At 39.5% G+C, this 72,089-nt stretch overlaps 1 long non-coding RNA gene across 1 annotated transcript; it reads left to right on the top strand.

The window, feature by feature from the left end:
• Window positions 1–27,202: 27,202 nt before the first annotated feature.
• On the top strand, window positions 27,203–60,644 carry LOC123386026. Its single transcript, XR_006599433.1, has 8 exons — window positions 27,203–27,386; window positions 32,597–32,669; window positions 35,805–35,914; window positions 47,154–47,395; window positions 51,057–51,167; window positions 53,036–53,088; window positions 58,540–58,707; window positions 60,561–60,644. It is a non-coding gene; the product is annotated as an uncharacterized LOC123386026 (long non-coding RNA).
• Window positions 60,645–72,089: the final 11,445 nt, after the last annotated feature.

The following is a 72,089-nucleotide window of genomic DNA, read 5'->3' as shown; positions in this document are numbered from 1 at the left end:
GGCTCCATCAGATCCTGCACTTGCCCTGCTGCTCTGCTCTTGGGAACCTCCAGCCTCATGTATGGGATTAGAGGGGGAGGAAATAGTTTCCCTTTGCCCTTCTAGGTTCTTTAGTTGATCTATTCATTTAAATTGACATAAGATGGACTAACAGGAGAAAAATTTAACTTCCTACTTACAGGAGCCTCACATTAGACATGAGAGGTTCAAAGACAGGCAATTGAGGCTTATGTGCCATGCTGAGCTAATGAAAAAATGGTAGGGTTCTGGGGCCTCAAAGAGAAGGAAGGCAATTCACAGGAAGATGAGGAGAGCAAGTATTTGGTAAAGGAATGTTTGTCGTGTCATGCAGAGACAATGGGACAAACAGGCCTGGCTGAGACTCCCCACCACCACCCCCCATCCCAGTTTACCACACCTAGCCCATACTCTCTGTATTATTCTCTGGTGATAGTTCTCTTCCTGGACCAGGTCCTCTATCTAAATTCTTTTAGGGACTTAAGGGGGAGGAAAAGCTCTTCCTAAGTCTTTTGGGCCTTGATTGTCTTCAGCTATCAAAAATAGTCCACATACCAGAGTGGCACATTCTAGGGAGACTTGTTCTGAACCCCTTCAGTATTACAGTTTGGTAAAGAGATACATAACTATTTTTGGAGCATTTCTATAACCTGGTCAGTCATGGCTAGATCAGAAAGAGGGAGTGAAGCTTAATTTTTTTTTTAATTGAAGTATGGTTGACACACAATGTTATATTAGTTTCAGGTGTATAACATAGTGATTAGACAACACTATACATCATGAGGAAGGGAAGCTTTGAAAGTGCAGAGACATTAAGTATTTCCGTAGTTTTTGTAGTCATGTGACCTCTTCATTGCCCATCAAAAAGTAGAAAGCAGGTATTCATGGGGGCAGACAACCTCTTAATTTCTGTTGTGCTGTTTAAGGTTATAGATCAACATTTAGTCAGTCTACACATTTTTAATGTTTTTTTTTTTTTTTTTTTGAGAGTGAGAGCACGAGCAGGGGAGGGGCAAAGAGAAGGAGAGAGAGAAAGAGAATCCCAGGCAGGCTCCTCACCGTCAGTGCAGAAGCCAACATGGGGCTCAAACTTAAGAACCATCAGATCATGATCTGAGCCAAAATCAGGAGTCAGACACTTAACTAAGCCTGGGCCACCCAGGTGCCCCAATTTACACATTTTGAATTCAATAAAATATGGTGCACATATTATATATGTAAAACCTATTTGAAACTACTCACAGTGCAGCACGTCGGTGGAAATAACACAGACACCCTACCACTTATCATCTTTTTAGCCACGGTACATCTAGTTTCTTCTGCAGGTGCACACACCTGGAAGTGACACCTCCATAAGTTCTAGCCTCTTCATCCCCCTCCTTGAATGTGAGGATGAAGCTGAAGAAGATGGCCACAAACCTAGAATAGGATTCAAGGTGTGTTCTCGCTGACATAATAAAATTCCTCTTCCCTCATGGCCATGAGGTAATTCTTTTGATCCAGCCCGAAATAGAAGTGGCCTTTTCTTTTCTGTTTCTTTGTCAACAGCTATTTTTGCAAGGTTTTCATTACTTCTTAATTGTTCAAACTTCCTAACTTCATTTTTCTTGTTAAGGACCGATTTTACAAATGAGTTCATTATCTCTACCATTTTAGACTCATCATTAATTTCATGCTCCTCATTTATTAGTGGACCTGTTTTCTCTCTGGTACTTCTTTTCTCACTGCAGTATTTGTAAAACGCCCTTGTTTTCTCTGAGTCCCCTTTACTAGCTATATTACGTTCTCCTTATGCTACTGGTATCTTTCCTATGTTTAATTGATATCTCTCTCTTTTTATTCCAAATAGCAATTTTTCCTTCATTGACTTTAATATAAGGTGTTAAAAGACATTGATGTTTACACTTCATATTTGCACACCTCATTCTTCAAATACATTTAAATCTGCTCTAGTCTACTTAAAATATCAATAGAAGGAGCACGGCCAGAAAGAAAATTGAGACAATTCCACATCTTATAAATGCCTTACTGTATGCAATAGATTTCTTAATCCTTAATTAGAGAAGAGATTCAGAATAGTTTCATATGTTAGGCTGATACAGAGCATGATTTAACAATGTCCTTAGCCAGGGAACCCAGCAAAGCCAAGGTACAGAATTTCGCCTGCTAAACTTGTGGGCGTTTGAGGAAGGATGTGTAGGGTAAAGGTAGATAGCATGCACCACGGTATGGAAGACCTAGTTCTAGACTATGAACATTCTCAAATAATTTTAACCAAGTCTCTTCATCTTTATCTCTGCCAGAGTCCTTTAACCTCCATTTTGATTTTCACTTTTCTGTACTTCTTAGAAATATGGGGGTCGGGGCAGGAAAGGGAGGGGCATGTATCTGCATGTAGAGCACCTTGGCAGAATCCAGGCTGCAAAAAATACTGTAATCTGTGATTCCTACTGAGATACAACAGAGCATTGGATTAGGAAACAGGAAGCCTGGGGTTTTATTGCAGGTTTCCTATTATTTGACTTCTTGGCAAATGAGCTTTCTCATTTGTAAAATGTGGGAGTTGAATTGGATGATAGTTAAGATCCCTTCTATTTTTAAGTGGTCTACAGGATTCTTAACTTCAAATCTATCAAGTCATTCACTAGAGGGTTTATTTCTGTATTCCAATCATTAGGCTCCTCTTAAGTACTTTGAGTCTCCTCCTTGGAACTCAAAATGAGCATGACCATTCCATATACCATATGCATGCCCGCCCACAAATGCCAGTCCTGCATACCAGCCTTATTTGAAGTTAATACCTAGGGTTATTTCAATTTCACTTAGCTTTGAACTCTTCATATTGAGGTCCCAACCTTCAGCTGACCTTTAACCTGTCCAAAGTTGGTTCTCATTAGGGCTCTCTGTGGTATATGGCCTCAGTGTGAAACTCAGATGAACTAGGTCACAACGTTGACTGTAATCATGGCCTGCTACATGAGAAGGTGCATCAGATAATTATTTATTAAATATTTTGTCCTTGGGAAAGTTTTTCTCTGAACCATAGCTCTGCCATTTGTAAAAACTGCTAACATCCTTCATCAAAACAGCTGTGAAAATCTGATGAAATAATTTCTGTGAAGCTTCTTTGTAAAATGTCTTATGTATCTGATGTGCAAGTCTCCAGAATAACAACACTGCACCCTGTTCTTTTTCAACTTCCTTCCTTGCTTTTTATTCCTTTTAGATGTAGGCCCGCATCTCTCCCACTTGAAATCATGGCTTTAATTTTTTTTTCCACCTGGTAGGCTCCTACTCATTCTTCAAGACCCAGCTCAAAGGTCATCTCCTATGTGAAATCTTCCTGTCTTTTTCAGGCAGAGAAAGCTCCGAGCTGTCTTGGTGCTTTGTTTATACCTGTAGTCAGAGTCATTATAGCACAGCAGCAGTCCCATAGGTAATAGGCTTTGAACGTTTCTTATGTGATTGCATTGTACATGCCTTCTCTCGTTTCATTCTGAGACAACAATATCAAAAAATAGGTAACCTTATTTTGGTGGGAACCTGGGAGCAAATGACTTGCTGAAGACCTTCTAATTAGAAAGGGTCTGGGCGGCTCAGTCAGTTAAGCTCTGACTCTGGATTAGGTCATGATCTCATGTTTCATGAGTTCGAGCCCCACATTGGACTGTCAGCACAGAGCCCACTTCAGATCCTCTGTCTCCCTCTTTCTCTCTGTCCCATCACCACTTGTGCTCTGTCTTTCTCTCTCTCAAAAATAAACAAACATTAAAAAAAAAAAAAAAGAAAAGTAAAGAAAGGGTCTGGACCTGGAGTGGAACCCAAGCCTTAGTCTCTCCCACTCTACCAGGTGACCTTCTAGAGCATCCTCAGGACAGAATTGGTGGAATTCACTCAGAATGTTGTGACTAAGGGTAATAACTCTGTCCTCACCCAAAACTTTATTCTCACTATCATGGTTTTGCAGTGCTAGGTTTTCTTGGTCTGTAGTTTCTAACGTTCTACTTTTTTGCTATTCCACTTTTTAGGGTTCTTGCTTTCTCGTAATGAACAGGTAGGACTTTTAAATAATATGTATGTTAAAATTCTCAGTCTCCCAGTTTGGAATGCCCTCCAGTTTATACCATATTCAGAATTTTCTTTTTTTATTTCCAAGAAGGTTTGCCTTCCCTGTAAAATCCCTTCCGTTATATCTGTATATCTTGATTTGACCATTATTTGTCTAATTTAGTATAGAGCTGGGTGTGGGTATCTCTCTAATTTCCATTGTGGTGGGAGGAGATAGAGAGTCCTCTGGGTTTTTGGCAGGGAGAAAGCAACTTCTAGGTTAATACTAATCTTCAAAAAGAAGCCCTCTGCACAAAGTCCTAGTTGTTCTGATACTTCCCATGATATACTGCGGTGTTATGAAATACAAGTCTTTTTATCGGATACTCTCACCTAGAGCCATGAGAAATTTGACTCTCTAACCATTTTATGACCCCTGTGTGAAGGCTCTACCTGCATTTAAATAATTTCATTCCTATAATTTAAAAAAAATGTATCTTAATTTATTCTTGAGAGAGAGACAGGGTGTGAGCAGGGGAGGAGCATAGAGAGAGGGAGACACAGAATCTGAAGCAGGTTCCAGGCTCTGAGCTGTCAGCACAGAGCCCGATGCAGGGCTCGAACCGATGAACCACGAGATCATGACCTGAGCCAAAGCTGGACAGTCAACCAACTGAGCCACCCAGGTGCCCCGTTATTCCTATAATTTTTAAGCATTTAGATTGTGTCTCCAGTAATGCAAAACAGTTCCAATGTTCAAAGCATCTTTTGTGCCTCCTTAAGTGTTGCCCTGCTTCCAAAGACTGGCTTATCAGGAGAGAATGAGTCTATTACTAATTTCTAAGAATAGCATACAGTAAATCATGATCAAGTAGATAATGCAACTCAATTATTTAAATGAAATATACTCTAAGGAAAAAAGAGTGAAAAGTCAGATTAATGAATTCATGGAGACTTTATATATAATCCACAACTTGTAACACATATATAATAATCTTAATTTTGTGTATCTATTGGAATTTGTAATGATCCTGGGTGTTCACAATGGTAATTCCAAAATTTTTAATCATAGAAGAAAAATGCTTTCTGATCTCTATGGTATTAAGGAAAGAGGAACCATGTATTTGAGAAAGATTTTCAATAATAAGAATTGAAATAGCAAGAGGTGTCTGTCTCATTACAGAATTAAATTAGTCAGAACATCCCATTCTTCAAGCATTTCCATTTATCAAGGTTTTACTATACTTTTAGATAGGAAGTCTAATCAAGACTATCTGAGAAGTCAGTGTATTGGAATGTCACTTACCAAAGATTTCAAATATATTTTTTTAGAGCTTTTACACCATGACTTTTAGGGAAAGATCTCTGGTCAAAAGACCATTTGCCTGCAGAATGTCACATAGTATCTTAAACAATTGTCACTAAAATCTCATTTCTCTGTCAGACAGAAATGACATTATTTCAGCGATTGGGCATTTCTAGATACATATGAAGGCACAATAAAATGCTGAAATGTGTTGATATATTCAAGGCATGGTTTGAAAAATGAAGAGACCTTCCTGGAATCAAGATAGCCTTGTTTACTGGATCCAACTGCTACTTAGACACTTGAGCGATTTAGGCAGAGATGCAGTTTTTGGATCCTTTTGTTTTAAATTGTGTCATCCATTACCTAAATGCATTTTTACCCAGCAAGAAATGGCAGAGCCCAGGATTTATAACACCAACACTCCCAGAATCAGAAAGCTGGTGATTTTGATCATGGTTTTTGAAAAGGTATTAACATGCTTACACATGTCTGTCCTTTCCACATTTCCCCTCCCACCCCCCCGCCAAATCCCCAAATATAATATGAATATTTTATGGTGATGTTTAGTAATGAGCACCCAATCCAACCTTAAAATGACTCCTCTTTTAATTAGCACATTAGTCACTCAGTAAAAATTGAGTTGGATGAATTATTCAAATAGAATTCAGCAGAGATTCAGGAGCAAATCTTAGAGACTGCAGAAAGAAGGAGCAAGGCTGCATACTTGTTTTTCCACTCACAGAAGGTTAAAGAGGGATCCTGCAAAGCTAAGGGCTGGGAGTCATTGGGCCATTTGTTAATAGAGGAAGCCCTGGAATGAGTCTAAAGCTGCCATGGTCAGAGGGTGACCTTGAAGCGCTGATAAACACTAAGCAAAGGAGGGGGAAACACGTTGGTGAAGTAACACTTCTTTATTTTTTTTGCTTTCATAGCTTAAATTAAACCCCAAAGAATACTGCTGTGTACATTTTGGGATGAACTCTCACTAGGCATTCACCTAGTGCCTAAAATACTTTTGAACTGCAAAGAAACATTCATGTTGAAGTTTTGTTGCCTCAGGATAATTCTGTAATTTAGTGCAGAAGAAATGGTCCGATTAGCAGTTGGGACCAGCAGGGGGAAACTAACTGGAGTGAAGAGGTGAAAGGGAGAGAGAGAGAGACAGAGAGGGAGAGAGAGAGAGAAAGAGTCAGAACTTTATTCCTCAAGCACAAAAAAACTGCTCAAGGGAAGGAGAGGAAGTGGGAAAAAGCAGAAGGAAGTAGAATCTAGTAAGTCAGTGACAGTGATAATTGGAAATAAAAATGACTTTTAAAACACTGCAAGGCCAAAGTCCATAAAAACAAGCACGGGGAAATCCCCTCAAGGATTTAGACTTTCTCATGAAATTGTTCAGAGGTATGGACAATAAACAAAGCGTGAATCCTGCAGGATAGATCCCTTTCGCATAGATTTGGGTGAAGATGAGAAATTACAGAGTTGAGAGGAGGGTGGCCAGGAAAGTCGCCCTGGCTCTCCAGGTAATTTATCTGCAAAAGACATTTGGTTGAACTATTTGTTTTTGGTTGCTATTCTCTTTCCATTTCATGTTGCTTTAGTCAGAGAAAAACACTTGAAGGCAGGAAGCCTGCTGGGTTGTACTTTTTTCATGCTGAGTGAGCCATTTCCCTGGGCTCAGTAGGAACTAGTTTGACTTCAGCCTGATGTACAACCTGAAGGAGAGAGGTTGGCTTCGAGTCCTTCTGTGGCCATTTAGAAGAGGTGGGTTATTTTGGGACGTCTTTGGCTGGCCGCAGAATATTTGAAATGAATTGGGGTTTAGGGGCTTTTATCTAGTGGCCAAAATCTGCATCAGACTCTTAGAAGTGACCCCAATTCACTTCCACCCTCAGAATGTAAGGTCATCCATTTATCTACATGCCCACCTGAGTTGTCAGACCCACATTTAATCCACAGGCTTAACCCAGAAATAATCATTTGACCCAAGCGTATTCTGCTTCCCATTGATTGTTTTTCTGTAATTGTTTAACTCCAGAATAGCCTTGAATCAAAGAAATCTGTTCCTACCTACCAAATACCATTGGAGGGCTGCAAAATGCTGTATAGACCAGGGGTTTCTTTCTCCCACTGGGCCATCACAGGAGGTGAAACTCTATTCCCAGCTCCAGCCTACAAGAGATACACAGAGACTAGTTCATTTTAGCTGGAATTATATGGCTTTTTGTTTTTAATGTTTATTTTATTTTGAGAGAGTGTGAACAGGGGAGGAGCAGAGAGGGAGGGAGACACAAACCTTGAAGCATGCTCCAGGCACTGAGCTGTCAGCACAGAGCCCCACGCGAGGCTTGAACCCACAAACCTTGAGATCATGACCTGAGCCAAAGTCAACGCTTTAACTGTCTGAGCCACCCAGGTGCCACCCCCCCCCCCACACACATTTTTTTTCTTTAAGAGAGAGACAGAGTATACATGCGAGCAGGGCAGAGAGGCAGGGGGTGGAGGGGAAGGGAGAGAGAGAGAGAGAGAGAGAGAATGAGAATCTTAAGCAGCCTCCAGGCTCAGCATGGAGCCTGACATGGGGTTCCCATGACCCTGATGCAGGGCTGGATCCCAAGACCCTGGGATCATGACCTGAGCCAAAATCAAGAGTTGGACACTCAACCAACTGAGCCACCCAAGCACTCCTGCCTTTTAACTTACTTATTTGATGCATGCTAATGTGAATAGATGTGTTTGTTGATATGCTCATTATCCATCAAAATATTAAGCAGCCCTGGGAGAATGGGAGACAAAATTGAGTGCTTGTCATTCTGGGTGTACCCTGCATATAGTAAAACAAAAAAGTATCTAAAATTGAAATTAAAGAATGGGTTTTTCTCACATTTTCCAGAGTTAACCACAACTAATATTTCTGGTAGTTACTATTTCATGTTCTATTTCTTGACTAACTTCAGACAGTTATAACCTCCTAGAAATATCAAGACTTGGGCATTATAACCCTACTTCTTATCTCTGATTTTTGTTAACTATGATATTATCATTTCTTTATGAACTTATATCAAATTTATATTCTGACCGACATATGTAAATAGTTATCATGTTTTCTTTGTCTACGGGTTAGGTGTAAAAGCTTCAACCGAATAAAAGTAATATTTTCCATTTGTTGTTTTATAAATATTATTCGCTCTCGGTCTCTATAGTATGACTGAATGGATGGAGAAGAAAATATAATTCTGTCATGAAATCTCCACTCAAATGGGAATGGTTCATGTGCAAGGGTCCAGTGGATTCCCTTTGAATTTCCCTTCTGTTTTCTTTAGTTTATCCAGACCATATTCTGCTGGCCTTGTTTGTTTTGTACCACATCACCCTTTTTCTTATATCGCTCCTTTGCTATTTTGGAATGCTGCCTTGAGAGGCTGTGTAATTTAAGAGTCCATGCATATCAAAAAAATGCCTTTATTTTGCCTTCACATTGGTTGTAGAGTGCATTTGAGCTAGAATTCTATTACCTTTTAGGTTGTTTATTTGATTCCTGCTAATGTGTTTGTTGCTACACATGTTACCCAGGAAGGTTTAGGCAGGCCTGAGAAAATGGGACACGGGGTGATAGAAATTTTGTATTTCTATTTTGTATTCTATTTTGGGGGCAGGGGAGATGAAGGATTAACCTGAAGGTGGTTAAAAAGCAAAGGTTCTAAAATAGGCACTGGCACTAGAAAGGGCCAGAGAGTACATATTTTAGGTTTGAGAGACCATACAGTCTATCACAACTCTGCTGTCGCGGCATAAAAGTAGCCGTAGGCGATGCATAAAGAAGGAAGCGAGGCCACGTTCCACAGAAACTTTATTCTTGTACACTGAAATTTGAGTTTCATATAGTCTCTATGTGTTGTGAAAATAATTTAAAAAATTATTTTAAGTGGGGCCTGGGCGGCTCAGTCAGTTAGCATCCGACTCTTGGTTTTGGCTCTGGGCATGATCTCACGGTTTGTGGGTTCAAGCACAGGGTGGGGCCCTGCTCTGGCGGCGTGGAGTCTGCATGGGATTCTCTCTCTCCCTCTCTCTCTCTGCCCCTCCCCTGCTCATGCTCTCTCTTTCAAAATAAATAAATAAACTTAAAAAGTATTTTAACATGTTAAAACCATTCTTAACTCATAGACCATAGAAAAAGAGGCAGCAGGCCGACCCCCCCAGTCTAATTACAAAAAAAAATTTGAAATCTAAATACCTAAATAAGTTTCAATTAATTTTTTTCTTAATACTTTGAAGACTTCGTTCTATTGTTTTCTGGCATCCCGTATTGTTAATGAGGAGTCTAACAGCAGTTTATTTCTCCTTCCTTCACAGGGAACCTACCCCCTCACTCTCCAAAGATTTAGAATTTCCTCCGGATCTTTGAATTCTCAAAATGGACCAGGATCTCTATAAATGTGGACCATTAAAGTGTCTTCTGCTTGAAACTTAGTGATTTTGTTCAACCAGAAGGTTGTTATTTTCTTTATCTCTGGGAAATTGTTCTGTATATATGTGATGTTGTTGCTTTTTCTTCTCCCTTGCTTTCTCTTCTCTTTTTTTCTATAATTCCTAAAAGAATGGTATTATATTTCCTGTGTCTATCATTAATGAATCTTTATTCTTTCTGACTCATTCTCTTTAACATTTCATCCTGGGAAATTTCCTGTTTTACCTTCTTAAGCAACTTCTTATTGTGATTCCCATTTAATCATTTTGTCCTTTCATTGGATTAAAAACTTGTCCTCATATTTTTAACTTACAGGAATTTTTATTGGGGCACCTGGGTGGCTCCGTTGGTTAAGCATCAGACTCGTGACTTCGGCTCAGGTCATGATCTCACAGTTGGTGAGCTTGAGCCCTGCGTTGGGCTCCGCGCTGACAGCACGGAGCGTGTTTGGGATATTCTGTCTTCCTCTGTCTCTTTCTCTCTCTCTCAAAAATAAATAAATGAACTTAAAAATATTATTATCCACCTGCAGTGAATTGTCGCTGCTTATTTTGTTACTTTGAGTTTTTGGAGCTTTTTCAGGGCACCAGGACGATCCACTCATATGACAGTTGTCTCCTCCAAAGGTTTCTTTCTGCTCTTTCTTCTTCACCCCATTTCTCTAAACTGTCTTTCTTTCAGTAAGTTCTCAACATTGTGCTTCAATTACGTTTTCTTTTTATTCCTTCTTTTTGCTCCTCCCCTCACCTATGCCTTCCCACAACTGTTGCGGTTTCTTTCTACTTGCAAATATTGTTCCTGTCATTTTCTTCTTACAGAGGAAAGAAATAGAGGTAAGTCCTCAGTCTGTTTTCTTGGGCAGGTAGATAAGGAAGAGAACAATGGGAAAGTTGATGAGAGGAGGGGAAAGAGAAAAAGAAGCTGCTAGGATTCCTGTGGCGCCTCATTTGGGACAGAATGGGAGGAAGTGAAGACACCTAGAAACGGGGTAACTAAATCAAACACCAGCCCCTTGACAGTTGGGGGAAGAGGGCGGAAATGGCAATGCCATTCCTAAATAAAGTCTATAAATTTTCAACCAATGTCCTATAGCTAATAGGTCCAAATGTTAATTTGGAGCTTTGCAAGTTAAGGTAGTACCATTGATGTATTATTAAGATCTTGCAAATATGTCTGAACCAACCAGTGCATTCACTTATGTAGAAGATGCCGGGCTAGTTTTATTTGATTTCCTGGAGATCTAACTAATTGACCATGGAGAGGAGCAAGACAGCAAGTATGACAAACTCCACTAAAGTCTCCTCTTCTTTATGATGAAGGAATTAATGTCTATTTAAATGTATTACCAAATCTCCCCAGTATCAATGCCAGTAATTTCTCAACTAGGAGATAGCTTCACCCGTTTTGATGTTTTCTTGTCTTTAAGAAAGCATTATAATCCTTGTCTTCTCTGTGAATGTCATAGGTACTTCCCAGTAAAACATTTTGGTGTCAGAATATTTGCGACAGTGGCTCAGTGTAGACATGGTTTAATCCTGTCCCCCAAATTCCTCCATGGCATTAATAATCACCCTTGGGGTACAGTTTCCCGGCCTTTTTGTATCCCCCTTTATGTTCTTCTTTTGAATGGGCCGCAATTTGCATAAATGAGGCCCAGAAGGGTACTGTGTCTGAGCTTTAGTGATGAACTGAGTGGAACTGGGGAGGAAGAGAAAAAGACCATTAAAAAAACCTACCTACCTAAAACACGGAGCTATTCCCCAACAGGGTGTACAGACTGTGGATGTTCATTCTGTGTGCAAATAAAATCTAATCTTTCTCTCTCTCTCTCTCTCTCTCTTGCTTTATAATGCAGAGCATCTGTAGCAGTTCAGTCTTTTCCTCTGAGCTCTGTGTTGCTGAATTGAATAGTAACCTACAAACCAATCTGTAGCCCAGGGAAGAAAAACTGAGAAATTAATTCCTCATCCCCTACTCTTTATATCATATGTGTGACCCTTAATTATGTTCACAGGGTCCTATTCAGAATGTGTAATGCAGGCCTAGGAGACAAGGGAGCTACCAGACAAATCAGACAAAAAAGATAACCTTGCAGAGCTTTTGTTTGTGAAATAATACCGTGCTGGGTTAGAAGTTTTACAAGGAAAAAATACATGAGAACAATAGGGCTTTGTACATCAATTTGGGCTTCAGAGTTTTCACTTGGGGTTCACCCATATAAATGAAAGCAGGGACATTAAACTTATTTCAGTCTTTAATCAGTGCTGAGTTTAAAGAATATCATAGGTATAATAGAAAAAACTGCATTATCTTCCCAAGCCAATCTCACCTCTCAGGGTAAGGTCATACCTAAACCTAAAACCATTGTAATTGATGTTTAGGGCCAACGTGTTAATTTATATGTGCCTAACATTTTTAAAAATGTATGTGCCTACCAAACTCTTTTTAATGGATTATATCAGGAAATACACACCAATCTATTATGCCAAATTTTACTCTGTGCACATTTCAGATGTGCATATATTAACAACTTTAATACTGATACAGGAAGGAAAAACGTTGAAGACGGCGATTCACTGACCGTTAACATCTTTGATACGATCTCACGTTTTTCTTGTTAATATAACTAAATAAGCTTGTCTGTTACTACCTGTCCATAGTACCTTGGCTGATATCTGATTGGCTTGTAACACAAACTGATGTAAATGTGTTACAATGTCACTTTACCTTTCCACACCTCAGTTTTCTTATCTATAAAATGAAGGCAGTGGGATCGATTATCTCTAAATTCCCACCTGGCACTTAGATTTTTGAGTGGTGCAACTTGGACCCCTCACTCTCAACCTACCAGTTGGCATACTTCACAGAAAACTTACTTTGTCGCATTTGAAATCTTAAGACTTGAGAAAATCAAAATTGACCTTCAAGTTGGAAAGGCGGAGGGCCCACCCTACTCTCCCATTCCCCTCAATGACTGGTTTTACACACAGTCAAAAATGTGAGTGCTTCAATATATGTTCATATTTGTTTTACAACATAGTCTTTCCTCAACTCAGAAAACATGACAATTGCCTTTGATAGGCTTGATTCTCCAGGTGTATTCCCCATCTACTTGCTAACTCCTGCTGACGTATTCAAGGCCACCCGTTCTATAATTCAAGCCCACCGTTCTATAATTAGATGCAAGATTTAAAAAGCAATGGCCCCAGAGGGGCAGTCATTGATTTAAATTTAGGGTAGAATGTAAAATTTATAAAATTGTTTCTGAGGATTCGATTTATCTCTTAGAATGTTATCGAGGTACAGTTGACATAAAATACAACTTAAAGTACGCAATGTAAGGAGTTTGACATGTGTATGTACTTCTAACACCATCGTCACAATCAACATAGTGGACATTTCTATGCCTCCTAAAAGTTTTCTTGTGGCCCTTTGGAGTCCAAGCCTCTCTCACATGCCCAACTATCCCCCGAAAGCCACTGTTTTGCTTTCTGTCACTATAGATGTGCTTGCATTACATAGAATTTAATATAGTTTAATAGAAATGGAACCATACTACATACACTACATATCCTCTTCTTTAATTGGTTTCTTTCACTCCGCATAAGTCTTTTAAGATGCAACCTATGTTGTTGTATGTCTTGATAGTTTATTCCTTGCTATGGTTGAGTTTCCATTTGGGGTTCACCCAATGAAAGCAGGGGCATTAGGACATTAGGACAAAGCTGAGATTCCACTGCATGGATCTATCACCATTTATTTATACATTCACCAACTGATGGAGATTCAAGTTTCCAGTTTGGGACTACCACAAATAACACTGCTATGAATATTCATACCCAAGTCTTTATGAGGTTATATGCTTCCTCTTTGCCCAGATAAATACCTAGCAGTGAGTGGCTGGATCATATAGTAGGTACATGTTTAACTTTCGAGGAAGCGGCCAAACTGTTTTTAAAATGGTTGGACTTTTTTAAATTCCCACAAGCAGAGTGTCACTGTTCCAGTTGCTCTTTACCTGAGATCAACAAACTATGTCCCATCAGCCTTCCATCTCTTTCTCTATGGCCCATGAGCTAGGAATGTTTTTTACATTTTCAAGTGGTTGGAAAAAAATCAGAAGAACAATAACATTTTGTAAAATGTAAGAATTATGAGAACTTTGACTTTAGTGTCTATAAATAAAGTTTTATTAAAACACAGTCCCACACATTCATTTATGTATCATCCGTGGCTGCCTTTGTGTTATGTTGAATATCTGTGACTGAGACCACATCGCCCAATGTGATCAAAATGCCTTCCCGTTTTGATGTATTTTTAGATTCAGTAGCTAAAATTTTATTAATAATTTGTACATCTCTGTTCATGAAGAATACTAATGTGTAGACCTGTTTTATTGTAATGATTTTTGTCTTGTTTTGGTATCAGGGCAATGTTAGCTTCACCAAATGATTTGGAAAGTGCTCCCTCTTTATTTTTGAAAAGAGTTTGTATAAAAGTAGTATCACCAATTCTTTACATTTTTGGTAGGATTCACCTGTGAAGCCATCTGGGTTTGAACTTTTCTTTGTTGAAAGAGATCTAACTAGAAATTCAGTTTCTCTGGTACACAGATACTCAGGTTATCTGTTTCTTCTTGAGTGAGCTTTGGTAGTCTGTCTTAATTTTTTTCATTTTCATCTAAATTGTCATATTAATTAGTATAATATTGTTCAGAATATTCTTTCATTATCTATGTATTTAGTATCTTGAATATCGGTAGTGATAGTTTCTTTTTCATTCAGATGTTCGGAACTTATGCATCTTCCTCCTTTTTTCCTGTTCAGTCTTGCTAGAGGTTTATCATTTTTGCTAATGTTTAAAAAGAATCCATTTTTGTTTTATTGATACTCTCTCTCCCCTTCTCTCTCTTTAGTTTTTTATTCAATGGATTTTCGCTCTTTTCTGTATTATTTCCTTCTTCGTTTTACTTTGGGTTTTGTTATCTTTTTTATTTTCTTCAGGAGAAAACTCAGGACATTGATTGGACACCTTCCTACTTTACTGACATAAATGTTGAATGCGAGAGATTCTCCTTTAAGCACTGAATAAAATGCATACCCCAAATTTTGGAATATTGTATTACCATTTTCATTCAACTCAAAATATATTCTAATTTCTCTTGTGATTTCCTCTTTGAACCACAGGTCATTTATAAGTGTGTTTTTCGGTTACAATGTATTTGGGAGTTTTCAGATATCTTTCTGTTATTTCCAAATGAATTAGAATGTGGCCAGAGAACATAGCCTGTAAAATTTGATCACTGTAAAGTTATTGAGAGCTGTTTTGCGGACTCTGACAGTATGCTTTGTCTTAGAGAATGCTTTATATGCACTGGAGGAAAATGCCAGGTCGTGTGTTTTACAAATACCAACGAGGTCAACTTTCTTGGTAATACTGTTTGTGTTTTCTATATGCTTACGGAATTTTGGCGTAATTTTCCTATATATTACTAGTAATGGAATGTTGAAATGCCCAGCTATAATTGTGGCTTTCTCTGTTTTTCCTTGCTGATGTTTCAGTTTTTGTTTATATTCTGAAGGTTATTAGATGCATACATGTTGAGGATTTTTACAACTTGATGAATTGACCTCTTTATCATTACAAAATGACCCCCCTCACTCCCTGGTCATAGTCATTGCTCTGAATTCTACTTTGAGATTAAAATAACTAATCCAGCTTTATTTCAATTAGCATTTAGCAGTTATATTTTTTTTTTACTATCCTTGCACTTTTAACCCCTCTGGGTCTTTATATTTATAGTAAATTTCCTCTTACCTCACCATCGTTTCCCTCAATTTCCCATGAATCTGCAGAGCTCTAGAGCCCAGCCCTATGCTCTATCTATACTCATCTATAAGACAATCTATAAGATATCTATACTCCCAAGTTTTGTATCTCTACCCTGGACTTGCACCTTAACTCCAGATTTATATATCTAGCTGCTTACTAAAGCTCTCCATTAGGATGTCTAGTAAGCATCTCAGGCTTTACAGGTCCAAAACTAAATTCCTGGTCTTCATCTCCAATCTGTAGTCTTCTCTATTTTAGTAAATGGTAAATCTATCCTTTGGCTCAGGTCAAAAATTTTGGAGTCATTTTTTACTTCACGCTTTGATACATAACTTATATACATCTCTCATCAAATCCTATTGACCTTACTTTCAAAAGATGTCCACATTCCAGAGGTTCATCGCAACAACATTGCTACCCACAGTGCAAAGCAGCACCACTGTTCCTCGAATGACTAACGGTCTCATTATTACCTTACCATTTCTACTCTCCCCCACCCACACTACTCTCTGTACAGCTGCTAAAGTGATCTTTTTAAAACTTAACATCAGATCGTATTTCCCCCTCATTTTAATGCCCACTAATGACCTGCCCTTTCACTCAGAGTAAAAGCCAAAGTCCTCACAATCACCTCAGATTGCCCCATGGCTTTTTTTTTTATTGTATCTTTCAGGTCCTTTTCTCATGTCAACTCCATAATGAGGTCTTTGCTAACCAGTCAGTTGCAAAGTGTAATAAAACATCTCCCAAGCCCCGGCACCACCAATTTACCTCCAAGCTTTATTCTTTTTTCCAGAGAACTTACCACATCATTGCATACCAAGTATGTTACCTATTTATTTTGTTGTTGTTGTTGTCTGTCTTTCCTAATAGAAGGTGAACTCACTAAGAGCAGGGCTTTTGCTTTTTTCTGTTTTGTTTCATGTTGTAGTCCTACCACCTGGAAGAGTACCTGGTACTTAATGAATACTGGTTGAAAATTTTTAGGAACTGAACAATATAGTGAGTTTTCAAAAATACCTTTGCTAGATACAGAATATTAAAAGTTGTATATGAGGATCATATTTTCATTCATACTCCTAAGGTATCCACCTATCATTAATGAAATTCAAGCATCAGTGTCTACTTCAATAGTGATGTGGACTAGGGCATATGAATTGATTCATCACACATTTCATTCATCACCCCTGCCCACAACGTATCACTGCTTTGCTCAAGATTCATAATGGCTCCAAACCTACCCACACACACACTTTCTAGATTTAGACACGGCTACCTTTCTAATATAGTTCGCATCACTTCTCACCAAGGACCCACCATTTCTTTAACATTTTTCCCTGTCTCTAAGAACACTGCTCTCTTTATGCCTAAGCCATCACCTATGAGTTTTCCTCACCCTGAATGCCCTGACAATTCCCATCTTAGAAAATGCTCACGGTTCTCTTTGACAAATGTATCCAATACTGACTTGCCTCTTCTCTCTAGTCTTACAGACGTCATTGTTTATATCATTCATGTAACATTTATCCTAACCTGCCTTATATTGAAGCATGTTGTCAATATAGCCCCATTGTCCTTCTAAAACATCCACCTGGAAAAGGTAATTCTGACTGAATTGAGTTACCTGTCTTCTTTGAATATATGCCCCTAATGCTGAGCACTGAGGGGAAAGACTTACAACCTAGCAGATTAATGCTGCTCTAAATTCATGATATCCAACTTCAGTTGGGCTGCCATTGATTTCCTAATCAGCTCTCATTCTCATTTATTCATAACAGCTATTTCCAACCTTCTCCTTTCTCCTTAAACCTCTGTTCCTGCTAGTTTGCTTCTCACCCCTCAGCATATGCCTTAGCCTCCTACTTCAAGGAGAAAATAGAAACATACTAGCAGTGTTCTCAACTTCATGCGACCAAAGCAGTTTATTGGTACCTGCACTTATCCCCTCTCCTCCTTTCTCTCCTCATTGTCGTGCATGAATTAACTGTCTAGTGCTAATCTCTCCACCTGCATTCTGGCTTGCCTTCCTTCTCACCTTCCAGCATTCTCCTTTGATGAGTGGAGGAGGATTCTTTCTCCTGTAGCTTCAGCTCTACCCTTATTTTGAGCTTCCTTCCTATTAGTACTTCCTATGCTCAAGTGTTGCCTAACTTTAGAACACCCTTTCTGGAAGCACATTATTCTCCAACCACCAACTTTCTTACCATCTTCCTTTCCTAGTTACAGACTTTGGAAACGTTAACCATTTTGGTGGTTATTCTTCTCTTCCCACTCGTACTTCAATCCATTGTGTAGATCTTCCTTGACTTCTGAGTGGGTTATGGCCCAATAAACCCATTGCAAATTGAAAATATCCTAGGTCAAAAGCGCATTTGCTAAACCCAATCCACTAAACATCATAGCTTAGCCTAGCCTGCCTTTACTGTGCTCAGAGTACTTACCTTAACCTGCAGGGGGGCAAAATCAGCTAGCACAAAACCTATTTTATGAGAAAGTGTTGGATATCTCATGTAATTTATTGAACACTGAGAGAGAAAAGCAGAATGATCATATGGGCACAGAATGGTCATAAGGGTATGATGGCATGGGGTGTTTACTCTGGTGACTGCAGGGCTGATTGGGAGGCGTGGCTTGCTGCCTCTGCCCAGCACCACAAGAGAGTATTGGACCACATATGACTAGTCCAGGAAAAGATCAAAAGAAAAAGAAAAATTAAAGTATGGTTCCGACTGAATTCTTATCACTTTAGCAGTATTGTGGAGTCAAAAAACTCATGTCAATTTATTGTAAGTCGAAGACTGTATTCTAGCTTCCCTCCTGTAATATACTATAATGGTTACTCTCAATATGAGAATAAAGTCTTACTTTGTAGCATGAGTAACAATATTTCGAATCCTGGGGCACCTGGGTGGCTCAGTCAGTTAGGCGTCTGACTCTTGATTTTGTCTCAGGGTCGTGATCTCACAGTTTACCAGATCAAGCCCCGCCTTGGGCTACGCACTGACATGCGGAGCCTGTTTGGGATTCTCTCTCCCTCTCTCTCTGACCCTACCCCCCTCAAAATAAATGAATGTACTTTAAAATAATAATAATAATAATAATAATAATAATAATAATAATAATAATTGGACCCTGCATTTTGATGCCCTGCATGTCTTTCTCAGTGTTCCTGTGCCCGTTCAGTGTTCCCCCTCCCCCATTCACTATGCACCACAGCTTTTTATAAGTCTTAGAATGTACAATGATGTCTCTCCTTCTCTGACCTTCAGGATTTCATGTCTTGTAACTTTGGCCTTTTGGTTAGCATTTGTATATTTTCCAAGGCTTATTTAAGAAATTACTTTATTCGGAAAATTTCTCTTCTTGCTCTTCTACCAAGTCTGAGGCCAAGGTTGTCCATTCTGTTGTTTCACAGCAGGTCATACTTCTCTTTGCCTTGTAATTGTTCATTTAATTGTCTGTGTCCCCCACTAGATTCTAAATTTCATTATGGCATGAAGCCTTGTTTGTCATTGTCATCCATGGTTGCCTAATACAGAGCTTGTAGGCCATCAGTAAACACACACACTCACACACACACACACACTATGACTTTAGTCACTGTGAAATTTGTGATATATATATATGTGTATATATATATATATACACACACACACACATATATATATATATATATATATATAGTATTTCTAACAATAAAACTTTCATGTTCCCATTTGCAAACACATAGAATTTGTGAAGCAAAAGATGCAAACATTGGGTTACATTGTCACTGTAAATCATCACACTGGCTTAGCATTTTTGAAATACTAGAGAATCAGTTCTGTAGCTATTTTTAGCTACAAATATAGTTTTCCAATGGGATAGCCAAAATTTAATGCAATATTAATATATATTAATATAATCTAGGTATTGGCTAAATATTAGAGCACCCAAGGCTTAGTCATTGATCTTCATTCCTTTTCTGTACATCATTCTTTGGAATTTTGTAATGAATCTCTTTGTTTAAATATTCTGACAGTTATCTAGCGCTCTGTAACCAATCACCCCAAAATTTGGTGGTGTAAAGCAATAATTTATTATCTTTCATGGTTCTGTGGATGGTTACACCTGACTCGTTCACACAGCTACATTTAGCTGGAGGGTAGCTTGGAAGATCCAGGATGGCCTCCTACCTAGGTGTGGCAGTTGGTTCTGACTGTCACCTGTGTTGTTTTGGTTCTCCTCCTTGTAGTCTCTCATCCTCTTATTGGCCACATTGGGCTTCCTTACGCGTTAGTTTCAGTGAAGTGTTCTTAAAAGGGTAGAAGGGAAAGCTGAAAGACCTATACAGACCTAGCCTCAAAAGCCATATCATCCCCAGTCTGTTGGTTGAAGCAAGTTGCAAGACCAATGCATATTCAAGAGGCAGGAAGATACATTTCACTCTTTGATGAAAGGAAAACAAGGTCATATCACAAAGGTACAGGCAGACTGCTCCAAACACCAGCTTCTCCATCCCAATTAATGGCAAACCCATCCCTCTAGCTGCTCTGGTAAAATCCTTGCTGTTGCCTTTGTCTAGAATGGCTGCATAATTTATCATCCAAACGGGGATACATTTGGAAGAGAAAACAGAAGTGAAAAATAATTGAAGGTATATAATTTTTGTAATGGTATTTCTCAGTGGAAAATTAGATGTGACGGTGTATCCAGAAAAAGATTTTATTCAAAACCACTTTTGAAAACACTTTTCCAAAATAAAATTTATATGTAACCTTGTATGTAAAAAATACACATTAGTATTTTGAATTACTGATATGGTCAGTAGATTTTTCTCTGTACACTGTAATATTTTTAAATGAGAAAATACTATATCTGCAAGTGTCAAGGAATCCAGAAAACTGGGTGGAAATTCTGGTAATTGGAGATCTCAATTATAATTTATTTCATTAAAATGTATATATGATTCATTTAAAAGAAGCCATAAATTCTTTCTTTTTGCCTCCATCAAGTGGACCTATCTTTGATAAATATTTTTATGACAAAAATATGTCAAATAATTTTCTCCACACATGATTCTTTTGACCATTTCACCAAATTTAGACACAGCAAATCCATAGGACTTTGTGATTTTATCCCACTGGCACAGAATATAAATACATACATTTCAAAATAAAAGTTCTATGCAATGAATCTTTCTATATGTGGAATATTGCAGTTTTAATATAAATCTTAAAACTGAAATTCTGTTCCTCATTTGACCTGTCTTCACTTATTTCGTCCTGTTACTCCTTTGTCTTTATAGAGGTAAATTTAAAAGTCTTTCTGTTTTCAGGCTTTAGTTTTAATAATTAGCTGCAATACATTAAAATCTTTTTGTTTTTTAATATTAGCTTTGTAGTTCAGTTTTTCTCTATGTGTGTAGATTATTTGTAAATTTTGATAACTTTCATTTTTATTTTTAGAATGTCACCCTAACTTTGAGCTCAGTTTTGACTTGTGTGTGTTCCACAATCAATTCCAATATATTTCTACTTCACTAGGATCTTAACTAGTAAGAATGGTGTTCTTTTCATTATGATTAAAATACTGTATCCCCCAAATTTACATTCAAATTTTCATTACAAAACAAATAATTCTATCTTTATTGTTGCATGTAACCAAAGGGAATTTGAACTACTGTTCGAAATTTCACCTTCAAAGGAAGGAAATGTTAAAAGCTTTGCTTTGAACTAGCTGAATAAAGTAATCAAACCATTACTGGATTAACGGATTTTGTATTTGAAAAATCTGATGACACTCACAGAGCACCAGCATCGCTTAATTATTCACAAAGTTCTTCAGCTGTTAGACCATAAGAGCGTTTGAAATGGAAAATGAGCAAACGTAATTTGAAATAATGAACATTGATCTAAATGAAAAGTCATTCTTCATTTAGTGATCTCTGAACTTACATTTGGCAAGCGCACGTATAAAATCATTTTGAAGGACAATCCTCTTAAACTCACTTGAAGTAGACACTGATTCTTCTTCATCAGATTTTTATCCTGTTTTTTTTTTTCCTCAGCACCAGCATCACCCCATTTGATGTTGGCAGGATCTCACTCCTGGAAGATGGAAATGGGCTTTCCATTGATGACGAGTTTCTCATTTTCAGCCTTGACTGTGCCATTGAATTTGCTATGGGTGGAATCATACTAAACCATGCTCGCCAATGTGTCTCAGAGACACGGCTGGCACTGCACCGGAAGATGTGGCTGTCTCTTGAAGTGGGAGGAGTACCTGTGCTATCGTTAATACAACCATGGAAGAGTTCATGCAGGTTGCATATTTATCGTCAACTTTCTTGAGGAAAGGAGAGTCTGTACTCTTTTTTTTTTGAAAATTATCAAACATGATTTTAGTATTTTTTTAGGTTAGTGAAGCCAAAAATGTTTGCTGCAAATGATTACAAAGTAGTAAAACAGATAGTTGGAGATTTATGCCATGCAATATATGACTAATACGATACACACTGAAACTATGAAACAAGCGTGCTCAAATTCTTTTCTATCCAGGAATAGTCAGTTTCTAATCTCCTCTCATGTTTCAGAAGCCACTGTGACCACTAACACTGCTGACTGGTGATTGGGTGGCATAATGTGTCCCCCAGGCCTGGCAGGCACAACTGGTGAGTGCACCACGTGGTCAGTAGGAATGATGGTGCTGAACACTTTCTGTCCACTAGAGAGCATGGAGTTTCTACAGGAGCACACTTCATTTGCTTAGAGGAGCACAGCCTTTTCTTCTCTCCAGGCCATACCCAATCCATCAGCACATCCTGTTTTCTCTACCTGCATAATTTGTCTAGAATCTTACCATATCTTGCGACTTCCTCAGCTACCTCTATGGTTCAAATAACCGTCCTGCCTAGGCTGGATTCCTGCAGTAGCCTCTTATCTAGTCTCTGTGGTCTACCTTTGTCCCTCAATATTCTATCCTCACTACAGTAGCTAAGTGATATTTAAGGTATTTAAGTTAGCACCCTTCTTTCCTCTAATAGAAACCCTATAGTGGTTGTCTAGTTAGCTCAGAGTAACAGCCAAAAACCCTGTCTTGAACTCCAAAACCCTATTCCTTCTGAATTTAATAATCACCATTACCATTACCCCTCTGAATTAATAATCTCCTACTACTCTCCCCTTTCTATGAGCCACATCCAGCCACTGGTGACTCTATCATGGTCCCCAAATACTCTTCAAGCATCTCATCTGAGAGCCTTGGGTCTAGTTGGTGCTTTTATCTGGAATTCTCCTTCCCCAGATAGGCTCTTGGCAACATTCCCTCACCTTCTTCCACAATGCAAATGTAAATCTCATCTCCTCAATAGGGTTTACCTGATTATTCTATTTAATACTGCTACCTAAACACACCCCTAACTTACTATGAGCCTCTCTGCTCTAGTACTCACCAGTGTCTATATACTATGTTAATTCTAGTACTGGTCAGCTTAGCCTATCATGCTACTATCATATCATAGGAACAAAAGGCCTCAATAACTTACAACAACAGTTTATCTCCATAGATTGACTGAGGCTGTGCTTCAGTGTCTTTTTCATTCTGAATATTCCGTGACGAATTGCCTTTCTCCTGGTAGAGCGAAAACAGAAGCTTCTGCTCGGAATAGCACCCATTACTCCCACTGACATTTCATTAGCTAAAACAGGTAATATGGCCAAGCCTGAAGTAAAAAAAAAAAAAATCCCCCCATAGAAAGGGGCTTAAGACTAGTTAACGTGTATTATTTATTGTGTTCCTCCCACCAGCACCTCAAGGGCAGGGCTCTTTATCTCTTGTGTTTGTGGATTTTTTTCACCCTGATAAATATTAAGTACATGGGGCAGAGCTTGGCACATGGTACCTATTAACTAAAATTTTACTGAATGGATAAATGAACAAAAATATACTACTATATGGTTTTATGTTTCTGTGACTATTTAAAGTTCTTTAAAGTAATGTCATCTCTATTACTTAAAATAAAAAAAAAGCTTATAGACTTATATAAGAATTTATTGTTGATAGCTAAATTCCAAGGAGGATAGAAGACTATGGTGAAGGATAACGAATAACATTCCAACGATAAGGGGTCCATTGCTGCTTCTGTAGCTTTATAAGTGGCTGCTTGTCCTCAGACATGTTTCCTTTGCTAACAGAATTCATATAGCAATGTGACTAACCCAAAAGGGTGTGTCATGATTAGTCTAGGTCAATAATGGCACTTATTTTTCTCTCTTACCCTTTGTAGAGATTGTTCTGGGATGATTTCCTAAAGAAGTTTGGGAAGAGCATCTGGAAGTCAGTTTACTCCCCAGTGAAAGAGATAGTTGTATAAGGAAAATATCCTTTTTGGCCCTCTTCTCCATCTTTTCCTGTTTGGGTGCTGTTGGATGAAGATGGCATGCCTAGAGCTGTGGCAGCCATTTTGTGCCCATGAGGTGAAAAAAAAATATGGGGATGAAAACAAACACATAGGGAATGAAGGATTAGAGCAGTGGAAAGAACCAGTGTCTTTTATATCATTCAGCTGCCAAAACAACTCTGCAACTGCCTCCATACAGCATTCTTGGTAAGTAAACAATATACATACTTACACAGTGGTTCAAGACACTGTAATTTAGACATTTTGTTCCGACAGCGGAATGCATCCTACCTGAGACAGATCTCTTGGGTCAAAAAAATCACAAACAGATATTATAACATCTCATAGTATAGTATGTTTCAAACATGTTTCAAAAACATCTGAAACAACTAAGGAATACAGGTTAAAAGAGTAACTTTGGCATATTGCCAATATATTTGGTATGGTCAAAATGCTAAAATGTAAACTGGTTTGACCAGCTATAAATGGGACTGAACCTTTAGAATTGACCCAAAGAAGTAGTCTGAGTTGTTTTTTGTCCACCAGTTGTTCTAAAATCATATAAATTTAATAATGAAAACACCGTAGCCCATGCTAAATCACCCTCTTAATGTAGAAATACCAAGTACATGGTAATTATTTTACTATTTAGCATATATGCCTGACTTTAAAAGGGTCCAGTACTAATTTGGGGCTACATATGGTTTTATGATTTTATAGACCTATCTTTGGAAGTATCTGGCAATCAAATATGGGTTTTGAATATTAATACATCACCTGTGGAAAATGGATGTTTTGCTCCAAATCCACGAAGACATTATGTATTTCGGAAAAAGACCTAAGAACCTGAAGATGTCTCTTTGCCCCTATGAGAAGATGTCAGTAACTCAAGGAAGGGAATAAGTGGCATTTGTATTGAATTGAAAGATGTGTTACATGTAGGTATGAATTCATTTGGTGGTAGGTAACAGACAATCCTATTACCATGGCTTCAATAGAGTTTTCCCCATGAAACAGGACGTTAAGGGACGGGATATTCAAGACTGCCATGATGGTTCAGTGATGCCATTAGGAACTAAAGCTCTTTCTGCCCTCAGCTACTCCCTCCTCATTATGCATTCACTAAAATTTATTATTTCCCGTCTCCAGGCCGAAGAATGGGATTTTAAGCTTATGTCAGCCTTCCTGGACAGAGGAAGGGTAAGGACTAAGCCTCACTAGGGCCTTTTGATTTGGGGAAGCAAACCCCGGACTTCTGGTGCTATCTCATTGAGCAGAACCATGTCATAAGCCTACTGCTGACATCAGGGTAGTGTGGGAAATTGATTATTTTATTATTTTATTGATTGTTTTAAATTGATTTAAATTGATTGAATTGATTATTTTATTATTTCCTTAGCCTTTGCATAGAATAATGCAAAAGTGAAAGAACCACAAATGGGTTTGGAGAATATAATTATATGGAAAATCGTTGTTATTTTTTATGGTATCTCTTGTCTGGAACTGAGAAAATACTTACGAACCTTCATAATTACAGCTGGAAGAAACATTTCTTTCTACCATGCTAGTTCAATTTTCCCTGCCTGTGATCCACTCTCTTCCTCCATGTCTCCAGTATGAACATCACCCATCTTTGGAGTCAACTCCATAATTTGCAGTGCCCAGCACAGAATGAAAATGTAAGGACCTGACCAAGGGTCATAGAGTCAGTCTCCCGACCTGATGGATGGCCACCCCAACCCATGGGGATAGGTGACCACCTCCCCCCTTACCACTGCCAATGGACTGCATCCTCTGTGCTGGGACACAATTCACTTAGATTAGGAGTTGGTAAGAAGGCTCTACTGAACTGTCATGGAATGTGCCGTTCCAGACTCTTCTGGTTCTTCTCAATCCCCAGTTGTGCCCTATGGGTAATCGGGATTCCATAGCCTGATTGGAAACTTCTTGGGTGGTTGCAGCTGTGCCTTATACTGTTCTTAGTGTTATCCCAGAGCTGAGCCCTTGGTAGATGCCTGACACATCATTAATTGTTCCTGCCCTTTGTCCTTAACTATAGCAGATGATTTCTTAGTGGTAGTCATGAAACCTGCTATTTTGTGGCCAGCAGCAAAGTCCTGACCTATATCATAGAGCTAAATGTTTGCCACCGAGACTTTTCCAAAGGTCTTCACCATGCTTCACCATGGAGTCCTTGGGGACCTCATGACTAGGCCTTTGTGGACCTTAAGCTCACATGCAGCATTTCCAGTTCAAGAAGGACTATAAAGACAGAACTCACTTTTTCCCTCCTGGTTTTAGACTTAGTTTCTTCTTTGATTCTTATTATAAGCTGGGGCCTGACATTGTCTATTCTCTGTGTACTGTCACATTCAGAGAAATAGCTAGCAATCAAAAAGTAATTAGAAGCAATCCTACCTTTTTACTGATACTTCTTGAAGAAGGTCCAAGGGAATTAATCCATAATTCATATCAATATCCTTGCACTGTGTCATTGCCCCCCCCCAAACCTCTGTATCCGTATCTTATATCCTTATCCTACAAAAACTCTTATAGAAACACATTTTATTTGGCCCTTGGAATCTTCACTGTCTCACTGGCTTTATTAGATCTTCTCTTTTACTTTCTGTTGAGTGTAAATGTCATTTCTCCTGATCTGCCTATCCTAATGATATTCCCTCTACCCTCCAAGATGCATAGAAAGGCCCAGAGATTTCTCTTGCAGGCTCAAAACCTCCCTTTGAAGTTTGGAGAGACAGAGAGACCTAAAAGGCAGCGAGAGACTTTACTTTCAAGGGAGAGCAGAGGGAGAAGATTGAAACATTCATAATTGAATATCTTTGAAAATCCCCATCTCTCTGAGAATCACTGCCCATGTTGCCTGGACTTCCTTCCTGGAGACAAGGAGGGATCTGTCTCGCTGAGTACACACAGAACTGTGCTTGGGGGCAGAGAGCCAAAATTGCTTTCTGTTTATCATGGGAAAGAGCTCAAGGTACTTAGTTTTAAGCTGCACTGAATCTAGTATCATTCATCTGTTTATGTTCTTTTAAAAAAGCCTTTAAAAATTCAGTGCAGAACAACAACAACAACAAAAAAGCAAATTGTCCTTTGATTCCATAATGGCTTTTATTCCCCAGAACTGCAGTGTGCAAATAAAGGAAAGCAAATTATGTTCTGAATTAAACTTTTCTTGCTTCAGCGAGGCTGAGTCACCTTTGACGTTCCATTTTTTGAACAGAGCCGGCCGCACATCTAGAGTTATTTTCAAAGATGTCACGTACAAACCTGCAAACTTTAGGATGTTCCGCTTCAGGCAAGCCATCTACAGGAAGGTAACTGAGCTGAATTTACCCGTGTATTTCCCTGGGCTTTGGTTCCCTCCCAAATCTATTGGTATCTACAGTAGCATCCAGAATATTAAAGTACAGTCATTATAGATGCAGGCCTCTCTGGTCCTCTTGGATGCGCCACAGATGGCAAGATGCAATCAGAGGGGGAAGATAAGTGCATTAAACGTCTCCTTGCATATATCCCATGGTAGGGAGATAAGCAAACGGTAAGCAAGTTTTCAGTAAACAACTCCAGAATGTTTCTTAGGCTTTCAAACAGCCAAGAACACAAGCATTAGCCTATGGCCCTAATAACTTAAATAAATCCGTGGCACCTTCGGAAAGAATGCTCTCTGTAGAGGGTGAGAGGAGAGTGATGTAGAAGGTACAGAATGAACTTTAAGCAGAGGACCTCAACAGTAGTATTCTACAGCTCTGTAGCAATTCTTCCCGTAGGATTTGCTTTTTTCAATAAATGCTAGATGTGAAGGTTTCCTGTGCATTTAGTCTCAAACTTCTCTACAGGAAGGGTTTGGGGCATCAATCTGGTGAGAGAGCAAATGAAGTGAGTCTGGAAACTCATTTAGAAGTGCCTAATTTCATTTAGATAACATAACTATCCAGCGCATCTTGGAGAACGCTGATGGAGATTGTTCAAGGAGAGGAAGCTGGCTAGCACCCTTCCAAGCCCCTCCGACCTTGGTGCCACGTCTGGGCAGAGTCCAATCTTCCACAGAGTCAAGTTATCATTTCAAAATATTTCAGAGAAATATTCACATTCAATGATTGAAAATAAGCCTCCAGAGGAAGCCATGGAATCAATGGAATACCTTTGATTTTTTTTTTCTTTTTTTTTTTTAAGTTTTAAGTTTTAAAGGAGGCAGATCAGTGTATGGCTTGGGGCATGGGTTTTAGAGTCAGAGAGAATTGGTTTTTGGTTTTTGGCGTTTTTTGTTTTGTTTTGTTTTGTTTTGTTTTGTTTTGAGAGAGACAGAGTGCGAGTAGGGGAAGGGCAGAGAGAGAGAGGGAGAATCTCAAGCAGGCTCCATGCTGTCCGTGCAGAGCCCTACACGGGGCTCTAACTCACGAAACTCTGAGATCATGACCTGAGCCTAAATGAGGAGTCTGGTGTTCAACCGACTGAAGCACCCAGGTGCCCCAAAGAGAATTGTTTGTAAAGCCCTCTTCCACCATTTATTTGTTGTTTGACCTTGGGCAAATCACTTTACCTCCCTGACTCTCAGATTCTTTATTTGTAAGTAACCTACTGCCTAGGATTATGCGGGTAAAGATGCTGTGTGCATAGTTCCTAAGACATTGCTTGACGCCTCATCGCTGCCTAGAAATGGTAGCTCTTGTCATTACTGTTATCACTGATGTTATTATTTTATTGAACTGGTATCTTCTCTGATGTGGGTATCTGCCCTTCAGGATATTATCCTCATTCATTCGCTCAACAAAATAGTCTTAATCTTGACCCAGGCTTTGGGTTCAGGAAGACACTGAGTTGAGAAGCTGAAAGTTTGGCAAAATGGAAAGACTTGGACACGAATTTCTAACAATAACTTAACAATTATGTATAAACTTCTAGGGGTATGCTGAATCCTGACTGTGGGGAGTGGGGTAGGCTTTGTAGAAGAGCTGACATATTTTAGCTGGCTCTAAAGGATGAATAGAAGTTCACTAGCCGGGGAGTGGGATAGGGGTGGAGAATTTCAGACTGTGAGAAAGAACAGTGTGAGTAAAGGAAAATGTTTTTAGAAGTACCAAGTTCCTTGGAGTGATTAGTCCTCAGAAACCAGAGCATAATTTTAACGAAAGGGAAATAGCTGGGAGGTTGGGATAGGAGAGGAGTGGCAGGAAGAGACTCTGAGCTATAGACAGAAGCTCAGAGGCTGAGGGGTTCCCGTTTATGCTATGTGTACCGCGAAGATACTGCGAGGTTTTTAAGCCAGGAGATGTCACAGTAGGATTTGCATTTTCGAAAGATCATTCTGGTATGTTGTGAAGGGTTTGTGTGGGAGAAATAGGAGATGAGATGCAGAGACACTAATTAGAAAATTATTGCAATAAGGAGGCATTTTAGGTCAGAGGCAGTGGAAATAGAGAGATGGTGTATTTCACCGATAGAAAGGCAGGACTCTGCAGTGAAAATATTTACCCCTCACTGCAGAGTCGCTTTCAAATATTCTAAGACAACTGTTGTGAGTTTTCTGGATCTTCCATTTACCAAACCAAACATCTCCCACCTCTTTGTTTTGATTTAGAGATGCCTTGTCTTTCCTAGCATCGTTTCCAGATTAATCTACGTTTGTCATTTTGCTCTCTTAAAATGAGGTAACTGAATTGAAACCCATATTCAAATATAGGCCCATCACCCCACCACTAACCAGATAGTGTACCGTACATTTATTATAAAATGGCATTATCTTTTTATAAGTCTCATCATAATCTTGGCATCTTTTGAAACTGTGGCAAACTGATACCCCCAGGCCTTTTTTTTTCCACTTTAACTGTTACTGTGCTGCCTTTTAGCATCCGATTTGCAAGGTTCCTACTTATTCACATAATCTGATATTTTGACAGGCTGAATTAGTTGGACAGGTATCTGGGAAAATCTCTGGAAGATTATATTATGAAATGGCTTATCTTTCTAAATAAGTAAGAGTGATTTATGGGTAACCACATCTATTAAGCTGTTTGCTAAGCTGTTGGTATAGACTTATATAGAATAAATCATGATTCAAAACATTTATCTTCAATCTGGAGTCTAAGACACTTAGTTCTGGAATCCACCCCACCTCCCAACAAGCTATTTTATAGCAGAGGAATTTTAAGGGAGTGGGGACTCTGTCTCCAAAAAATACTTTTAAGCTTCATTTGATTTGTAGATCAACAAATTCACTTATAATTTCTCATAAACCCAGATCATCTAGATAAATATAAGATGGCATAAAGATAATTCATGTTATAAAAACAAACTATTTTTGTTGGTAAACTCATAATGTTGTCTTGGACAGATCATCCTCAGGGTGCCTGAGTTTTCCCCTCTGTAAAATGGGGGGGGGGGAACAACATTATAACAGTATCTCATAGGATCATTATGAGGATTAATCATATTTGTAGGATAATTAGAATTCTGCCAGTCTTATGAAAGGAACTATATAGTAAGCATAATGTGAATGTTTGTTGACTAAATAAGTATGATTTTCTTCCATCACTATGAAACGTAAGTAACCAGTATCCTCATAGAGAAGAGTGAAGACTTCACCCATATTCTCTGTTCTCTAGTTTACCCTAGCTGAATAAGAATATTTCATCATCCACTAAGAAGTATTTACTAAGTACTTACTATATTCCAGACATTATGTTTAACTTGTACTTATAAAATATTAAAAGACATGACTTTGCTTAACAAATTGGGAGTCTAGGGGTGTACCTGGGTGGCTCAGAAGGTTAAGCATCCGACTTCGGCTCAGATGATGATCTCATGACTCGTGAGTTTGAGCCCGCATTGGGCTCTGTGCTGACAGCTCAGAGCCTGGAGTCTGCTTCGGATTCTGTGTCTCCCTCTCTCTCTGCCCCTCCCCTGCTCATGCTCTGTCTCTGTCTCTCTCAAAAATAAACACTATTTTGTTTTTATTTGGAGTCTAGTAATTTTAACAAAGCTTAAACCTAGCGCCAAATTAAAGGTACAAAGTAATGACGGGCATATTTGTGCATCGTGGAAGTTATCTTCCCTAGACGGCTTCAGACAGGCATTGTCATCCCAAACCTTTTTGTTTTTTGCACTGAGATAATAAACATAAATATAAACTGTGCATATTTGCCGCACAGATCAATAAAATACCTTCTCTTCTCTGTGCCTTCCAGCACCCCACACGTGAACCAGAGGTCAAGTGACATTGTGCAAACGTTGATCTTTCACTACCCTACTGTGGTCATCCCAAACACTTCCAATCCTGCCTCATTGACAAGACTGTTATGAGCCAGTTCACCAAGTAGCCCTCTGTATTTATTCGGATGACAACCAAAATGGCGAGAGTAGCTGTGTAGCTCTCTCCTGCCTGTACCCAAGTCTACGTGTACTTTGCTCACATGCATCACAAGATGGAGCTCCTATAATAAGGCTGCATCCAACCCGTGTCCCAGCTCAGAGGAACTTAAATTGGTTCTGTCCAGCGCCACTCCCTTTTCTCCATCACCTTTCCCTCTGGAACATTGTAGGATAAATTGAGGTGATCAGCTGGACAGAGCCAAGCCAGTTCTGCAGGCACAGAAGGGTACCACATCTACTAAGACTTCACTGGGTGCAGTGGGGGCTGTCCGTGCAGGCCAGTGTCCCCCTGTGGAGAATGGGAAGGCAGCCTGGTTGAAGCCCTGGCTTCAGGCTTTGGATAGGCCTCACTGGGGCGAAGGCTCGGTGTTCTGAAAATTAGGATGTGGCATCCACAGAGCTCTTGAACGTGGCAACAATGTCCATGCTGGGAGGAACTTGGCTGAGACATCTCTCATTCCTGTATGAGCCCTGCAGATCCACCACATTTCCAGCAATCTTTCTTTTCTTTTTTTTTTTTTATTTAAATTTTTTTTTCAACGTTTATTTATTTTTGGGACAGAGAGAGACAGAGCATGAACGGGGGAGGGGCAGAGAGAGAGAGAGGGAGACACAGAATCGGAAACAGGCTCCAGGCTCTGAGCCATCAGCCCAGAGCCTGACGCGGGGCTCGAACTCACGGACCGCGAGATTGTGACCTGGCTGAAGTCGGACGCTTAACCGACTGCGCCACCCAGGCGCCCCTGCAATCTTTCTTTTCTCTCCTTTTCCTCTCAAATGCATTGCCTCCGTTTTTATGCTTTTGACACAAAGGCATCTAAAATGACGCATCTAACAGAATTTAAGCATTTGATAACACTAGAGACAGATTGGCAGACTATTTCTGCTTTCCACTCTGGCAGACTTGAGGACATGGACCCGGCACCTACAACTATTTGAATGGGGGTATTTAGGGGAAGGAAGGGACAGGTTGGGAGGGGATGAGGAATATAAGCAAGAGAAAGAAACATTGGCTAGCATTTCAGACAACCGTACAACAGTTATGTGTAGGGGCCTCCCACGTTTCACGGACCCTGGAGTGAAGTTGCAGGGATTCCATTCCTGTTCTGGAACTTGCTAGCTGAGTCATTTTCAATAAGTGATCTTCTCTCTCTAGGCCTCAACGATGTCCTCGTCTGGAGATGAGGATAACAACAGCATTCTTCCTCCTGGCTTGTTATGAGGATTACGTGAGTAAATGTGAAACATACGAGAAGCATACACTAATAAGCATTCAAAAGTTGAAATGTTTTACTGACCTTTCTTTTTTACGTAACAAACTCTGATAGAACCGTTATTATAAGCAAACTCATTTTGCAGACTCTCATATTTATACACCCCGAAAAATACATATTACCAATCCTAAAATTGACCACGATTCAGGAAGGGTTAGATGGGTAATCTTGTTGTTATGGTAACTATCAAAAGGCAACTCTTACGGCTCTGAAAATACGCAGACAAAAGGAGTTTGGGGACTGAGCTCCAGTTGCCATCGATGTAAAGACTAAGGAAAACGCCTCAAGTCTGGGGCAGAAGAGAAGAGTCTGGAACAGGATGGAAGAGAGATTTCAATGCTGAGCCAATGGTGCAGAATCTCTTCATTTGCCTTAAACGTAACCGCCACCAACCACGACTTCCTTGCCGGCAGGTTTTTTTTCTTTCTTTTTTTTTTTTTTTTTTTCCTTCTGTTTTGTTTTGTTTTGTTTTGTTTTGCTTCCAAATCTAACAGAAGATATTTTCCATGGGAACATATTTCTGGCTATAAATAGGAAATCAATGGCAAGGCAGGTTTCACTTTGCTGAACTTATCGATTCTATAAAACGAAAGCAGCTCATATATACATCAGGCCGGGGCAAAGGGCACTCGGCAAGGAGCCAGGCTTGTTTCTTTCTAAACTGCCTTTCTCGGCCCTTTCAAATCCAGCAGGGCTGAAAAGGAAAAGGGGTGTTCTTCAGCTTCACACAAACTCACAGCCATTTTGATGACAAGAAAGCAGTGTTGCTTCCCAATGCGTCTTTGTTCGAGTGATAGCGGGCCCATTGAAACCTCCTGATGGAGCTCATTGAAAATAATAGGCCCTATTATCTTCACTGGCAATGCTGCCATGAGAGCTTCAAAAACTGAAATAATGACAGCACATATTGGATGTACAGTAGAAAGGCATGGCGTGATTATAGGCAATTTCTGGCTCTTTCCTACCCACCCCAGCGGCACGAGGAGGGGGCAGTGGCACGAGGCTGGGACACACAAGGAAGGGGCATTTCGCCTCTCTGCCCTTGGGGGCCGTGTGTATCTTTCAGACTTCAGTGCTTTGTCTTCAATAGTTGGTGAAAGTAAAATATCAATTTCAGAATCTCTCCAGAGACCAGGGTTTGGAAGTAACGGGTTCTTTCATTTAGTATTGAAATACTGTCATATTTGGTTACTGGGTAGGGACCGCCGCTGCGGAATTGGTAAGAAATTTCTCTCTGAGAGACAGCAAGTGCAGAGACGCAGGGTGACCTGGACTCAGGCGATAGAAGATGGTTTCTGTGAGCTTGCCAAGTGCCTCTTTTCCCCAGGTCAGCTGTCTCTGGGACCCCAGATGTTGCCAGGAAATTGGATTTTCCAGAGGATTTTCAGGAGGGGCCGGTGGGAAGGGGAGCAACCTGGAAGGGAGGAAAACACCCGTCCCCAGAAAACACACTGAACCGGGGACGAGCCTGTTGGGCTGTGAGAAATTACCAGGAGGAGAACTCCCCAGGGTGCTTGTGACAGATGAGCAGGAAAGGGCTCCCTCGGTGGGAGAACAGGCCCTGTGACATGAAAGGGGGAGAAAAAAGGGAAATATTTGCTTTCTTGGCACCTTTCTTTTTGTCGCTTGTTATCACCTCTGTGTTTTCAGAAATGAAATGTCTTCAAACCACCAACCGACATACACAGACATTATTTTTTTTTTTTTTTTCATTTGAAACAACTCGAGAAAGAACACGGAGTGCTGTGTACATCACCCTTGGGGCTTATATTTAATATAAGAGCACGACGGTCTCCCCGCTTCCCTTGTGCCCGACCAGAGCTGGGGAGGGGCCCGGGGCGGTCACAGCATCATCTGACTGTCGTGGCAAAATGAGAAGTGACAAGAAGGAAGAGGATATCTGATAGAAGAGGCCCGCAGATCTGCCCAGTGGTTGAGGCTGGCAGTTACACGCTCCGGGTCCCAGGCAGGGAATATTGAGAAGCAGCCACGAGAGCTTATTGGGACTTACATCAAGGGAGTGAACTTCCCCTCCCCACTCATCCGTCTTCTGGCATATACTCTTCGATATTCAATCTGGCGTGTGAATGCTTCCTTCAAGGGCCCCAGCCCAGGTGGCAATGCCATTCTATTTGAGAGATGTTACCCCATGGGAAGCACGGGCCAGTATACCTTACCAGCAGGTAGGATCAAACGCATGTTCGTGCAAATGCCACACATGGCCCCGCCTTGTCACACCAAACCCCAGAGGGGCCTGATCCTCTGGGCTGCTTGGCGTCTGCAAAGCGTGGTGCTCAGCAGGCCTTGATACCTTTATGCAGCCATGTTGGGAACTGGCCTAAAAGTCCCTTTACAGTGATTCCGGTTATGTCCGTGCTTGGCACCGAATGGGTCCCCGATAGAGATTTCCGAATTAAACTGAATATAAAAATCAACTGAGTATAAAAATCATTACTACTAGAAGTAAAATGTGAGAAGATTTTAAGGGAAAAAAAAAACGTATTTCTTGTTTACACTGATAGTTTCTCAAATTATGTAATTTTTGCCTTCCTAAAAACTCTTAGAAGTGGAATTCAATGCCAGAATTTCATTATATATCTATTTTTAAGTTTATTTCTTTTTCTTTTCTTTTTTTTTTAATTAAAAAAAAATTTTTTTTCCAACGTTTATTTATTTTTGGGACAGAGAGAGACAGAGCATGAACGGGGTAGGGGCAGAGAGAGAGGGAGACACAGAATCGGAAACAGGCTCCAGGCTCTGAGCCATCAGCCCAGAGCCCAACGCGGGGCTCGAACTCACGGACCGTGAGATCGTGACCTGGCTGAAGTCGGACGCCTAACCGACTGCGCCACCCAGGCGCCCCTATTTATTTATTTTTCAGAGAGAGAGAACACTAGTGCGGGAGGGCCAGAGAAAGAGAGGGAGACACAGAATCCAAAGCAGGATCCAGGCTCTGAGCCGTCGGCACAGAGCCTGACGCGGGGCTCAAACTCACAAACTGTGAGATCCTGATCTGAGCCGAAGTCGGACACTTTGCCCACTGAGCCACCAAATTTTGTTATATTTATTAAGCTGTCTTATTCCCTTCAGCCTGCTATACGGAAATATCGGATGCTGGATGGCTTCTGAACAACAGAATTTATTGATCGCAGTTTGAAGATGGAGAAGCACAGATCAAAGCCAGGCAGATTTGGTATCTGGTGAGCCTCTAGTTCGTAGAAGGCACCTTCTTACTGTGCACCCACAATAGTGAAGGGGGCGGGGGGGGGGCTCTGTGGGCTCTATTGAATAAAAGCACTCATCCCATTCATAAGGGCTCCACCCTCCTGACCCAATCACCCCGCAGCAGCCCCACCTCCTAATACCATCACTTTGGGGGGTAGGGCTTCGACATATGACTTGGAAGGCCACAAGCATTCAGATGATAGAAAATAACAATTAGAGTTTCTTTTCTTCACTTTGAATCTGGCAGAGTATTTTATTCTCAGACTTTTTCACTGTTGCAGGCACTTTCCCGTGAATTCTCTCTACTAACAGCATCTCTTCTTATCTGCCAGGCTTGTTTCCTCCTCTTTTGTTTTGGCGGGGATGGGGGGGGGATGTATGTGTGTGTGACATTTGTTTACTTATCTCTTTGTGTGTTTATTAGTTTTGTAAATTTTTTAATGTTTTCTTTATTTTTGAGAGAGAGAGAAAGAGAGGCAGAGAGAGAGGGAGACACAGAATCCCAAGCAGGCTCCAGGCTCTGAGCTGTCAGCACAGAGCCCAACGCGGGGCTCGAACTCAGAACTCACAAACCACGAGACCATGACCTGAGCCAAAGTCGGACGCTTAACTGACAGAGCCACCCAGGAGCCCCTTGTTTGTTTATCCTTTATGCAAAATGTTGGTTTCCTGAATTAAAAGTGTAACAGCAGTAGGAAAACATTAACAAAAAGGGCTCCACCTTTCTGAGGTCTTTGGTTTCTCAATGTTTACTAAAGTTTAGTCCAGGCGTAACCTGAATGGAATTGGTGATATGCTCATGTAAATCACAGATTCCAGGCTGTATCCCAAATCTTCTCAATTTGAATCTTTGGGGCTGGGCTTCAGGAGTCCTGCATTTCCAGGAGTCTGTCCAGCTGGGAATATTCCAGATTGTTCTTATCCACAAATTGTGTGAAGACAGCTAGATTCAGGCCTCAGAAAACATAACTAGGGGATAAAACCTTACGATTATATCTTCCAAATAAAATGAATAAGTTCTATATTATCTCTCAAAAGCATTCTCTCAATACTGCACTGTTTTCTGCTCGTCATGTAAATAGCAGTAATGAAGAGTTTTCCAATACCATAGATTTTGTTTTAAGGGGCTGCAGGGAAGATATGGCACAAGGTATCAGAGAATGTGTTTCCATGCTTAGGGCACGTCCTACTGTAGCATTGACCATGAATTAAAATCTGCTGAGTGTCCAATAGAACAGTCTATCGATAGCAGACACAAAGCACAAAACTTCCTTGGAAAAAAAGAACTTAGGGATCTTTTGAGTCTCTCTCCCTCGGGCCTACCTGCAGTCTTTAGCCCTCAGCGTGGACCCAATTTTAAGATCTCTCCCTTTAAATAACAAAATTATTTTGGGCACCTGGGTGGCTCAGTTGGTTAAGTGCCACCTTTGGCTTAGGTCATGATCTCAGTTTGTGGGTTTGAGACCTGCGTCAGGCTCTGTGCTGACAGCTCGGAGCCTGGAGCCTGCTTCTGATTCTGTCTCTCCCTCTCTCTCTCTGCCCGTCTCTCACTTGTGCTCTGACTCTCTCTCTCAAAATAAATATATGTTAAGAACATAAAAATAAATAAATGGCAAAATTAGTTTCAGTAATCATCATATAATGACCAGTGATAATCATTCATTTCTTAATTCATCCTTTATTTTTAAAAAATAATTGACAACTTAAAAAGAATAAATTCCAGGGTGCCTGGGTGGTTCAGCTGGTTAAGCATCTGACTCTTGGTTTCAGCTCAGGGCATGATCTCAAGGTTTGTGGGATCGAGCCCCAGGTCGGGCTCCAGCGCTGACAGTGCAAAGCCTGCCTGTGATTCTCTCAATCCCTCTCTCTCTGCCCCTGCCTCACTCACACACACAACTCTCTCTCTCAAATAAAATAAATAAACTTAAAAAAATGTTTTAAAAGGAATAAATTCCAGCTTTAAAGAATTTATTCAAGTTTGGTAAATTATTTTATGTATTATCTAAAATTGGGACTTACCGGCAATGTGGAGTTTGTGCCCTGTTTCATTCTTGCAGATTTTAAACACCCATACTAACTTAGTCACCAGAGCGATAGAATTGAATAACTTATGTTCTCTTTCTTCATTTTACAATCATGTGCAATCATTTTTTATTTACTCTTTAAACTCAGGCATATGCAGAGTCACGGCATTTGGAAATGTACTAGAAGGATGGTGAACTGTTATGAACCTCTTTCAAACCAAACTTGGGTAGCTGAGTCCACACGCGTGAGGGGCTCTTGGGAGTTCTCTAAAGCACCTTCCACGTAGAATGTAGTGCTTGTTAACTAAGAAGTAGTAAAATATGCTCATCTGAACTTCATGTCATATATTAATAGAACTCAACTGTAACCTCAGTGACTGTTTGGAAATTGGGCCAATGAGAAATTTTTTTCGCAGTGGTGACTTTCATCACTGACATTGTTTAGAATTGCTGGTGCGCAGCGATAATGAAAAGCAGACAGTCTTTGGGTCGCTTGCATGGTAATAAATTTTCCGTCCTCTGTCAACAATGCGTTTCCTTTTTGCCTGCACCTGGGGTGGTAGATCACATTGCACAGCTGTGATTGGGTGGTGGGGAAAGTTGGCTGTTTGTGTTTGTGTCTCTTTAATGGATCCTATGTATACTTTGAATAATTTAAGACCCGAACTCTCTATCTCACGTTGGTGGTTAGGGGGCTCTTTTCATACTCTTCGTGGTTGGATTCCATTGGATGGTGGCACAATAGCACAGGTGGGGGGAAACTCAGACTTCCATTTTGATATCACTTTGTGACATACAGAGCTGATATTTCCTTGCCTGTAAAGAGTCACCTGATTTTATATCATCCTGTACCTCGTTCGGTCCTCAGCTCATGCTTCTGCTCCAGCCAGCCCGGGGTCCTGACAGCCAAGAGAACATTCCTTTGTGGAACAATTTGATATCTGTGATTTTTTTATTTCATCCTCATGTCCCGTGGGGCCGAAAGGGCTATTTTTTCCAAATTTTGCGAATGAGGAAACGAAGGTTCAGTAAACGGCTAATTGGCAGAGTTACAAGTAGAGCTCAAGAGTTCTGCCTTGTGTCCCCCATCTTTGTGCATGTTATCTCCCTCTTAGGAAATATCACTCGTTTCCTGGACTGTGTAAATCATCTCTGTTTTTTTTTTTTTATTTTGTCTCCTTTTCTTCTATAAAACATTCTCACACTCATGAAAATGATAGCATAAATGTGTATCTAATACTTGAGTTCTAAATATCTTCCATATTTTCTTATTCGTCTTCTTAAATTAGCTCTTCCCTGAGAAACAGATGTTAGTGGGACCTTTGGTTTATAAAGGGTATAGTTCTGCAGTTGGAGTCAAGGTCTCTGATTTCAGTCCTAGACTCTCTCTACCATGCATCCATCACACCTTTCCAGGTCTCAAACACCATTTTGCACCTTATCTCTTGGCAATGCATTCCATGCCACTCGAATATCGTTTACTTTTTTCCATATGTGTTAGTCTTCTCTTTTCCCCAACTGGACTCTAACTTAACTGACTAAAAAGGTGATGTCTTAGGATTCTTTTTAGTCTTGCTCTTCCCTGTATAGCACTTGGCACATTTCTAAGCACATAATAGTTTTCAAGAAACTATTTTTAGTCAGTTGCTTAGACAACTGATGGTCCGAAAATATCTCTTTGCCATCATCAGTCCTTTGGCTCTTGGCAGGAATTATTTTCTGAGGCTCTTCTTTGTATTATAGGTACTCTCATTAGCATATCCTTATCATTCTTCAGGGCTTCTGAACTTGGTAGAATATTTTGACTTCTATTGAAGCTAGCCTTTGAACCCAGCATCCTTCTATATTTTGCAGCATCTTCTTGGCCTAAATCCCTCCACCTCCATGTTCAGTCCTTCTCTTGAATTGTACCCCGTGATGTGTCACCATGCATTTGGTTTCCCAGGTCTAGACATGTGACTGCCTCTCGCTATCTTAACACAACCGTCATCCAGATAAAGCATTAAAGAGAAAAATTAGCCGAATTGCCTTTGTAGAAGGAAGGGTGAACTGTTCATAAAATTCTGGCTTTGAAATTATGCTGGAAATTTCCATCCACATCCCAGTAACAGATGAAAGGTATATCTTTTGATTAGACAAATGCCCTTGAAATAACCTACATTTGGAGTAAAAAAAAAAAAAACCCACATAGCTCACATGATGATGGCTATCAGAAAGAAGGTTGACCGATACAATTAAAATGCTACCGAACTGAGAGTTCAAAGATTGTGAACTCACTCGACTGTGAGGTCCTTGAGAGCACAAGCTGTCTAATCATTAATATTCATGTTCCTGGTGCACAGGTATTTCTGCCTAAAATAGATCATCAAAAGTCTGTTAGATAAGTGAATGGACGAATAAATGAACAAAGAGAGAATGACATCAAGCACAGCTTCAACTCTGGGTCTGCCGCATACTCACTGGGCAACGCAAGCTAAGTCTATAACTTGCACTGTGTCAGCTTCCACACAGTAAACCTGGGATTTGAAGTGATCGACCACCTTCACCTTGAGGTTCTTGTGAAAGTAAAATACTCGATGCTTGTTGATGGTAACTAGGTAATGGGCTTGATAAATTGTAGTAGTATATAATTGATACCCGTTAAACATGGATTTGGCTGCAAGCAACAAAATTTTACTGTTGTTTAAACATACAGTTTATTTTTCCTATATAATCTGAAGACTGGAGGTTAGCTAATGCTGGTGTTGGTCATCAGCTCGGCGGTATCATGTTCCTCATCTTTCTCTCATGAGCCCAAAGGACGACAGCAGCCCAGCTGCCAGACTGTGTTCTACAAAGGATAGGCAGGGCACAGGAAGGGCGACACCAGCTGTGTGTGTTTCCTTTTATCTGGAAAGCTAATTATTTCCCCCAGAAACGTGCCGGCACACTTTCCTTAAGGTCTCATTGGGCAGAACCTGTTACATGACTACTCCTCGGAGTTTTCAGGCAACAGAAAGGACTGTCATGATTGGCTTTAGTCAATCACGTTTCACTGCTTGGGGATGGGCATACCCTGCCCCAAACAAAATTAGGGCACTGTTAAGGAAACATGCTAAGAGGGATCTTGGGTAGGCGTCTAACCATGTCTTCCACTTAAATATCTGGCGATGTTAAGAAGAAAAAGATTTGACAAGGGGAGAAAAAACGAACACATCAGTGCTTCCACTGGGCATAAGCATGTATGTGCAGCGACGGTGTTAATGATGGTGGGAGTTTTCTTCCTTGATGACTAGCTTCCTGGTTTAGGGAAGAACTGACAGGAATGCATCTAGTAGTGTTGCCCCTAAAGTGATGTGGTTTTTTGTTTTGTTTTGTATTTTGATTCTGCCCTTTGGAAATCTCTGTTTCTAGCGTTGCTGTGATAGAGGGATGACCCTAGTCTTTGCAAGAGTGGGAGCTTTAGCTGATCTCCAATCTGTCCGACTCTAACTCGTGATACTGAAAAGAGAAGGTATTCCACATCATCAGTGTGAAGTGCCTATTGGGGCAAGTACGTAAGAGCGATAATTGTAGTGTATGGTAGAGGAACGCATTCAGTCTGAGATGCTCCTGACTTATGCCTTCTCCCTTAATTATGGGAGCAACCCCATATGCCATTCCTTTAGTTTCTGGTGACCCACAGCGTCTTTCACATGAGTAAGTCTGGCACACTTAAATAGGGTATTCATTCCATCATCTGTTTGACTAGGATCCTACTCTCCCCCCCCTTCCCCTCTCACATCCCCTGTTAAATTGCTCTGCTTACTTCCCATTATGGAAGTGACTAGAACCTGAAGTGCTCTGACTCCCTGCTCATTTATGAAGTCAGTGTTTACTCTGTTGAACCCATCAGTGTTTAAAAAGGAAAGGAGAGGGACATCTATGACCCAGCCAATGACAAGGGGTCGCAATTTACAACTGCCATGTTACCAAGTAATTTTATTAATACCAGCCTTCGAAGCACAAGGAAACGATCCTTTTAAAGCCCTTTGGTCACATGGCAAGAATACAATCCTCTATGAATTATCAGCTAAGTTTTTTTTTTTTTTCTCCCATGCACACACAGATGAGCCTGGATTATTTACAGTTCATCGGGATGCTTCAGGGTTACACTGCTGTCATTCAACAGATTTCTTTGTTTTAAGATTGCAATAGATAGTACATGTTTTCCTACAGTAAATTTCTATTTCTAACTATAGCCACATAAAAACCAAAGGTCCTCAAATTAGCAGAGGACTCTTGGTAATTATTCGTATTTACCACAATAATTATAGTCCCATCTTTTTATTAATTATACCCACTCCCTCAAGATATTTCATTTGCAATATTGATGGAAGTTTTCACTTTGTTAGGCTTCTATAGATTGCCTTCCAAATTTATACAGAATTGGGTTTTGTGTTTGTTTGCTTTGCTTTGCTTTTTTTTTTCCTCCCTAAAAAAGTAAATTCATTCTGTTCTTGGCTGTTCTTTTGAATGTGATTCTTTACCTCTTAGTCTACTTGGAATTAACATGACTTGAATTACTTGTTCCACATGAATTAGTAGGTGTTTTTGGTTTGCTTGTTTGTTTTGTCGATTACTGGCTGTGATATTGTAGCTTATCTGAATCTAGGAAGAGTCAACAGAGCATTCATACCAGGGAGCCCCAGTTGTTGATTTCAGGTAAAAGCAGCAAGACTTCCCCCACTCCTTAAAACTTGTCAATGTTAATTGAACCCATAAGAGATCAGAGACTCAGTATTTCAGAAACACGTCATCACATGATCACAGTCTGTTCATAACAAAATACCATAGGCTGGGCAGCTTAAATAAAGGAAAGGAATTTTCTCACAGTTTTATAGACTTGAAGTCCAGATTAGGGTGTCAACATGTTCTGGTTCTGGTGAACAGAACCAGAAGTTTCTTTCTGGCTTGCAGACAACCACCTTCTTGCTGTGTTCTCACATGGCACGGAGAGACTAAGCAAGCTTTCTGGCATCTCTTCTTGTAAGAGCATTTATACTGTCATTGGGGTCCCACCCTCATGACCTAATTAACTGGCAAAGGCTCCATCTCCAAATACTAGCATATTGGGGGTTAGGGCTCCCCTAATTTTTGGGAGGGACACAATTCAGCTCATAACACTGATGAAAATAAATAAATACTCCTCAGCAATAAACATTTAATATTGTTAAGTTTGATAGATAAAAAAATATTTGAATGTCATTGGAATACACTGAAAGAAAAGGAAATCTTCAGATGCCAGAAACAAAGAACAGAGAAGGTAAACTGACACTTAGGTTGACCAGAGTGGGTTATTGTCCGACTAACATAAGAGATTGGGTTTTAGTTCTCCAACAGAGAAAGAATATGAGAATTGATGCTAAGATGTATGCATAAGTCTAAGAATTGAAAGGATGAACTAGGGGGAAAATATCTACCTACCATCTTAAGACAGGAACAAAGCTTACAGTCTTCACCAGTGTCTGAGTGAAAAAAAGGTCTTTCCTAAGGCTTGAAACCCTGAACATGGGCCGTATGTAAGATTAGGGTTCAAATTTAGACTACCTGCATGGTCCGGGGAATCCTCCATCCAAGAATCCAAAATGACAATGAATCCCCGTGGTGAAATCCCTGGGACTAGCAGAAATAAACAAAAAACTTCTCTTTAGGAATTCTCCTGAAACTCAGGCTTCAAGGGATTTTCATGGGGCAGGAGGGAGGAGGGATGAATTTATAAGGACAAATTATGATCAACCATGAGTGAAGTCCACATTTACAAAACCAAGAATATTAAGGGCCTGGTATTTGAGATTATAGATTAATAATTACAAAGAGAAAAAAATTAAAGAGACCTAAAATAAATACGTGAAAGAAGAAATCTAAGAACATAAAGTACCATTAAATAGGCAAATTTCAAGTTAACAAATATAGAACATGTAGATATCAAGAATTTTAAAAATTATCAAAATATGGGGCGCCTGGGTGGCTCAGTCGGTTAAGCTTCTGACTTTAGCTCAGGTCATGATCTTGTGGTTTCTAGGTTCAAGCCCTTCATGGGGCGCTGTGCTGACAGCTCAGAATCTGGAGCTTGCTTCGAATTCTGTGTCTCCCTCTCTCTCTCTGCCCTTCCCCAGCTCGTTCTCTCTCTCTCTCTCTCAAAAATAAATAAACATTTAAATTTTTTTAATTGTCAAAATAAGATTAAATAATAGATTGAATAAATATGAGGAGATATTTGTGAGCTATAAAATAAATCTGGGGAAATTACCAGAAGGAAGTAAGAGAAATGAAAATACAGAAAACATACATGGGAGCTTAAGAAACATATAAAATAAGATTTTCCAACATTCTACTAATAGAATTCTGAAAAGGAAAAATAAACAGTCAAAAAAAAATTGAAAACAAAATGTCTAAAAATTAACAGAATTGATTCATGACTAGAATCTTCAGTTATGAGTACTACAACATATATAACATATATAACACATGTATATAACATGTGTTCATATAAGCACATACATAATATATGTTTCCAAACACACACATAAATTTTCTATATATAAATATAAATATAAAACTAGATATTCATTCTATGCCTCGGCATACTGTAGACCAAATACAGAATACCCAAGTCAGAACGCAAATCTGAGAAGCTAATAAGTTGATCTCAGAGGATAATTTGAGAACAAACTTTCCAACTGCAATAACACCAGTAAGAAGATAATGGAGTGATAGAGTCAAAGTGCTGAGTAAAACTATCTTTGAGACTAGAAATTTATATTCAACCTAACATTCAACCATGAGCCCAAACTGAAATTAATGAATATATTTCTAGAAAAAGAAAATTAACTTAGAAGTAAGGTGGAAGATGTAATAAGCAATAGGATGTAGTTGATTATTTTTTTACCCTTTTCTGTATGTTTTATATGTTTCATAATCAAAATTAAAAACTTTAAAGGCTTTTAAACTAAGGATGAAAACATGGTTTTCTGACATGCTCTCTCTTTCCCCTGTCCCTGCCTTTTTTTCTTTCTCTTTCTGTAGAACTTAAAACTTACGCAAGATGTTATGCAGTATGGGAGTAATATCTCAGATCTATGATTTTTTCAAAAACTTTCAAGAATATTTGCAACCTGTGAATAAACTTTACTGACTCCAAAATAAACAAAAACTGCAAATTTTAAAATGTTTATTAAAATGCCTACAACACAAAATGTTGACAACTTCATTAAACATTAAATGCAAATTCCATAAAGCTCCCAGTTCATTCGAAAAAAATTAGATTTTCTTACATTGAAGGTATTCCTAAAATTCCAAGTCACTAAATAGCAAATTAGTTTAGAGCCAAACAGTTTCAAAAGCAAAATTAGAAAACAGAAAATAAACTTTCAAAACTGTTTAGCTTCTGAATTTCTCTTTAGTGTGGGATTTGAGTGTATTTTTGTGAAATGATGTGCAATATGGCCTCCAAAAATAGAGGGCATAGGGTTTATGATGGTTCTGCAATGATCCTGTTGTTAAGTTACTGGTCTCCTCACCAAGAATATTCATTGTGCAAAGTGTAGAAGAATATTCATGGATGGGTTTGGTCCAATCGCTACGCCTTTTACTCTGACTCCTTTTCTTCTTCCTGTGGCTGTCACACGAACAGTGTTTATTGAGTCATCATATGTCAGACAATGTGCCCAGAGTTCTAAATGCTTTACCTCCTTTAATCCTCAGGTTAGCACTAGGGAATAGGCTCAATTACCTTTAGTTTATAGATATGGAAATCATGGTTTAGAAAGTTATGTAACTTGCCAAAAATCATACTGATAGAGAGTGTTAAAAAGAGTTAAGAAATGAACCTTTCTGACTTCAGTGCCTTGCTCTTGCCCATTATGCTATGTTGCCCTCTCATTCTCTACAGAAAGTAAGAATATTGTTGGCAGGCCTAATATTTGCCAAATGAATTCAATTCACTTTCATTATAACTTCTAAAGGATTGGACAGAAAAAAATTCATGTAATGATGGTTTGAAATTTCTAGTGATGGCCAGGAGGCAGGCCTTTATAGGTCCCAAGCACTAAAATATTGTGGTGATTATGGAGATTTTTGTCTCTCTCTACGCTGCATCTGATCAAAATATAAAAAACGCTAAGCACTGCTGATGGGAATGCAAGCTGGAGTACATTCTGAACAACAGTATGGAGGTTCCTCAAAAAATTAAAAATAGAGCTACCCTCCGACCCAGCAATTGTACCACTAGGTATTAAAGGGATACAAAAATGCTGATTCAACAGGACACACGCACCCCAATGTTTATAACAATGCTATTGAAAATAGCCAAATTATGAAAAGAGCCCAAATGTCCATCGACTGACAGTGGATTTAAAACATTATATACAATTTTATATTATTTTATACAATTATATACAATTATATATATATACACAATTATATATATATATGGTATATATACAATATATACTTTATATATATATATACCATATATATATACAATTGTATACAATTCATACAATTATGTACAATAAAACATATACATTATATACAGTGGAATAGTATTTGGCGATCAAAAGAATGAAATCTTGACATTTGCAAAACACTGTGGATGGAACTAGAATGCTAAGCGAAATAAATTAGTCAGAGAAAGGCAAGTATCGTATGATTTCACTCATGTGTGGAATTTAAGAAACAAAACAGATGACCACAGGAGAAGGGAAGGAAAAATAAGAGAAAAGAGCGGGAAGCAAACCGTAAGAGACTCTTAAATACAGAGAACAAACTGAGAGTTGCTGAATGGGGATTGGGTGAGGGGGATGTGCTAAATGGGTGATGGGCATTAAGGAGGGCACTTGCTGAGATGAGCAATGGGTGTTATACGTAAGTGGTGAATCACTGGATTCTACTCCTGAGACCATTATTACACTATAGGTTAACTTGCTTGAATTTAAATAAAATAAAATTAAAATAAAATAAAAAATGCTAAGCCGTAAAATAAGGATAAGATAGCCAGAATCATAGTTTTATCCACGATGATTGCTTTTTTTCCCTGAAAAGGACATCACATACTGAGTTTTGTTTTTTTTTTTTTAAATCTTCTTCTCTTTTGATGTACCTTATTTTGCTGGTGTTTGAAGTATAAATTTGGTTTGTGTAATGGTTAATGTTATGTGTCAACCTCCAGGGCATTTTTGGATGAAATTAACATTTAATCAGTGAACTGTGAGTAACGCAGATTGCCCTCCGTAATGTGGGTGTGCCTCATCCAATCACTGAAGATCTGAATAGAACGAAAAGACTGGCCTCCCTGTTCCAAAAGGAATTCTTGAGCAGACTGTCTTGGGATTTCATCTGCACCTGTATCTCCCAGGTCTCCAGCCTGCCAGCTCACACCACAAATTCAGATGTGCCAGCCTCCATAACTATGTGAGCCAATTCCTTTCTAAGAAGTCTCTTTCCATATATTCACATATCTGGTTGGTTGTGTTTCTCAGGAGAGCCTTGAATAATACAGTCTGTCTGCGGGGTAATCCACATTTCCAAAAGACCTGCCGTCCATCAAGTGTTCTCAATCTGTCTTTTCTTTTTTAACGTATTTGAATTCTCAGTTCAACATGGTCCCACTTACTTTGCAGAACATGCAACAAAGTATTTGTTTAGAAAACTGGAATTTGTCCCTCTTACCTCAGTGGTGCTAAGGACACACTCCACAATTTCTCTTTTTCTGCGGGTCTCCTCTGGAAATTTAACCTTGGTTTAGGGAACAAGGTACCATACTAGTGACCATGGGCTTTGCAATCAGTCATTTATTGCAGTCCAGTGTCTTATGACCTTGGGCAGGTCACTTTGAGTCCCACTGTCCTCATTGGTAAAATATGAAGATCAAAAGAAAATGTCTGTAAGGATGTCTCACAAAGCTGTGCTAATAACACAGTGTTCAATAAACTTTGATTATGGGATTATTGTAGGTATTACTGAGCGTGTAAGCATGTGTACAATTCCTCATCTTTATGCTATAGTCTTAGGCCATTGACGTGAGGGTGAGTTTATAAATAAGTAACCGAAAGTCCTTTTGAAACTGTCCTATGGGCCCATAATGGAAGGGATTTGAGAGCCTGCATATTAACTGAGAGACCCTAAGTATGAACTGAGCATATATATGACTTTTATCTATCTACTGTCCTAAGTCTGGTGGCAGTCTCCAAACAATTTAAAACCCTACAGTAACATATTACTTCTTATTCTCTAGTCACCGTTTTACTGGGCTTCTCTGCTTAACAATCAGGGCTACTTTTTTCCTGCCTGCTATCCAGCTGCTGAAGACTCTGTGGGAGACTGGACTAGATGCCCCTGTTCTCTTTTCTCATCTCCTCCCTTCACTGGTCTAGCAAATGCAAGTTTGGTCACTGACTACACAAAAGGTACCCCTGAGTACTCAGTACCACTGAGTAAGAGCCCAACCCACCTACCTGCCTGTGGGTTTTCATGTTTTTTTCAAGCTCTTGAGAAACGAGTTTCCTGCTTTTTTATATACCAGATACTTAGCTGGTTCTACTGGATTCCGTGAGTTCTTACCTTTCACCCGGAAAACATCAGAACGTGAAGTTCAATGTTCCTATTAGAATTTATTTTTGTGTCCAGATATTTTTTAATAAAAAGGGACTTCAGATTTTTATTATTATTATTATTATTATTATTATTATTATTATTATTTTAATTAAATCCCAATCCAGCAAGTTTTAGCACTGGCCAGAATTTTTCTCCACCCTCAGGAATGTGGAAACCAAGGGAGCTTCCATTTTAAATCCTTTGAGGATCCCATGTTGTTTGAGTGGAAGTCCTGAAGCCGGGACTTATCGTGCATTTGCTGCAGTATTTGGTTCTCAGACACAAGGGTCAGAATGACTTTCCCAAAGGCTGGCTTTCCCGAGGGCTATTTTTTATGTGGAAGCCCTCATTTCATAAACAATTGAATTAGTTCACATTAACCACGATCAATGGCAAAAGTACACAAAACATAAAGAAATCACCTAAAATAATGTTTTTGAACCAGCTGCTAAATTAAGTAATGTATTTGTTTTATTGCACATTTGCATAATAGGGCAAACTAGAAACTCTCTGTAACAGATGTGCTGGTGGCAGGGAGATTTGATTACTGGCTTCTGTTATTAATCACTGCACAAATCTTAAATGATTTGTTTCTACAGTTTGATCAATTTACAGCTCAGAATGTACATTTATGCACACAATGTAGAGATAAAGCATCTGTTCACACCTTTCTGGAGGCATCAATATATTTATGGGAATTGAAGTTTTGTTAACCAATGCACAGGAAACTTTGGCCAAAGACTGACAACTTTTGGAAAGATCCCATTACTTATTCCTTATAGCTAATAAATAAAAACCATTTTGTTATTTCCGGAACATTATGTTCTGATGTCTTTTGTTTTGTCTTCTCTATGAAAACAAACAAAACATATGACATTTGAAACCTAGAGGATTTGAATGATGGACATTCCTATTTTTCACAAATCACCCCAGAATTTTGAGGAATTGCAGGGTACCATGGTATCATTGACAACTACTGGGTAGAGTTTTGAAAACCATCCTTTTTGTTTTAATTTTGCATTTGACATTTTATAATCCTATATCTATGATTTCCATCAGCATTTTAAATGGATATAATACATTTTAAGATGGCATGCCTAAATTTAAAAAAAAAAGTAAAAACATAGGCAATATAAATATTGTTTCATTAATTTCCAATTAAGCATGATAAATGCATTGGTTCTGCACAGAAATGTTTCCCCAATAAGTCAAAACACTAGATAATGTGATTTTTTTTCCCAGTTGTGAGTATTGCAGTTATTTTGCAAGCAAAAATATAGTCAAAATACCCATAGAATGAGGTTAACATTACGCCCGTTGATTGCAGGGGCTGATTTATACTGCAAGAACTTCTTATTATCATTACTTGCTATAATGATTTACCATTTGGAGTCTAACATTTCTCTTAATATTGTATACATTTTCATTTATATCCTATTTGATTAATTTTGGTCTCTTCCAAAAATCACAATAATCAACTGGTACAGAAGAGAAAGCCTTGGGGATTTTGTTTCTCAAGCTACTCTGTGTCCCAGTCTGGCCTCCTATTTCTACATGGTAGAGAGAAAAAATTGAGGAGGGGGGCAGAACTCAGTACGGAAATTAAATGCATCATTTCTGAAACCTGGATGAAATTTCAGATAAAGGCTTTGTTTTTAATGCCTAGGAAAAAATTAAAATGTATATATTTTTCTCAGTCAGAGGCAAGACTGTTATGGTTGCAACCCCTGCCTTTTTATAGTTCATCCTGGGAGCTAATGAAGCGTTGCATATTGGTTTCAAATTCAAAGCATATGTAGTCACTGAGGCATTTTTTCTTTATATAGCGTGATTTCAAAAGGAGCCCCAAATGTGGTCATCTTAGAAAATGTAATTTGGTCGAGTACTAAAGAACTTTTTCCCAGATGACAAAAACCTTCCCCTTTGAGTTGCCTCTGAGAACACAAACTGGCTGTGAAGTACATTCACAACTCTCTGTGAAAAATGCACAGGAGCTGATGAAAATATATTAAAGGACTGGCATGTCAAGGCCATGAAGGGCATTGGGCAAATTTGGATAAATGTGTCCAGGTTTCACAGAATCAGAATCAGAAGTGAGTTAGAGGACAATGTAAAAAGATGTTGAAGAGAATAATGCAATCCAGACAACAAACTTAACAGCATTACCCATCCAGAGCCATCTCCGAAGTCATTACTGCCGTTGCCGGGGGTGTCTGCCGAAGAGCCAGATGTCATTCTGCCACAACTTGGCATCTGATGGTTGTCATTTATAAGAGGGAATCGAGTGAGGACTGTAATTAGGTGTGTGTTGAATGGAACCCTTCCTTCTGACTCCACTGGGGGCTTTTCTAGTCCTGAACACATGGAGAGTGCAAAGCAGGGGAACTGATCTGCCCTTCAGACTCCTAAAAGTTCATGTATTTTTCCCCTTGAGAGAAATACATGGCTTATACTTTTTTTTTTTCCTCTGCACATTCAGCATTCATTGTGCTCTTTGGAAATGACAAATACATGTTCCTGGACCCCCCGAAAAGCATACACTGCAGGGGAAGAATCATCGTGCAAACAGATCAGTTACAAATACACTCTGGTAAGTGCTGTGTTGGGGATATTGGTTTAAAAATGGTGTTGTGGGGGCGCAAAGAGTGGAACAACACCTCTTTGGAGACTTGGGCAAGGGCTCCCCAGAGGAGGAGATATTAAAGGAAGAGCAAGCATTTGGCAGGTGGGTGAAGAAGTGAGGGGGTGGGCATTCTAGCAGAAGAAATCACGTGTGGACAAGGATTATGAAATCACGCATGGAAAGGTCTGTTGTGCTGTGAGAATGGTAAGGGTTTACACACAATGAGAGTCTAGGGCATAAAGACATTCTAGAAGAGGGTCAGTTGAGTGGGGAAGAGATGAAAAAAAATGCCTGCTGAATCCTTAATTCCTGCCTTTTTAAAAGGATAGTTAGATTTTTTTTTTTTATTTTTTAATGTCTGTTAATTTTTGAGAGAGAGAGAGACTGAGAGAGGGTGAGCGGGGGAGGGGCAGGGAGAGAAACACAGAATCCGAAGCAGGCTCCAAGCTGTCAGCACAGATGCAGGACTCGAACTCCCGAATGGTGAGCTCATGACCTGAGTTCAAGTCAGACACTTAACTGACTGAGGCATCCAAGTGCCCCTAAAAGAGAGTTAGATTAAAGAAGGTAAATATAAACTCATGGTGAAACCCCTAAAACTGTCATAATGATAAAAATAAAAGCAGCTAACATTTGAGTGCTCTCAATTCAGAATTATGCTACTGAATTCTCACCACAACCTTATGGAATTGCTTCTATTTTTATTTTCATGTTACAAACAAGGAAAAGGAGAATTAGAGAGGCTAAATAGCATGCTTAAGTTCATCTCACAGCCAACCAGCAAAGGGAGGGGGAGACCAGAAAGCCCATAGCCGTGCTCTCAAACGTTGCATTGTACATATCTCCACGGAATTGTGTGTTCAGTACTTAGAGACTGCCAGCCCAATGGCTAGAAAATTTTATCTTCCTAAGTAGAGTGAATGTGGCCTAGCAACGCAGCCTTCAGAGTCATTCATTCCTTTGTGGAGATTAAATCTAGAAATGGTACCGAGAAATAAATTTTAGAGAAAATTAAGATAGGAAATGAGCTATCTCATCCCAAGTACCTTCCCTGCACACTGGAATACCTTGGAAGTATTGCCCCAACCAGAGTACTTGTTTAAACTTTCAAAATATTTTTAGTAATATGTAGAGATGCTCCTAATACAGTCACGAGTTCAAATAATGGATACAAAACTAGAGATATGCTATGATGATCAAATTTTTGAAAGGGCAAATATGAGTCAGAAACACACACGCTTATATAGTGCATATACCATGACTACACTAAACATGGCCTGGATGCTGGGATTATAAGTGACTCTTGAATATTTTTGCATCTTTTGACCATTAATGAATGGAATTTTTGAAGCAGAAAACATAAAGTACCAAGAAATGGAGATTGTCTGTAAGAGAACATACTCTAAGGTCTGAGGGGACTTAGAGAACCATCAGAGAAGTGCCCCCTGAACTTCTCTGAGAAGGTTGAGGCCTCCTGAAAATCAGCTGAGAAATGGGGAGCCGTGTGGCATCAGGACATGTTGGTGTCACTAGGAGCATCCCTAGGCTCTCTTGGTCCCTCTACATTTTGAAAACATTGAGGTTACTCTTTGAATAGACTCTCAGGACCCCAAAGCCCTTCCAAAACACCAAGGGAATCTTCTCTCACCTACTCAACCAGGTAGACAACCTCAACCTGAGATAATGATTAGTTTCAACGATAAAGAGCTTATGTCACATAAAGGGAGTCTGAAAGGAAAGGAGCCTAGTAGCTCCTAGATGGGCTCGAAGATGCTCCAAACCCTGTCTGTCCACCTTTCTAATCAGCTCCAACCTGCTTCCTTCTCAATCCCTAGGCTGCCATCGCCATTCCAAGCATCACGTTCAGGCAGGATGTCCAGAGGCAGAGGTAGGTCCACCCCTTTCTCATGACTTTAAGAATGAAGACACCTTTCCTGAAAGACCCAGGCAGCTTCCTCCTCACATATTGTCATGTCCACTAAAGAACAGGTTTTGACTTGAGTGAATGTTTTGAAAGCTCAGTTTCCACTTGCCTTCCTTTTGGTCGGAGCTATGGTATATACATCCTGGTGGCTAGTTCTGAAGCACCTCTCTAAGCAGAAATGTGCCCATCACGTTAGAGAAGAACAAAAGAGGCCAAGGATCCCATTCTGTTGACCCATGTGACTGTAGTAATTGTAGTAAAAGCTTAGTAGGTAGATTTTCTCTTCTGCTATAGTAGACACACTCTTGCTGCAAGATTTTGTTGGGACAATGGACCTCTTATTTTAAAAACATCTGCACACGGTTTGTTGGGTTTAATACAAGGTTTCTGGCTTGGCAGAATTTATGGGAGATACGGGGCAGTTTGCCTCCTGACATCTGAATACTTTGATAAGCAGAAACCTAGGCACGAGTGACACAGACTAGGTGCCACTTAACTTACTTTGCGAGCAGTATTGGCGGCAGTGGATGAGGATAAACAGAGGCCCAGCCCTGCTGCTTATGGTTCTAGGACAGCCAATGAACTCTTGGGACTGAGGTTGGATGTGAAGGAAGTGGGGGGAGAGGCATGGATATGAATGAACCCTTTGTCAGTGCACCAAGCTATTTCCCAGTTGTAGGAGCAGGCCTATCCCAACGTGGGTGGCCTTCTTTGGGAATGGCCTCTGCTCACATCCCGGAACTTGTTGGGGGAGGGGGCGATGTTCCACAAACTAGAGAATGCATCTTTTTTAATCCATCTGGGTATGCCTCCGTGTCTAGTCTGCTGTCCATCTACATATGATGAGTCACTCCCTTGGCCAGACTGCTTACCTTTAACAACAAATGTTTTTCTTAGTAAAGCAAGCATTAGGCAAGACTAGATCTACAGCAGTTAGAGCTTCTTGACATTGCAGGGGAGCAGGAGCCGTTGCTGACGGAGCAGCAGACAGCTGTGTTGGGGAGGGTCACCTGAGGTGTCCCAGTGTGTGGCTGATGGAGACCTGGGACATTCATAAACTTCATTCATCAGCAGCCCTCTTCCAAGCCACCATAAATAAAACAGCATCCAAATAGAGAACAGTGTGTTTCCTAGGCAAGGAAAAAAAAGTACTCCTTGCAACTTTGATTTGAGGCTTAGAAAAGCAGAATTCCAATAGTCTTCAAGCTCAAAGGGCTGCTGAAGGGGCCACACTGGGTTGCAAAATGGAAGACTGTTGAACTCTCTCCAATTCTGCTGCTTTAACCTTGTCCAGCAAGTATCATTTCTTCCCTGGGCTGCTGCCAGCTGCCTTCTAACTCCCTACTCTTGTCAATCCAGTTTCCACAGAGCAACTAATGTTCTGAAAAAAACATAAACTAGCATATCATGTCACACTGTTGCTTAAAATCCTTTAATGTCTTCCCTTATACTTAAAATGAAATCTGAATCCCTCCCCATGGCACAATCTGGAGCTGTCTACCTTGCTAAGCACACCTCGTCCTGCCCTCCCCACCTTGCTCCAGCTCATTCCTGGAACAAACTAAGGTCATTCTCACATCACAAGTTTTGCAGAAGCTCTTTTCCTCTGCCTACCTCCCTGCTTCCAACACTGTTTGTACGTCAGTTCCTTAGAAAGGCTAATCATTCTACATAAAACTAGTCTCTCGTTCGATCCTTTTATAATTTGTAATTCATTTATGTATCTGTGTGTATTTGCCATTTTTCTTATTTTCATAATAAGAACGTAAGTTCCAGAGTGGGGGAACCATATCTGCCTTATTCTTTTTTGTGTCCCAGGCTCTGGCAATGAATATTTATTAAATGAGTAAATGTATTAGTGAATCAGGAGAGAAGTAGGAGGTAAAATCTCACCTCTTCTAAAAAAACATTTTCTGACTATGCCACCTGAAATGATCATCATAGCTTTTCTCCCTGTTCTTTTTTTTTTTTTTTGCATTATTATCATTGTTAATATTAGCTCTCATTTTCTGACTGCATGTGGTGAATATTATTCTAGGGATCAGACATATTTAGTGATGTAAGACTTATTTTCTCTCCTGATGATCTAACTGAAGTGTAAACAAACAATGAGAAAAGAGAATGACCACAGAAGACTGGAATTTTGAGGGGATCTTCACGAAGGATGCTCTACGTATTTAAGATCAATAGTGAAAGGGGAATTAAGAATTAGAAACTATATTTAAAAAAAGGGAAGGATGCTCAAGACAAGGTAAATAGGAAGTTTGGAAAGAAATTAGAATGTGTGTAAAAATAATTGGATCACAATTGCAATTTATATATTTGATGTGACAGCAAATGGTTGTACAATTCTTATTGAGTACATAATTTCTACCATTTATATAGTCATTAATTGCTCCCTACTTTGTAAGGATATTCATTTGGTATCTTGAACCACAATTTGACTTGTGTGGTTTATATCGTAAATCTGTTTTTCTTTCCAATGATATTGTAAACATAATACAAACAAAGGCCATGTCCCATTCATCTTTATAGCTATTGAATTTCAGATTATTCAAATTGGAAATCACTCTGATAATCCTTTAGCTATATCTTCTACTTGAGAATGATACTCCTCTATGGAATACCTAACAAAAGATTATCCAGCCTCTTGATAAACTTTTCACAGAAAGATTCTCAGGAGGTAGCTTGCTTCAATATCAAATGGTTTTTTATGGCAGCAAGTTCTTAAATTTCTCTCCTTCTCAACTTTCCACTATTAATCCTAGTTAAGTCCTCCGGAATTATACAGAAAAAAAATTAATCCTTTTCTGCAAAATAGTCCCTTGCATATTTGAAGGCATAATTACTTTTCCTTTTGTCTGTTAATTTTTAGGCTAAATATTCCTATTTTCATTAGCTATTCCTCACTGATATTATCACTTATGTTCAAATACATCTGTTTTCTTAAGCAATCACACAATTATTGTAAGCTCCATTACAAAACATACCCTGCCTGCTTTATTCACACTGCATTCATCCTACTTCAAATCATGGCTGGCATATTATAGGTGAGCAAAAAAATTGTTAAGTGAGTAAATGAGGGGCCAGGAGTACCAGCTTTAGCCAGTGCAATAAAGCAAGAAAAAGGCATGGCAGGCATCAATTGAAAAGGAGAAGTAAAACTATTTACAGATATCATTATCATTTGTGTAGAAAATGTACAGAATATCTAAAAAGATACTAGGACTGATATGTGAGTTTAGCAAGGTTGTAGGAGACAAGATCAAGTGTACACAATTATATTTCTATATACGAGCAACAAACAATAGGAGATTAAAATTCAAAATATCATTTATAATAATAGCCAAAAGTATGAGAAAGTTAGCGATAAATTTGACAAAATATATGCAAAATCTTTAAACTGAAAGCTATAAAACATAATGTTGTGGAATTAAAGTGAACCTGAATGAAAAGATAACTACTTCCATGGGTTGGAAGTCTCAATACTGTTAAGGTATCAGTTCTCTTTAAATTGGTGTATAGATTCAACACTATCACAATCAACATCCCACCAAATTCTTTGAGGAAATTGATAAATTGATTCTAAAACTGCTATGGAAATGTAGAAGGAGGGCCTTGAGTAGCCCAAATTTTGAAGAATATGAAAACAAAATCAAAGGGCTAACAGTACTTGAATTTAAGACTTAGTAAAAGCTGTCATCAAGACAGTGTAGAACTGGCTTAAATATAGACAAATAGACCAAAGAAACAGAATAGAAAACCTGGTATAGACCCATACATAGATGAAAGCCAAAGCCAATTCAGTGGAGTAGGAATAATCTTTTTAACAAATTGTGCTGGAACAAAAGGATACCTATAAGCAAAACAAATAAACAAGAACCCATACCTTAAAAGGTAAACAAAGTCCAAATGGATCATACATCTAAATGTAAAATCTGAAACTATAAAACCTCTAGAATACATGGGAGAAAATTTTTGTGACCTTAAGTTAAGCTGATTACATGGATAAGATACCAAAAGCATGACCCATGAAAGAAACAAAACATTGATAAATTGGATTTACCAAATTAACCATTCTACTCTTTGAAAGACAGTGTTAGAAAAATGAAAGTCTTTGAAATATTTCAGCCAAATAAATGAAAAAGTAAGACACAGACTGGTAGAAAATATTTGCACATGATGTATCTGATAAAGAGAACTTGTATTAGGAGCAAACGAAGAACTCTTAATGTCCAATGATAAAATAAACAGCCCAATTTAAACAATGGACAATAGAACTGACACTTCTTCAAAGAAAATACCCTTATAGCAAATAAATACACAAAGAAGATGCTCAACATCATTAGTCACTAGGGAAACACAAATTAAAACCATAATGAGATACCTCAACAAGGCTAGCAAAACTGTTAAAATACTGATCGTACCAAGTATTGGTGTGGATATGGAGGACTGGAATTCTGACATGCTCAGAGTAAATAGAAAATGGTAGAACCACTCTGAAAAAGGTTTACAATTTCTTAAAGAAAATTGAACATGTACACATGGTATTGCCCAAGAGAAATGAAAACATACATCATACAAAGATTGCATATTGAATGTGAATGTCCAGAGCAGCCTTATTTGTAATGATTCCAAACTGGTAACAACCCAAATATCCATCAATTGATGATGAATGAATAAATACATTTTGGCATATCCATGAAATAGAATATTATTCAGAAGTGCACAAAACAATAAAAATAAACCTCAAAATAATTATGAGGAAATTTAGAGAAAGAGTGCATAGTATAAATGTTCACTTATATAAAATTATAAAAGATGCAAGTTAATCTATAGTGACAGAAAGTAGATGAGTGGTTACCAGGAGTTAGAGTATCAGAGACAGGAAGGGGGAAATGTTACAAAAAAGCATGGAGAAATGTTTGTTGTTGGCATATATCTTCATTTTCTTGACTGTGGTGATACTTTCATGGGTATATTATATGTTCAAACTTATCAAAATTTACACATTAAATATGTATGATATATTGCATGGCAATTGTACCTCATATATGACATTAAAAAGAGAAGAGTGCAGCCTTGAAGTCAGTTAGGTCTAGATTCAAGTTCCGCCTTGTTCACTCATGTGCTGTGTGTGTGCCTTTGGACAAATTATTCAACCTCTCTGAGGATCAGTTTTATTTTAAGTTGATTCTATTAGAATCTTTTCAAACTTCGCAGAAAAGTGATGTGAATGTACGGAATAAGGGGTCTTAGGTTGGAGGTCAAGCGCTTATGCTGATGAAATTACACAGGCTCCACCCTCCCCATTTGTCCATTGGTTGACAAAGAGTTGAATGGTTTCCTGGGGAGCATGATCCCTGTCCTCCATTGAGCTTCCATCCTACTCATATTTGTCTGATGTACTGGCAGGGCTGTAAAAGAAGCCAGGTAGCTGGAAAGACAATGAGAAGCTCCTGAGGTGCAGCTTCCCAGAACGGAAGGAGGAATTCAGGTGGTGATGCATAAAGGACAATATTGGCCAGTGATAGAAATGGAAGATACCAGAGCTCACGCTAAATCCAGCCATCCTGAAGACAGGTATGCTTTCTGAGGAAAGGGGTAAGTGTGTGGGGGCTGATAGGACTGCCTCACTACATCATACCCACTTTAGTGTCCAAGTGGCTTTATTATGATATATTTCCAACTGAATACAACAGAAGGGTCTATCTGACTCTAGTCACAAACACATCACCCCAGCAATCAGGTCTTCAGTGTTGTGCACATCGATCTTGTTTCATTGACAGTGGGTGTGGTGGATTTCCATTCCTACTACTGGCAAGGAATGGCCAGTACTGATTCATAGATAATGTCAGCATCCTGGGAGATGCCCCAAACAATTAAGACAAGAATATTCCTCAGGCAACTGGGGGATATTCTGCAACAAAAACAGTTAGGTATTAATTTTGACAAAACTACATCTGTAGTCATTGCAGGTAACACCTACGAAACTGAAGTTACAAAGAAGGGAAAGAAAAACTGCATTGAAGTTATTGTTTCCATAGCTTCTCACTAGATCATACCTCATCTCCAAACCTAATGGACGCATTTGTTTCTTCATCTTACTCAACTAGTCAGAAACACTCAACACATTTGTTAGCACATAACCTTCTTGAAACATTTTTTCTTGACTCCTGTGATACCACATGATCCAAATTTTTCTCCTACCTATTTACTTTGTTCTCCTGCCTCCCCATCCACCTTTTTTCCAAATGCATTTCTCTAACACAGTCTTGTCTGCTGAACTCCACATTTTCACAGCCAATTGTCTATCCAGTATCTCTACATGGATAGCTCACAATATCGCAAATTTAATTTTTTCTTTTCCCTCGTAACTTTTTTCTTCAGTCTTCACCATCCTCACAATTATCTGCCAACTAGCAGTGAGCCCAGAGACTGGGGAATAACCCAGAAGTTCTCTAGTCCACTGGTCTAGCAACTCTAGACAATAAGGAAGTAAATTCAACACGCTTGAAAAATTACCAGTAAATCCGTATGACCCTTACATCTTATACCTCCTTCCAATGAACTTAAAAACTATCAATTCTAGGAAAGTTTCAGGGCATCACTGCAAAGTGTTCTGATATATAGTATACAGTCTAACTTCTACTTCCTTATTCCCCTATTCACCCACACTGAAACATTTAGAGTTTTTATTTATTTAGATCATTTCTCATAAATACTGCATGTGTAACGTCACTTCTACTGGATTTTGAACTATTTGTGGCCTCCTGAGGCATTTTCTTTTATCTTCACTCCTTCGCTAGCAGCCTTGATAAGCCTGCCTATCCAGGACTGCAGTTTCATTCCCAGAGGTAGTGTTACCTTTAGTCAGTGTGGCCACTGGGGAGTGAACCAAGATAAATGGAATTAAACTGAAACAATAGAAGGTTCAGGTTAAACACTGGGAGAAACATGTTGAGAACAGGTCACTTAGACACAGAACCAGTTTCCCTTGAGAATGTAGGAATATCTTCATTGTGGGTGTTTCAGCATAGTTAGAATGAAGCTCAGCGAGAGTCACCATCTGCTTAATAAGAGATGAGAGGAGTTCATACTACTTGGGCATGAGACTTAATACCATATGGAAAGGAAACATTTCATGGCCCATCCTATGTAAAATGTCCCCTTGTCTTATTCTTGAGCATCTACTCTTGACTCTGGAGAACAAGCTGGAAGCACCACATTTATGATGAAAATCATATCTGTTTTGAATCATGGATTACACATTTGTTTTGAAGAGTTTCTTTGAAGCTATTAGTCTAAGACCATTTTACAAGGCCTGATGGAGTTGTCTATACACACTTAGCACTTAGTTTCTGTTGATAATGCTGTTAAATGAAGTTAGTGCTCTAATAAGTGTAACAATGAAATCAAATCTCTCTTCCCCACAGGCTAGGGCATGATGCATTCCTCTAGCAGAATGGTGGTGTCTATCAGTCAAGGGATTTGTAATCAGATCTGTGATCAGACAGGTAAGAAGTGTTGGTGTAGGAACTTGCCTTATCATTAATACTCCTTGCTTTCCATCTTTGTTGGTCAGAGGCCCTGTGCAAATCAGATCAATTGACTGCATTCTTAATTGTTTTTCTTTTAACCCATCAATTCTTAATTTGGCATTCCCTCTATTGACACATGTCACCCTTATTGAGGGCTAATCATGTTAGTTTTAGAATAATAAATATATCACTCTGACATAAACAAATTAACATATTTAATAAGCTCACAATAGTGCAATTCCCCAGCTTTCACTGGCTTCACCTGTGGATTTGCAATGAAGTTCATTAAAGGTGATGGGGAAGAAATAGCATCTTTCTTCATAGCTTTTAGAGATTTTTGAATGGCTCTGAAGTAAAGGTTACATGTTGGTTGCCTGTGGGCAGGATTGAGTGTGTACATATATTTTGTTTGGCCCACGTAATGCTACCAAGAAAGTCGATGGAGAGCTTTGGTTCCATTGGTAATGGCTCAGGAGATTGAATTCTCCACTGAAACATTCCGATAGTCTCTAACAATAGTGCCTGGACTGGCAAAGTGGATTTGCACAAAGGGCAGAATTATATTTTAAAAAAAAGTTCAGATTTTGAAGGAGTTGCCACATAAACTGTAACACGGGTTGTGAGTTTCAACAATAGATGTTTTATCTATTGTTTATTCTTTGTTTGACCTATTGTTTATACCTTTTTGATTTTATAATATACTTCCATTAGTGTTTTTTTTGTTTTCTTAACTGGTTGGCCTCTGGCACATCAAATCTCAGTTATATCCCCTTATTTCTGCTGATGACTTATCTCCTTACTTTACTGAAGAGAATGAAGGCATCTTTTGGGAAATTAGACTCAATGTCCCTCTTCTCCATGACATCATTTATGTTTCTTGGGGGTTTATTTTATCCTCTTTTAATTTCCTTCGGTTATATAACCATGCTTAGAATTCCCCTGTCAGCTTTGTTTTGCTTTTTACTATTATTTATCTCATCTTATTAATTAGTCAATAATTCAAAAGAAAACATTTATTGAACTCCTATTGGTAGGTGCACTCCATTAATTGACTGGTTCTATATTTTTATAGCTAAAACAAAAAGATCTGTAGACAAATAGTTTTTAAACCATTAACAATACTATAATGAGAAAGTACTCAAAGAAGATTCTTCAAGGAACTGTAAGATTACAGAAGAGGAGATGGGGTTCATTCTGCCTTTGGTGCATGGAATGTAAGGTGCTAGACGTGGGGGATAAGAGATGCTTGTAGAGCGTGTAAGATGAGGCAACTTTAATAAATCCAAAAGTGGATTTACTGATGAAACTTACCCTTCATGGCCCTGCACCTGCACGGATCTCTTCCAATGTGTGTTTATGGTCACGTGTTTTTGTACAAGGTATTTTAAGCCCTGTTGTTTAAGACCATTTTCTCTGTCAACTCCAACATCCCCTCCAGCATACTTCCCCTTGACTCAGGTGGCCTTGGAGAAGACGTAGGCTTTTTAAGGCTATAATTAGGGGAAAGCTGACTTGGAAAAAGTTTAGGCTAGTGAGATACACTTCAGTGGTCTGCAGTCGCATCTACGTGCAACGACTGCCAGCCGTCCCAAGGTACGTATGGGTTCCAGGATATTCCTCTCACATACTGTATCACTTCACCCAGGGTTAGGAGACAAAGGTGCAGGGCCAGAGGTCATATCTCGATATGAACGTTTTCTAGATGCCCGACACTACAGCAATGTAGACAGAGGAGGAAAAACAAGATTTAAAATGTGCAGAAGCAGAAGTTAATTTGTGGAAAGTCCTTCTGGTCATTTGATGTATAAAATTATAAATAAAAGAGGATTTGATCTCACTGATAAGTGGTCAAATTGAAAGTCCTCTTCTGCCAGGAATATACTCAGTAATGCTTCTTGGAACTTAAATGAATGAGGGGCATTTAGATGTCTGGTTGTTTGAGCATCTGACTCTTGATTTTGGCTCAGGTCATGATCCCAGAGTTGTGGGATTGAGCCCCGTGTCAGGCAATGCACTGAGCGTGGAGTCTATCTAAGATATTCTCTCTCCCCCTCAGCCTCTATTCCCTGCTTGCACTCTCTTTTCTCTCTCTCTCTCTCTCTCTCTCTCTCTCTCTATATATATATATATATATATATAGACATAAAAAAAGAACTTATATGAACAATACTAGAAAAAATGTTTCCCAAATTTAACAGCATTTTTAAAAATTGACATGATCTTATCAATAGTAAGTTATAAAATTTAAATAAACTTTTTTAAAACTATCAATTAAAACACATTTCATCAATGCTGAAGGAAAGATCAACTCATTTTTATATTCCCACTTTCCATGACAGGATTACAAAATTGTTTTCATATAAAGAAATAGAGTATGTGGGCAACTAATATTGGAAAAATCATATTATATAGCTCTGTCATAAGGCTAATTCATAAAAACATTATATAATTTTTTTTGATTCAGGAAACTTTATAATTAATATAAATTATTATTTTTTTTAATTTTTTTAAAATTATTATTTTTAACATGAAATTTATTGTCAAATTGGTTTCCATACAACACCCAGGGCTCATCCCTCAATGCCCATCATCCACCCTCCCCTCACTCCAACCCCTCATCAACCCTCAGTTTATTCTCAGTTTTTAAGAGTCTCTTATGGTTTGGCTCTCTCCCTCTCTAAGTTTTTTTTCCTTCCCCTCCCCATGGTCTTCTGTTAAGTTTCTCAGGATCCACATAAGAGTGAAAACATATGGTATCTGTCTTTCTCTGACTTATTTCACTTAGCATAACGCTCTCCAGTTCCATCCATGTTGCTACAAAAGGCCATATTTCATTCTTTCTCATTGCCAAGTAGTATTCCATAAATTATTTTAAAATTTATAGAATGTAATTTGTTTCTAATTCTAAATTTATATTTATAAATTTGTATTATTCTTTTTTTTAAATTTTTTTTTAACGTTTATTTATTTTTGAGACAGAGAGAGACAGAGCATGAACGGAAGGGGCAGAGAGAGAGGGAGACACAGAATCAGAAGCAGGCTCCAGGCTCTGAGCCATCAGCCCAGAGCCCGACGCGGGGCTTGAACTCACCGACCGTGAGATCGTGACCTGAGCCGAAGTCGGACGCTTAACCGACTGAGCCACCCAGGCGCCCCTGTATTATTTTTCTTAGAGGGCCCCCCAAATTATATAAACTTCTAGCAGCACAAGCCAGATAAATGTCCCACTCAAATAGGCAAATCAAGTTGGAATAAAGCAAATTCAACAAAGGGACATTTTAAAAGTGTGGACAAGAGCGAGGGGAACCATAAGGGATAAGGTATCATATCTATTACCTATCTGGGATCAGCTCTGAGCCTGAAGAAGCAAGGCAACAGTACTGGAACCCAGAAGGAAAGAACCTTGTAGAGAAGAACCCAACATCAATACGAGTTGAGTACTTTGTTTGGGGAATCCAAAGACACCAAGATAACCAAACTGGGACAGATTGAGGAAATACATAGGCAGACCCTTACTCCCTTTACTCCCTCCACTCTCCTGCCTTATTCTTCCATAGTTCTAATCCTACTATAACACAGGGGAGCCTATGGAGGTGACCCAAATATGTCCAAGAGGAGGAGGCAGAGAACAAGGTAGAGCAAGTGTATAAAGTGGGTTTGAACACATAAACAAAAATATCTGGCTGTATCTCTCGTAACTGTATACATCTCTATAGACACATATATGTACACTTGTGTATATGAGCGTGAATTGTGTACATACGCATTTGTGTGTAGGATATATTTATGGTATATATAATTACACTTAAAAACAAAATCACACCTTGCTTACTGTTTTGTTACCTATTTAAGTCACTTAATAACAGATAAAAATTATAAACACTTTTCTGTATCACAAATTTTTTTTTCTTTTAATACAACACATTTCCGTAGGGATATATAGTTCTATGTTCTATGATGGATGTATCAGAATTAATTTAGTTTACTTCAATTTTTTCACCGTTATGCAAAGACTTGTAATAAACATCCTGTAGATAACTTTTTAAATGATCAACAATACGTATTTCCTTGAATTCAAAGAAAAGATCATTACAGGCTCAAAGGGGGTTCCCATTTCAACTTCTTAGGACCAAAGTGCTCTCCAAAACAGTTGGCCTGTTTTACAGTGCCATGTTCCCAACATCCCCACCAAGTTACACTGCAAAATCTGCTGAAGACAGAGCCGTGAGTCTAGTTCCCTACCGTCTCTCACTGCTTAATGTTTGCAATCTGAAACTCTTCCCTTGTCAGCAAATGAGGACTTCCCGATTTTGAATCCCAGGGGCTATTTATCATTCTTATCGTTGACCTTACAACATTTGATATTTTTGACCTTGAGTTCCTACTTGAAAAAAAAATTCTTCTTTTTGGTCCCCTTGATATACTCGGTGCTGATTTGAATCCTCTCTTTCTGCTCTTTCCCGGTCTTCCTTTGTTTGTTCCCCCTCCACCTGCCCTCTGTTGGGTATGGCCATCCACTCAGGCTCAGAGTCCCATTGGCCTTTTGTACATCTGGCACAGAGGCCAGCACACCTCCCATGCTTCTCACGTTTATTTCTCTCCCTCTTGCAACACTCCCACTCTCATTTGAGCTCTTATTATTTTTACCTGAAATATCAAGGGCCCCTGGGTCGGTCCCCCTGCCTCTAGTGCCAGAGGTATCTTTCTAAAACACTACTTGCTTATAGCACTCTCCTGAGTGGTAGCCAATATTTTCCATGACTATCAGCTGTCAAATGAAATACAAGCTGGCATTAAGTATCCCTCTTCTACTTCCGGCCAGGTGTGGTTTTCTTTTCTTTTCCACCCACCTGCAATTCTTTTCCTCGTCTCTTCTCTTCAAAATTCTACCCTTTCATTAAGACTTGACGCAAAAGCATGTTTTGTAGGAATCTATCTGTAGTCACTTCTGCTAAAATGACCTCAGTCTTCCAGGGTATGTAATCCAGACTTTTTTTCTGTTTAATACTGCAGCTAGTTTGGGAGGCTGATACCCTCTACAGGATCATCGAATGATTGAAGGCAGAATCATGTACCGTTCATCTTCCCCCTAAGCACCCAGCATAAAGTTTTATTGCTGGTAGGTGATGAATAAATATTAATTGAGGGAAAGAGCAGCCCTCAAGCAATTCTACTGAGCCTTTGGGTTTAAGAACAGTTGGGAAAAGCTCAGAAATAAGGTCATGGGCCATAGATCATCTCCAGATTCAGTCCCATGAAGTATCTGACTTAAAGACACTATAAAAATGTGAATTTCATGTATTGGGTTAGGAATAAATATGTCCAACATGGCTGTATTGGCTGCCCCAGAATTCCAAAGACTGCAACGAATTTGTGTTTCACTTTCAAACACATTCAGACCACTGGGCAATTCAAAGCTGAACACATTCCGAGAAGGTGCGTGGCAACATTTGCCACATGCAAACACGGAGCAGGCAGCTAACTTCTCTGTCTCTGTTGCTACATTTGGTCTTGCCCAGAGGGGACAACCTTCATCGTCCCTTTTCTCCCAGCAGTGTTTCATGAGGCCAAGTTAATGGACATATGGAAGTGTCTATTAACCATGGGATCACAAACAGGGAAGGAAAACCTCCTGGATATCATGAAAAATGCAAAGGCATTTTATTTTGCCACTTTAACAAAGAAAGGAGAGATGCATTGGTACAATGTGGAAGACACACAAATGATTTCTGATCCGCTTAACTCCACACATGCCTTTCCTTTAGCTCTGTGCATGCTTTTTCCTTCCTGTGTGATTTCAGGCTAGTCATTTCCCTTATTTGCTCACGGCACGAGGAGTGTACCACCTCCCCCCCTCCTACTCCTGTCTCCCAGGCTGGAGGCACGCCAGTTGCTAATGCTGTGAGATCTTCCTGGCCTGGCTCAGACTCCCACACAATGAGACATCCTCTGTGCAATTTGTACAGCACCTTTCCCAAGCATGGAGACGTTGCACAACCCAGCAGTGAACAATGAGGCAGCAGGAGGCAGCACCAACGGGCGACTTCTAACATGTTCAGGAAAAACAAAATTAAGCAGCAAAGCTCTTTAGAGCAAGAGAGGCTTTTAAAGAGAGTTCTCCCAGGTAATTTAAGCAGCTGCTTTCTCACTGCCCTCACAAGGGCATGCCGAGGGCCAAACAGGCAGCCCCTCCAGCCCCAGGAGGAAGAACTGAGCTGCAGTGGGGACCAAATCCATTTATTTTCATGTCGCAGTGAAAATACTGGATAGTTTGTAAATCATACACGCTCTGATCACATTCCTTTTAAGAATACACAACAGATTTTCTTACTCTGGGCACAGCCAATTTATTCACATAGGGGAGGCTTTTGATCAGCCTGCCTGCACAGGGATTCTTAGATGAATGTGGCTGCTCCGTTTCTGACTACATTAGGAGTTGCAGAGCAAGTGTGACCAGAGATCGGGTGCCGGAAGGTGCAGGGATTTTCATGTGGAAAATCTGGCCTGTGTACTACAAGGACTATGCAGGTGGGAAGCGACATTCATGTGTGGTCAGTTTTAATTTCTGAACCCAGTTTACAATCTCTAGTGCAACCACAGGCTGACCCCCAATTAAACCATGCCATGGACAGCCCCAATGGCACGGATACGGGGAAATCTCATTCTCCACAGGGCTGTCGGGAGCAGGGCAGAAAGGTAATTTTGCGTTTGGTCGTATTCATCAGCCTGCATTTTAATGCATTTTCTAATATGACCACCTGATCCAGAACCAGACCCACATTGTTCTCCCTGATAAGCCTGGGGGGAAAAATTCCTCTAAGGCATCTTTCAAAGGGACTTATCTCTTTAAGTTTGCTGAGTTTCTGAGTGGGTGGAATAGGTTATGCTTTGCATTTCAAGAAATAGAACGAAATGCCACCAACAACACAGAATTTAAATAGTGGCATAGCTGGAGCTCAGAGTATGCTCTTCAAAGAAAACGTGCGATTTGACCCACACCTGAGACGAGTGTTGCTATGACTATTAATTGGATCCCCAAGTCATTGTTCTAAAATGGCTATCAGCACAACTCATATTTGCTTAGTGACTGCGATGGATTTTAGTCAGTAAACGATCGGGGTGAGGTAGTGTTAGTTTTGTACAAGAGGGAAAAAAACCTTTTTTTTTTTTCTAAACTTTAGGTTTCTCATCTACTGTGAAGGTGTTATAACTAGCATAGTGATTAAGAGAGTAGGCTCTGTAGAACAGCAGACTAGGTTAAATCCTGGCTCCATCACTTGGTGGATTACTTACTTCTCCTCTCTCTGCCCCCATCCCGCCTATTTCAAATGGGGGTGGTAATCGCCTCATTGGAACTGTGTAAGAATTAAACAACGTAAGTCACCTTAAGGGCTAAACACTGTGCCTTCCATAAAAAGTGCACATAAGTGTTTATTTCCATTATGATTGAAGTTCAGCTTAATATGACTGAGTGCCCGGTAAGTACCAGGAACGTTGCCAGTCTCTGTCTTTGAAAACCTTACATCTCGGAGAGCAGCACATCCTCTTGTGGTCTTATCACTAAAGAATATTTGACTGCTGAAGTTCCCTCCGCCCTTTCACTGCTTTCCTTAAAGGCTTCCTTCCCTTCGTTCCCCTCCTTCTGCACGCAGCCTCCTTCAACAAGGGGCTCCTGCCTCTTCTGCAGGAACTATGCCCCGTCACTCGTTCGGCGTCTAATACTTATAACCTTTTGTTACTGCATATATCTATTGTCTTCTTCCATGTCTCTCTTTCCCAACTAGAGTCTAAGCTCTTTGAGAGCAGGCAGCATATCCGTATCCTCCACTTTAAAGTCCGTTGGGTGAATTTTCTCTTAGGATAGAGGAGGATAGCTCTTAGAAAAATCCATCTGTGGCTACCAGGACCTTCGTAAGCTTAGAGAGAAATTACAGAACTTTGCATACCTTCCACACACTCAGGCTGCTTCGGCCCTGGGAAGGTCTTAGCCGTCCTGGAGAGACTGTCAGGACAGAAAGACTACAGAGGCGAGGGGAGGACAGGATTAGAAGAGCCTTATTTCAGCTCTTCACGCTTGTACTTTAAGCCTCTCCACAAAAGATCTCATCCTCCACACATGGAAAGAGAGTTAGGTTCATTATACTAAATTAGGAGTTCAAGGCGAGGAAGCTCTGATCTGACACATAAAATTCTATCACCTAGCATCTCATCTGTCTATCTATCTACATCTGTATCTATCTATCATCATCTCTCTGTCAGGAGTCAGTGCGTCCCCTTGGAGTCCCCGCAAGGGTCCAGCACAGCTGAGGGCACCGTCTGCCTTTGCACTGTGCCGATCATCCTAATGAGAAAGCCAGTTGGCCATAAACATAAGTAGGGCTGCGGTTCGTACCGCGTGCGTTGTTGCGCTCAGCAGTCGGCGCGCAGCCCTCTGCACCTACGGAGAGTCAGCGCTGTCGTGTTCACTGCGGTGCCGCTCAACACTGTCACCGGAAACAACTGCAGGCTTGTGGGTGATGGACCTGACGCCAGGGGTGAGGAGTGCCTTTCCAGTGTGTCTGCCCACGGCTTCCGTTAATGATTTTCCAAATGAATATGGTCTGCGTCCTCGCGTCCTTTAGAATGTGTAGGTTGGGCTCTGATGCTTTCAAAGCTGATGGTAAGATGCGCACTGTGCGGCCCCGCTCTGCTGAGGAGATCGGAATCGTTATTTGCCGTCTTCCCCTGGACAGACTGTAGGGTTAAACGGCTGGGGTTTTGAAACAAAAGATTTATACTCCATTTTCTTTGTGCTATCCATCCACGCCTTCTGTAATAGGAGCCGGTCGGAAAGCCCTGTGTCTGGGTTGTCATTTCTCTCGCACGGTATATATTAGAGTCCAAACGACCTCTATACCATCAAGGTTCCACAAACCTTAAATTTAAGCTACCTGCCCTCCCGAAGTACCTAAAACAATAACTTTTTTTATGTTGCAACAAACATTACATTTAATGAGTACAGTGCACATGTAATGATACAGTGAATCAGTTTGAAGCCTCAAATAATGATTTCTGTTGGCACTATAAAAGGAATGTAATTTTTCTTGTTGAAATACCATTTTTCAGTTACTGCATGAGTGATGTGGTAATTATCCCCTACACCTGGGATTTAAATCCAATCCTACAAGCCCATTTTCTGTTTGCAAGCTGTCAGGCTGATGCATAGGCTTTGTTCTTATCTGGCAGTAGGCAAGGAATCGGTAATTCAGAAACAACAAAGCCACTGATGGGTCATCATGTAATCTGCACTGAAAATTGCAATCTGTAATGAGATTGGAAACGCAGATGAGGTGACTAAAATTGATTACCTACCATATCTGAAAATTTCAATTTTATTGCACAAATATGATCAAACTAGTCCATAAGTTTGGGGATTAGTTGAGAAAGAATAAAGATTCCTTTTAAATTAGGTGAATGCAGATAAGTTATTTAAATGTAAATTATTTGCTTTATAGCAATATGGTTGGTCTGCAGGGTGATTCATACGGCCACATATTTTAAGTTCCCTGATGGCATCATTTCTGCCCGGGAGTTCCAATTAGAGATGACATATACACTTTCAACTCTTAAAGAGAGTACAGCAAAGCAGACCATGAATGAAACTCACACCAATCCCCAGACCATAAAAATTCACCTTCATATGCTTATTATGGGGACAAAAATAATCATCTAGAAGCCTTGGGAGCTTCAAGAAACAAGCAGCAGTCTGTGCTTGGAATATTTGCAAACATTTTCCCCCCACTTACACTTACATCTTCTAAGGGGTCAAGCTTTGTGGGTTTAGCTCAGGAGTCAGAATGACAAACAGCCTCTGCTTCCCACAGTGTAGACTTCATCGAATCTTAACACTGTAAGAGACATTGGTGATATTCTGGTCCAACTTCCAAGCTACTGTGAACATCTCTATTTCTCGTCAGCAACATGATGATAATTCCTACCCGTAGAAATTTAGCAGAACTTAGAGATCCTGAAATTCAAAACAAAAAATCATTAGGATGACAAAATTCAGAATGGATGACAATACATTCATATTATGTCACCAAAATACTTTACTTGTTAATCTCAAACATGCGCCATCCAGACTCAACTTGCCTTGTCCTTTTGGGGTGCCAAGGCAAAAAAAGGTTTTTCTTTTATAACACTGGTGAGTTATAATAATGGATTTTGCAATTGCAAAAACACTTTTGGAAAGTTTTCTTTTTAGCAAGAAAAGAATTCCCCTCTGACCGTTGTATTCATGGTCTTTACTTATACGAGCACAGTTGTTGAGAAGCTGGAAGGACACATTAGTGAGAAGCTGGGTCATGAGCTCCAAATTACTCTCCAGCATGAATTTTATAGAGGTATCTTCCCAGTTTCACTGGTCTCCCGTCTGTGTGTACAATCTTCTTAGACCTTTCTTCTTAACCATCCCTATCCAGAGGGTCCTTCTTAGGAGAAATATTTATTATTATTATTATTAATAGTTTTGTCTCACTTTGCTTTTGCTTAGACTTCTTACATTGCGACTTTCCTGTTCACTTCCTCTGAGACCCAGAGAAAATCTGGTGGCAGCTGATACAACAAGTATTCATTGACGTTGATCTGCAAGTTCCAGAATGAATGAGGCTCAGTGGTACAAATTAACATTTGCTAGGCTTAATGTTCCATTGTTACTCGACCATTGTGTATACTCTTCTTCCAAAGGCGAAAGGAAAGAAAGGAAGAAATTGCTCATTCATTTATTAAGCTGTGTAAAGGTTTACAACATTCCAAGTACCATCTACATTCATGGAACTGCTTTCATTATTCTCGCTCTTTTCTGTTTCAAATGTTAAACCTTTCCTTCTGCAGTGAACTCACTTTCTCCTTTATATCCATTCTTCTCCTCGGAAAATCTCAGTATTCCTCTACAAGAAGATTTTTTTTCTAGTTTATTTATTTTGGGAGAGAGAGAGCAGGGTAGGGGCAAAGAGAGAGAGGAGAGAGAGAGAGAGAGAGAGAGAGAGAGAGAGAGAGAGAGAGAGAGAGAATCCAAAGCAGGCTCCACACTGTCAGCTCAGAGCCCGACACAGGGCTCGATCACACAAACTGTGAGATCATGACCTAAGCTAAAATCAAGACCTAAAATCATTTTGCCACCGGAGCCACCAAGGCACCCTTCTACATGAAGATTTTTAATGCTTCTCATTTCTGGCCTCCGAATCTCACATTCAAAACATGTAAGCAAAGACAATGTCTGCTGTTCCTTCTCCCACATTAGCCATCTTCTTCCTCCCAACACAAATCTGACTCCCAGCCTCTCTTTTTTATTGAAATGGCTTTCTACATGAACCCTAGTCCGAGCCACAGCAGTCTCTAGCCTTGCAGGGTCTCACTGCTTCCCATCATGCATCTCTAGAGTTC

Source organism: Felis catus, chromosome B3 (genome assembly GCF_018350175.1).
Source record: "Felis catus isolate Fca126 chromosome B3, F.catus_Fca126_mat1.0, whole genome shotgun sequence".
NCBI classification, from domain to species: domain Eukaryota; kingdom Metazoa; phylum Chordata; class Mammalia; order Carnivora; family Felidae; genus Felis; species Felis catus.
This window is presented reverse-complemented; position numbering and strand designations above follow the sequence as displayed.